The sequence below is a fragment of the Podarcis tiliguerta genome (genome assembly GCF_965153285.1).
Source record: "Podarcis tiliguerta genome assembly, chromosome: 3".
Taxonomy (NCBI): domain Eukaryota; kingdom Metazoa; phylum Chordata; class Lepidosauria; order Squamata; family Lacertidae; genus Podarcis; species Podarcis tiliguerta.
This window is the reverse complement of record NC_139536.1, coordinates 40267717-40339805: the sequence shown is the minus strand read 5'-3', so window position 1 is coordinate 40339805 and position 72089 is coordinate 40267717.

Here is a 72089-nt window from a genome sequence, read left to right as displayed (position 1 = left end):
ACAGTGCAAGCCTGCCAGTATGGCATGTGTCCCTCATGCTGCCCCTGCTAGAACTACAGTTCTCTGAGTTCCTTGGCAAGAGGGATTGATTGTTAAACCTCTCAGAGAATTTCAGCTCTGTGAGGGAAATACGAATCTCCTAACAACTCTCAGAACCCTTAATAAACCACAGTTCCCAGGATTCTTTGGGTGATGCCATGGCTGTTAGTGTGGTATAATAGCATTTTTTAAGTATGGTGTGGATGTTGCCTAGGTCTGTCCATCTAGGCCCATATTTGCTACTCAGATGTGCAGTGGTTATCCATTTCCAAAAATGCCATTAGAGCCAGGCTTTGAGGCCTAAGTAGGGCACTCTTCTGAGTCCGTGATGGTGGGTGTGGTTGTAGCTTCACCATGAAGTTCACAAGCTACTCCGTTTCTTTCTTTTTCCCTAGTGGGATCCATTATATGGTGTTCCCATGGAGACACCGTGGGGCCTGGAGGGCACTTTGACCAGGTTTCCTTCAAACCTGGCAGGATCCATGGCCCCTCGGGTGTCGCAGGAAGAGTCTTTCACATCACCTGTCTCCTGATCCAGGAGCGGACCTTGGTAATATGCCACCCTGTGCAAAGCCATTTGATGCTCTCCCCTGAGACCTCTCCTTCCTGAAACCAGGCAAGCACTTTAGGTGCAACAACATCACTTGCACAGCCCTAAATCTGCCCCTGCCTGATCCTCAAAGGTGTAATGCCAAGGCCTGAACCCAACACCTTCTGCTTCCAATGCATGTTCTTTGTTACTGAGCTATTATTTTAAGACAAGGCAGAAGTTAATTTTATCTTGACTGATCCATTATATAAAAATAGGGGTCTATTCCCAAAGGGGGGGGGGGTGTGGAATGCTGATTTTCACCGATCATCGAAAAAGTTACATTTTATGGCTGTAATTTTGAAACAGGTATGGGTCAATTGCAAGGCATCATTTACGTAATTTATGTATCCCACACTCCCCAAGGTATGTTAGCCAGATTGCCACCCACTTTTGCAATAAAAATGTTTTATAGCAAGCAAGTATTTCAACAACTGCTGAAGATGAATTATTGAAAACATTTCTCTACTCTAGTCCTCCACAGGAAATTAAAGGAACAAGTAGCACTCTTGTGAGAGGCTATATCTCCGGATTTTTGTACAGATTCATGTTTTAAGCCCATACTGAGTTGGGGATTCTTAGTATTATGCTTCCCTAGAGAAGAAAAGTTCTGCAGAGGAATATCTTATCCATAATCAGTCAAGCTGCAGTTATGCAAATATCCCAGATTTGGATCCGTCTGTTTCCTGAAAGTCTATATTTATTCATTTTCTTCAGGTTACATACAGCCTATACCCTAAGGGGACATTATTTTCTTAACCCATTTATCTTATTTGCAGATTACTCTTGCTTCCATATATAAATAGGGAAGTGTGGTTGAGGACAATTGATTTGACCAAGTTATCCCAATAAGTTCTGGAGTAAACTTGGATTTCCACCAGGTCTTCCAGCATAAACTATATTAGGTAAGACCTCCTGTTTGAAGAAGGAGCATCGGCAGTTGTTTCCAAGAAGCTGCCATGGGTTATACATATAGAGCTGAAATTATATTTCACACACACTTGAAACTAGAATCATGTTTAAAATTTGTAGTAGTAGATTTCTGCATGCGGTTGTGAGAATTTAAAATTTGCTTTCTCCGCCTTCTCTAGTCAGAAATGTGCAGAGTACCTTAAAATCGCCAGGTAATTGTTGATTTCTCACAACAGGACTTTAAGTGAGCAATTGAGGAACAGAAAGGGCGAGATGAAGGAGGAAAAAGAGAAAATTGAACAAAAGATGCCAAATGTGGAACAGGAAAAACAAGAAGGGAGGACTCAGAAATGAGAGGGATTTAAGGAAAACCAAATAATAAAGGGTTGGTGGTGATTGTGTGCCCTTTGGTGCTTGACAAAATAGGGATTGTTTCTGACATCATTTCCCCAGTCTTCTTCAGAAGAAAGAGAGAGAGCAAAGACATTGCCTGACAGGGAAAGTGCAGCTGCTGTGATTATTCTACATAAGCATTTATATCTCTGGTTATTTTGAGGCATAAAACAGAATCACAGCAAATGCTGTAAGAATACCCACAATTTTTCAAATTTTAATCTGGAATATATCCAAGAGTGGCTAGAGAGTGTTGGACTTGGACTGGTGAGCCCTGAATTCCAATCCTGGCTCAACCATCTTCAGCCACTGTGTATCAACCCTGACAAGGTTTTTGTGAGAACCTATTTATGCTGCCCTGAGCCCCTTGGAGGTAGGGGCGGAGCTAGCTGCACCAGCACCGAGTGGCGTGCACCTGGGGGCAGGGCTAGCTGCCCGCGGAGGCGGGGCAAGCGTCCCAGGGGGTTTACCGGCTGACTGCCATGAGCCTCCGGGGGGGGGTGCAGCCCGCAATGAACATCGGGGAGCAGCGCAACGATGTCACCCCCCTCAGGGATAGCACCCGGGGCAGACCACACACACGTCACACACCTTTCTCCACCTCTGCTTGGAGGAAGGGAGAGAGAGAGAGAGAGAGAGAGTCCCATCCAGCTGTTCATTTTCTCAGTTAAATCAACATGTGCATTCTAGCTTTGCCCCCTGCTATGTCCACATTATCCTCCCTGTGCTAGAGGGCAGCCATCTGCAGTGTGGAACATGCTCTACGAAGCCTATTCCAGGGTTCAATACCACACAGGGAATCTACATTTGTGGAACAGACTTCAAGTGCCTGCTGCTATAGAAAAAGGTAGGTAGGGATGAATGAATGAATGAATGAATGAATGAACAAAACATCCTTGAACTGCTTTCAATCTCAATCCCACCAACTCCTCAAAATGACAAACTTCAGTTTAGCCCATTTGGCTCACGGCTGTTTAACACATTACAAATACAGTTTAAAAGTGTGGATTTCTTTTTTATTTCTTTTTTATATTTATATTTACACACACACACATAATATTATATATATATACACACACACATTTATATATCTATATTTTCTTTTCTGTTATATCTCATCGTCAACTTATACTATGTTATAGCCATACATTAAATAATAGAAAAGATAGCATAGGTATAAAACATAAACATATGATAGTAATAATAATGTATCTATATACTTCCAAGATTATTTAAATCCTCTATATCTTAAATACTTTCCTTCCAGTCTTTCCATGGTTTCCTATCCAGTATCCTTTTAACTGCATTTTCTTACTCTACTAAATTATTTTCATTACCTTGCATAATCTCACGTTATGACATCTGCTGAATATTTTTTTCAGCCTGTTATGATTATTTTCTTGTTATAATAACTTCCCGTATATAATCCGCGTATAATCTCCAATCCTCTTTCACTCTCTTATCATCTATTTCTTAATCTGTCTGTCATACTGGCTAGTTCTATGCAGTCTTAATATTTTGAGATGCCATTATTCTCTTTTCTTCTGGGAATAGTAACGACAGAAATCCCCCCCCCCCCCCAAAAAAAAAACAAATTACATTATGGATGTAAGTGACAACAGCCGCTCGAATTCTACTTGCACAAAAATGGAGAACAGATGCAATACTATCAATAAAAGTGATAGCACCTGATAGCACAAGGGTGTTGGTGATGTTTATCATCATCATCATCATCACTTTTAATTTGTATACTGTCTTTCTATTTTACAATACCAAAAGAATTGATAACACAAGGGGGTAGGTGATGTTTATCATCATCATCATCATCATCATCATCACTTTTAATTTGTATACCGTCTTTCTATTTTACAATACCCCAAGGAGGTTTACAAGCTGAAGAAACAAAGAATGTACACCTTATAACAATCTAATCCAATACAAAAACGTGATAATAAAACATAACTTTAAAATAATTGGATTCCCAATTCAGGTACAGGGGAGGGCACCAAAATCCTCGCACAGCACCAGGGAAAAGTAACTAAATGCACACTTTTCCTATGCAGCGCTTCCAGTCCATTTCACAAAAGACGAGTTCTTAGGTGGGCTTATTGTCTGCTGTGTCATGGCTATTAAAATGATGCACCCACTTGTCACTCTGAAAAGAGTACTCAGTGCTGAGCAAGGTGCAGATGTGACAGCTAGATTTCTGGGAGACAAGTGGGTGTTTCAAGCAGAAGTGCCTCTTAATGTTAATTATGCTCAAAGCAGCCAGGGATGAGGGGGGCGGACTTAATAGCAGAGGGAAGAGGTCAGCAGGGAAAGCTGGCTGCCGGCAGCTGTCCTGTTGTCTGGGGAGGAGAAATTGCATCTGTAGTCCCAGCTTGAGAACCCTTATATGAAGCTGAGTCTGCAGTACTTGAGTCAGGACCAGAGGTGTGAGCAATTGCAGGCCATCCCTTGTGGAGCACGTTGACCTCCATCAGATGAAAATCTAATCCGGTTAATTAGGGCTCTCGAAATTATTGTCACCAACCCAAAAAGTTTTGCAAGTTCAGAAACATAAAATGGAAAACAAGACCCATGAATATCTATGAGGGTGATTCAATTGGTGACCCTTGCACAGTGGCTGCAGAAGAAGCATCCACTAACAGAAGCGAATTTTGCCTGCAGCCCCTAGCAACTCCTTATAATATGTTCAAAATGGTAGGAAATCCTTCACAGTAGATTTTCGGGGGCTATGGGGCGCAATGAGGGACTTAGCAACATTTTCTTCCATACTTCTGTTAGTTGGATCAAATGCCCTCACACTCACAGAAGGGCATCAGTTGGATACAGCACTATTATTTCAGCAATTTCTGGAATGTTCTCCTTCCCGGAAGTACTATGTTAATGGAAGATCATAGGCCTGCCTGATTCTAATGTTCACTTTAGAGAGAGAATAAAAGTACTGTGAAATCACTTGTCATTTGTAGATGGTAGATTTTTTTTCTCTCTCTCCCCAGCTCTTGCTGAATCTCTGCTGGGTGAAAACTGATTTAACATATACTGGAATGCCTAACATTTATTCTGCATAAGATATACCTCAGATTTCAATACTTATTTATAATAATATTTCTATACCACTATTCACTAGAAAATCTGAGCAGTTTACAACAGTTGTACATAAAAGCACAAAATAAAAACCATACCAAAAAATATAATCAGAGCTCAGCTAACTATTATGGAAAGATGTATTCTTCATTGACTGCATAAGCCTGACAGAACAGAAAGGTTTTCAGCAAGCATTTAGAAGTTGAAACAGAAGGCACCTGCTGACTCTCTGTTGACAGAGTATTCCACAAGATTGGGCTGAAGACACAAAAGCTTCTGTCTCTTTTACCTTTCAAAGGAGCCTTGCCAACCTCTGCCTACTTTTAAGGGGAATGACATTCAATGCACTTTGCACCTAATGCTTAAGGGCTTAACAACAACAACAACCATCAGCACACATATTTAATATGATTATAGATGGCATAGATGAGTATAGTATAGGACTGGTAGAATTGGAAGGGACTTCACAGTGCAGGAATTTCAACTAAAGCATGTGTGACAGATGGCCATCCAAATTCTGCTTAAAAACCTCCAAGGACGGAGAGTCCACCACCTCCCGAGGGAGACCATTTGAACAGCTCTTACTGTCAGAAAGTTTTTCTTGATGTTTAGTCAGAAACTCCTTTCTTGTAACTTGAAGCCATTGGTTTGGGCCCTACTCTGGAGCAGGAGGAAACAAGCTTGCACCATCTTCCATGGGACAGCCCTTAGATGTTTGAAGATAGCTATCATATCTCCTCTCAGTTTTCTTTCCCAGGCAAAATGTACCCAACTGCCTCAACCAGTCCTCATAAGGCTTGGTTTCCAGAGCCTTGACCATCTTGGTTGCCGTCCTCTGCATACGTTCCAGCCTGCCAATAGCCTCCTTAAATTGTGGACACAGTATTCCAGGTGTCATCTGACCAAGGCAGAACAGGGCAGTGCTATTCTTTCCCTTGATCAGGGCACTATACTTCTGTTGATGCAGCCTAGTCCTCTTTTGCTATGATCTTAAAGAAAATTGCACCTCTCAAGCTGATAATTCCTTGTGGGGGAAATCTTCCACTGACACCACTGGTGCCAACATGTGCCAGGAAATAAATCCCGTCCTGAAAGCACTACTTTTCCCACCCACCCTTGCCACCCAAAAAATAAACACATTAACACTTGATACAATCCTGCCATATTTTTCTCACTCATGTTTGATTTTTCCTGTTATGAGCTTTTCTTATTTTCATAAAGGGCAACATCTGTTATAAACTTCCTTAGCAGACATGTCTGTGCCTTCATAAAAATATAGGGATATTTCACATGTTATATTTCCAGGATATAGCAAACTTTTAAAAATAATTGTCTTGCATTGGATGATTATACTAATCATTTTTGTTTTCCTTGATATTTATTCTCCTAATAGCTTTTTAATGGCCTTGTTTTAGTTTTAGACAAATGTTATTTTTTTACGGGGGGGGGGGGGGGAGCCGCCTGCCAGTGAGTCATCTTTAATTTCATTTTTTAAAAAAATGCTTACCTATGCATTCATCATCATCATATTTCTGCTCTGCCATCTTCTTCTGGTGGATATTGGAAACTGAGAAATGTGGTAATACTGGAAAAGCAATGAGGGTTATTAATAACTTCTCCTATCGGAGATACCATTCTCAGGAAAATCGTTTTACATACTAGGTTTTCATGTGCCCTATTGATGATGTCATTGCTTTCCAACACTGAGCAAATGTATTCAGCTGTGATCTTTGAAACATCTAAATGCAAATGCCTCAAGCAAAGTAGGGACTCAGAAGATTTCTAAACTATTTATCACCATTCACTACAAGTGGAATTTATTGCCTTTAGACCTTCAGCCAACTGAGCCTTGAATAAAAAGAGAAAATCTGCTGAACCTACTGAAGTTACTACAGCACCTTAATTCCACAAGTCAATCATCTCCTCTTAGTTGGTTTTGACAAGGTGTATTGGCCTTCGTCTTCCCTTCAGTATTCTTCTTCATTCTTAATTGCTGCAGTTTGGCTTCATATTCCTTCACGTAACAGATGACTCACAAATTGGTTCCATTGCCCCAAACCCAAGAGACCTATCTGTTTGCCAAATTGCTTTCTGCATGTTTACCTCCTTAGTCATTCACGCAAAAGAGAGGAGAATACCTCCAGCTCTTGTGCACACACGGAATGCTCCTGTAATAGGCACGCACCACTGGACTGAAGAGCAGGGCTATAAGCCATAAAGATCACCTTAGGTCACTCGTTCTCCCTCAGCCTAGCCACTGTATCTCAGTGGTAAAGGGCATGTTCTGCATGCAAAAGATCCCAGGCTCAATTCCTCACATCTTCAGGTAGGGCTAGGAATTTTAAAGTGCTGGTTTTGATCTTTGGGACCAGGTTACCTACAATATAATTTTTAAATTGCATATACCTATACCAATATAATTTTTAAATTGCATATTCCCCCACCAGATGAAATGAGGAGGATGTAGAGAGAAGGCCTTCTTGGTGGTGGCACTCCAGATGGAGATTTAGCTGCATGGAAGAGACAAGATGAATCTCCCTTTGTTGTCATTTTTGGTGCCACATAACTGCTTTTTTTTATTCACCTAGGCAAAGTAACATGTGATGTTAAAAGCCAGGCTCTAGGTATTTGATTCAACAGACATCTGTGCTTCCAACTGGTTTTTATTTCTTACTCTACTTTGCAAGCAGTGTGGGGGTGGGTTGTACTGCATTTTATTGTTTCATGATATTGCATGACTGTATTTTATTCTTTTTAGAATTGTGAGCTGCCCAGAGAATGTACAATATTGCCTGGCCTACACAGAGATACTAAATAAGTAAACAAACATACTTAATTCCTTCCTGAAACCACCCCCCCAAATTTATCATGCCCCAGTGCTTTTTTTTATTTTTAAAGGTGACGGTACTCACCTTGAAGTTGTTACAGTAAGTGCCACAACTTTAAAATGGGGGGGGGGGGGGGTTTGCTGGTACTGTGTACCTTTGAGTACCCCCAGAAAAAAGCACAGATAGTGTCAGGGAACTGCCATCGGAGCTGGAGGCGGAAGCTCCAGAAGGATGGCGGAGAGGGTCCCAGCAGGGAGAGAGGTAGCCCATCTGCTGGGGAAGGAAATCAGCGTAACACCAGTGGAGAAGGGGGCAGACGGGGGAATCGGAGAGGTGGCTCCAGGACTCTTCGCCGGAGACCAGCGGAGAGGGCACGAGTACTCCGCTGCCCACACCCACTTTGCACAGAAGACTTCCGCGCAGGCAAAGTAGGAGAAGACTGGGCGTCAAACAGCTTCTATGCTGGAAGAGGTTCAAGAAACGCCCACTGACGGATTCTGCCAGTGACTGAGGCAGCCACGGAACTTAAGGCTGTCCAGACAGAAAGGGTTCAACCAGGCAACCTAGCCAGGAGTAACGGCAACTTACGCACGAGCAACCCCTAGAACCTTTACAGATAGTATCTGAAGTTTAAGCATGCAGGGCCATTTCCGATATTTAAAAGGATTATAAAATGTAGAATTAAATTGGTTTGATGTAAGCTTATGTTCTCACAGAAAAATAAATATGCAGAATGAAAGAACTGTGTGTGCCCAGCACGGAAAGAAAAGGGATCTGTACTGAATTTGACTCGTCAGGACAAGTGACCTTAAAATGGGGGTGAAATGAATAGCAAGCATACAATGTATGGAGAGCTCTGTTAATAATAAATATGGTTTCTTTTTGTTCTTACTAAAGTCTGCTCTTGTTGTATATCTTTATACAGGTTCTGTTTGCTGTACCAATTCCATGGCCTTACATAAGGAACATGTTCAAAGGTCAAGAATCCAATCAGCACAGAAAGGAAGAATGCTTCACTGTTGTTTACGACTGCCTTCAGTATTAGAAGGAGCATCTGCACAACAATGGTAGCATGCAGATGCCCTCTGGCTCTTGTAGGAAAGCATTCCTTTGGCACTTGGGGCTCAGTTGAATCAAAGAAACTGATGCTATCCTACACTAGCCGCATTTAAGAACAATAGCTAAGGATGTGTGAAAGCCATCTGAGAAGTCTCCTTAGCTTTACTGAAACTCTTGTGGCTCTTTCCATGAACTGTAACTGGAAAGGAGCCACCAGTACCTTCTGATTGGCACTTTGGGTCAGCTCACACAAGACATTCAGGATCTGTGGAACCCTTTATAAACTGAAAGTGCTTTTTGACATGGCACAATATTCTTCAGATGTTTTGATGAGGATTGCAGTCACTGGGGAGATGGGAGCTGCATGGGCACCTAACTCCTTCTGGAGCCTTCCTGTCAACCTCATGTGTCACAGGAGCTCTCTGGGTGGTTAGGAAGGATAGACAAACCTAGGCTTAGCTCAGCGTAGTGTGAGAGTAAAAGAGACTTGGGAGGAGCAAAGCAGCTGCACGCTCCTCTCTAGGATCCTCCACATATTTGTGGTCCTGGTAAACCACAGTTTGGCTTCCTTTGTCACGTAGGCCAGGCCATTCCCAAAAAGGAACTACAGTATTTACAGCACAGTCATCTGATCATCCATTGTAAGCCATTGCAGCATTTTTGTATTCTTGAATGGAAGAAGATAGTAATGCCTCTGGATTCCGACCTAAAGTCAAAACTTATCTGAGCACAGAGAAGAAATATTCTGCATTGCGTCAAAAGCATGGGCAGTGGTTTTAATTCTAATATTCTGAAAGAAAGACAAATGGCACGGTGGCATTATCTTATGGATTTATTTAGTCGATTGCATTAAAAAAATTACACTTGAACGATTCTAATCTAGGAGTGATGGAAGTGGCTTCATTTATTGAATTTGCGTCAGCCACAAATGGAATGGATCCATAGCGGAACCTGTTCTTCAACCAAGTGCTTGTATTTAAGTGCAATTGCCTTCTGAATAACTTACATGCATATAAATGTATTGAGGACTAAGGACCGATTTTTTAAATCTCTAACACTAATCCCATGGGGTGATCAAGCCACATCCTGGTTTAAAAGATGGACAGAACTTGTGAGAAGCAGTAGTGCAAGGGTAGGCAAAGTAAGGCCCAGGGGCCGGATCTGGCCCAATCGCCTTCTCAATCCGGTCCGGGGAGCAGCATGTTTTTACATGAGTAGAATGTGTCCTTTTTTTAAAAAAAAATGCATCTCTGGGTTATTTGTGGGGGCTGCCTGGTATTTTCACATGAGTAGAATGTGTGCTTTTATTTAAAATGCATCTCTGGGTTATTTGTGGGGCACAGGAATTTGTTCATCCCCCCCCCCAAAAAAATACAGTCTGGTCCACCACATGGTCTGAGGGACGGTGGACCGGCCCACGGCTGAAAAAGGTTGCTGACCCCTGCAGTAGTGCCAAGCCAAGGAGCAGTCCAGTGCTGAGTTATATAGATGCTACAGTCCATACCAGGGTGTATTAACATTGTGTAGCCTGTCAATGGGTGTGGGGTGTGGGTTGATGCAGGGCAGGCTATGCAGTGTAGATGCATGAATAAAGAAACACTGTAGCCTATTGCTACTGGTGGAACTCAGTCTTTTCAAAGCCTTATGTTTTCATAGAATTAGACACCTGCATGGAGACAACGCTGCAGATCTTTGCAAGGGGCAGGAGTCTGCCTGTTGTAATATTCATTGCAATTTTAGCTTTTGTGTGCATGAGAGATGTTTTATGGGACATAGAGAGCACCCAGATCTGGCTCTGGCATTAGCCAATATGAAGCAACCAGCTCTGGCAGCAGATGTTAGCGGGCAGTGACAGCAATTCCCTGGCTATTCCTCTTAAGATAATTGACTATTCTCCATCTTTGGAGGACAGATTGTATGTTACATGTACTTCCCTATTTCCCTAAACTAGCCCACTGCCTCATGTGTTGTGGAAGACACTGTCCTGTTATAACAGGACGGGAATCTGTTTATGGAATAAGGAGGGGTGCCATCTTGTCCATTGCCTCAGGCAGCCACATGTTTGAGGTCAGCCCTGTGGCACTGGGTTTATAGACAAGTATTCTGCCATGCAAAAAATGTACAGTCACTTCTAGTATTGGGTTTTTCTCACTGTCTGCCATTAACACTTAGGAACAACCCATCTATTGGACATATGGGATATTCACAGAAGCCCTGTTCAGGCAATTGTCTCTCCAGTAGATGAGTTGTCTCTTGATGTTAATAAGCACACATGAGGACATTTTTGTCTTACATTTATTCATGTGAAATGCTTACAAAGGTCTACTGAGCACCAATGGAACCAATGTTAAGTATTTAGATAGACTTAATCAATATTCCTTCATCCAAGATGTCAATGTATTTAATGAGCCAGGTTGCAAGCATTTCGTTTGATGTTAAATCTGTACGGCACATTTAAGACGCTACCACTATTAGTTAACCATGTTAAATCACTGAATGTTCAAAAGGGACAATGGATTACACATTTTTTTAAAAAAAAGAAAACACAGCCTGCTTAAGAGGGGGGGAAATGAAACAACAGCAACAGAATTACTTTTTTTTCCCCTCCCTCTCCAACTAGCTATAAGCATACGCTGATTCAATTACCGCTTTATTTCATTTTATTACTGATAAGCACTTAATGTTTATGCAAGCAAAACATTGTTTTGCCTAGCAGCAACAAATGCAAAAGAGTTTTAAGAAAATGGGAGAAAGGGAAACGGTTCCACACAATGAATACTCTTCCAAGTAGTTTTTTTTCCCCCTTTCTGTTTTCATGTACTGCTTATGTCAAAAATGTTAATATGGCAAATATTCATTAAATATTAGGAGTCATTTTCACTATATCCAAACTACTGTGGTCCTTCCTGAGCTTATGCTGGGGGGGGGGGGAGGGGAATTGGCAGATACTATCGCAATTCAGTATTCTATGTCATCTTCACCCAGCGAAATCTGATTGGCTACATGGAGGCCTCTCTCTTTCTAGAAGAAGGCTTGTTACTTTTTCTTTTTAAAATGGGAATTTTGTGATGGCATGGTTTGTACTCTATGTTATGGAAAATCTTACCACTCCAGCTGACATAGTGTTGACATGCCTTTAGCATCTAACCATTTAATTAGCCGTCCCTGCATATAGACATGTTTTTCTTAGAGTCTTTGGTGGGTCTGGACTTCATTAAGAAGATTTAAAAACTGCAAGAGAAATTGAACTTTTCTTACATGAAATAATATAAATCCTCAAAGAGGAAGCTTAGTGCTTTTCTCATATGCCTTGTGGGAAAGTAGTATCTCTTCTTCTCAAGAAATAAATGTCTATGCTATTCATTTAAAATGTGTAATTCTCTTCACTTTAATTCTGGCGTTTTTCTATAGAAAGGAAGTAAAGTAATTCAATCATGGGTATTAACAGGCACCAAGGTCCAGGGCAGTGAATGCTGCCCTAGTGGTTCCAAGAACATTGAGTGAAGCCCATGAGCCAGGTTACAAGGGTAAGATGTTTGGAGTTCTGCATGCCATTCTAGAAGAAGGTCAGAAATCATGGTCTTCCTTTCCTTTACAAAAATAAAATAAAATAAAATAAGCAAGCAAATTCAGACCTTTTTTGTGGTTTAGGCGTCCTGATGAACAAATTTAGCTCCTTCAATTTGCCTGAGATAGAACTGAAATTCTTGAAGCCGTTTCAGTGCAGTCATTTTAGCCAGAGACAACTTGTCCTTCAGGTGTTCTTGGATTACAACTCCCAATATCCACAGCCATTGACCATGGTGGCTAGGGCTAATGATATATGGAGGGACACAGGTTCCCCATCATTGCTGTGCACCAACATTCATCAGTACAAACTGGATATTTGCTTTCTTAAAATATAGTGTTATGTTGCCACATCATATCTGTTGCCACGTAGTAAGGAAATACAGTATTTATTATTATTTTCAGGAGTTATATAACAGTGATTTAAAAAGAGTGAATGTTTGAATAGAGGTTTGCGGGGGGTTATTAAAAAAACCCACCTGTGCTATCCAACAGCAAAACTGGGGAGGAGGGGAGAAAAATACCATAGGTAAGAGGATTGGCTAAATCTAGAATAACTGCCAATTTCCTAGAGCAGAGCAAGGGATCAGTGTGCTTTAAACCCTTTCTGCTAAAGCTATAAACCTATTGGTGGCAGAAAATAAAATGAAGGCAGTTTTTCAGCTTTAAAGTAATGGCTTATTTGGAGCTTCTCAGAGTACCAATTAGGTAAGGAGAAATTAAACCCTTGAAAACAACAACACATTGATTTAAAACCCAGTGATTGGAATGAATCCAGTCTGATGTTAATAGAGATGAGTAAGCCTTGGGTAAACTGCAGTCAAGCACTATGTCGAAATCATTTTTTGACATAATAGGTCCTTTATCGCCTCTCCTTTGTACCTCTGTGGCTGGGGTTTTTGAATCAGAATTGTGACATCTAAAGGAATTAAAGAGAGAGAGAGAGAGTGCATAATTCTATGGCAAGGGTGTGTGTGAAGAAATTCATGGTGAAGCTACCATCACTTTCCATGCCTTTCCAGGCTGGTTGAAGGTCGGGTGACCTTTCCTCCTTTCCTTCTCCATGAACATGGATGGTTCCCCTCTCCAACCTATACCAATGGGAGGGAGATGAACTGTGCTAGCTGTAGGGCTTGCATAGTTCTCAGCCTTTGAGGGAGCATGTTGAGAAAACAAGGAAACTCTGGATTCTTTGGGTCCCAAGTCTGTCCCAATATGTTCCCAACACATTCATTTCCTCCACCACTACAGGTGCTACATCGAAGCCCACTGAGGTTTCCTGTGAGGGCACAGGTAGCATCCTACCTGCAGACAGACACATGCATTCCAAAGGCCCCTCATGAAGCCTTGGGCCAGCTGTAGTATTGCAGCCTCAGATATATTAACATCATCAGAAAATCCTGCTGTGTGGCTATCTATCTATCTGTACATTAAGAAAAATTTGTCATGTATGTGATAAAATGAACTTTAGTCCATAAAAACTTATGCCACCATGAAGATGTTAGATTTTAGTAAGGTGCCATGAAACTCTTCCTTGTTTCTACTGAGGTATGTTTTGAGCAGTTTGTGAGGCAAAGTGAATTTTATGAAGATGCAGAGGCTCTTTTTTTTCTTTACGCCTCCTCTATTCTCCTCACAATACAGCACCTCTGTATATTATAATTACTTATTGGTCACTTTTTATCAAGGCAACTCAAAGTAACTTACAATATATAAACAAGAAAATGCATACATTGAAACAGGCATAGAAGAAGAAGAAGAATATAAGACAATCCTATTTTTAAAAGGTAGAATTAAAACATTACACTGACTCAAAGCTATTTGTGATTCATTCATTCATTTTTTGTATGTTATATAAATTATTGTTGGTTGAAGCCTAGTCATGTCAATTTTGTTGGTAAAAAGAAGTTTCAACAAAAATGATGATAGAATGAAATGAGCAGTGGCTGCCATCTGCAAAAAGATATATTTATGGATGCACTGTTGTTGTTTTTAAAAGAGCTATACTTAAGTCTTATAGATAACAAATATTGTGAGAAAACCAACCTACACAATATGAGCTAATTGACATTTTTGTGTGTGGAAAGTCATCAAAGCCACTAAAGATTGTAAACTACAGTGGCAGTCTTAAACCCCTAGCTGTAGATCTTCCTCCTGGGGGATGAACACAGGATCATACCTGATTTGGGCTAACAGTGCTGAAAAAAATCCATTGATCCTTTGCCTGAAAATCTTCGTAATGCTGCAGTCTTTGTGCCTCTTGTATTTTGCCACTTTATCAAATATTTACCTGTGTGACAGTTCAAAGAAAGTGAATAGCAAACACATCTATGTTTCAAGGAACCATATTGTACATTTACACTCATAACCATTATATGTTCTTGGTAGTGGCACCCTCCCTGTGGAGCACCCTCCCTTCCGATGTCAAGGAGATAAAGAACTACACAACTGTATCAGGAAGTTTTTAATCTTGATGTTTTACTATATTTTTATATATGCTGCAAACCGCCCAGAGTGGCTGGGAACCCCAGTCAGATGGGCGGGGTATTATTATTATTATTATTATTATTATTATTATTATTATTATTAATATGCAAAGCACCCAACACTGTAGAGTATAGCTAGAAGTGACAGCCCTTGCTGATGTTTTATGGCACTTGGGTGAAGACTATTTGACCCTAAGGGGGAAGATAATTGGACAGCTCATAGAAGCTGAGCTGGGTGTTCAAAACAGGAATCTATGCATTAAATCAAATATTTAAGGGAGAAAAATCAGAAGATGACTGTATAAAATGTGCCAGAGTCAGCTTTCCACAGGTTACCATACAGCTTGTATTGAGGCACACACATAGGCACAACTACATTGGTATAAGGACTTCATTCACATTGCCTTTAGTGGAACCTGAATCATCATCTCTGTGTACTGGATAACCGGACACATAGTTTTGCATAAATATGCCAACCACAAAGACAGAAATAACGGATGGCTGCTATCGACTTGACAAATTACTGGACCAAAACAACCTCTTTGTTCTTTGTTTTTCTTGCCCTAAAATTATATCTTAAGTTGAGGAATAGAGATTGACAGATGGGCTGACAGCCACTAAAGCTACAGCTGGATCTGGCACACACTCCGCAAGATTTGGCACATGTAATAAGAACCATCTCCATGAGCCGACACAGCTTAAAAAGGTTAACAAATGTATAGCTGCATAATGTTCTGATTCCTGGATCAAATCCGTTCAACTCTGTCACATGCACTTGTCGTCAGTGAAGATTAGCTGTGCAATGACTTTGAAGTGTTAAAACAAGCAGCGCTCGAGTTCTGGGAAAGCAAATCCCGACCACAGTGTTCTCAACAATGCAGGAAATGTTTGCCACTTCACAGCTCAGAGTTGTATTGGCTGGTGTTTCTTGAGACTTTCCCAGATCTGTGGTTCAGTCTGAGAAAGGTCATTCTCAAGGGAATTCTCAAAGGAAAGCTAAAGTGGGTGAAAAATGGAACTTAACACGTCTGCTTTCTGACTATATTCCCAGCTGATTAATTCAGAAACCTTACTACCCTCTGGACCTATACTTAGAATATAGACCACCACTTTGAAATAGTAGGCCAACCCTCTGGTTCTTTACTGCCTCCCAGTATTTCACCCAGGGAGCCATATCCCTTACCTCACAACATGATCCATCCCAAGGTACACAATAGCACCATTATTGTGGACCAGGTTCTTCAGGGGCACGGCCAGCAGCCATTTCTGCAATGAGTTCCTTCCAGTCCTGTCATGATATGAATCACTACTGGCTATGTCCCTCTATAGCCCCAGTCCTCTTGAAATGCCTCTACATGATTTCTATGTGGGATGGCTTGGGAGAGAATATCATCTAGTAGCACATGTAATCTAGCCTTCTGGTTTCTTTCTTTCTTTCTTTCTTTCTTTAAGTATGATGGGCTAGCTAAAGGTTCACTAAGGGTTAACTAACTTATACACTCCAGGATAATGAACTTTCTCGAACAATTCCCTCTCAGGCAAACACAGAGCTGGAATGTGACATTAATTGCAAGCAAAGTGCCAGAGACCCTGCCACGCAACTGGGTGAAACAAGCTATTTTGAGCAGCATCAGTTGTGCTGGGGGATGGAAGAGATGAAGGCAGAATGGCATCTGATTTTGCAGCAAACACCTACAAAGCATTGCCTCCAGCAGGGGATGCATCTGTGCCATCAGAATCTGCTTTAGCCGGCTAAGTGTATCAGGTGGTATTGAGAAGTATAGAAGGGAGAAGGTCTGTTGACCAACCCAGGGCTGAAGGACAGCTTCCTTGTATTAAAGAATCCATCCTTTCTACCAGTTGCAGAGGATAGTGTTGCACTCCAGTACATATTTTGGTGCCTGGAGAGGGCTGAGAAGCTAAGGTTTATGGATTCGTGGATGAGCACAAGGCCTCAGATCATGAGAGTCCTTGTTAAAGCTCTAGAGCAAGTCTGGGAAGCTCCCCCACCGCCTATCAATGGCTGCATTCCCCCTGAGATATGATGTGGGGTCCAAACCTGAGATATATATTTTATATTAAACAGCCTCAGCCCAGTATACCTGAAGGAACGTCTCCACCTCCATCCTTCAGCCTGGACACTGAGGTCCCAGCTCCAAGGGCCTTCTGGCAGTTCCCTCACTGTGAGAAGTGAGGTTATAGGGAACCAGGCAGAGGGCTTTCTGGTAGTGGTGCCCGCCCTGTGGAACACAGTCCCATCAGATGTCAAGGAAATAAACAACTATCTGACTTTTAGAAGACATCTGAAGGCAGCCCTGTTTAGGGAAGTTTTTAATGTTTGGTGTTTTCTTGTGTTTTTAATATTCTGTTGGGAGCTGCCCAGAGTGGCTGTGGAAACCCAGCCAGACAGGTGGGGTATAAATAATAAGTTGTTGTTGTTGTTGTTGTTAGCACCTACCCAATGAAAATTGTTTTAACTGATTTTAATATTGCGTGTTCATGGAGAATAAGGCTATCACTGTCTAGTAGCCACTAAGGCTATCAATATTCCACCCCCACTGTTCAAGGTAGTATGCCTCGGATTCAGAGGATTCAGTTGCTACAAATCACAGGTAGGTACAATACTTTTTGTCCTCAAGTCCTGCTTGCTGGATTCCTGCAGGCATCTGGACGGCCACTGTGAGAACATGATGCTGGCCTAGATGGGCCATTAGCCTGGTTCACCTTATGTCCTTATTATTAACTCTTTTAATGCATCCTGGGACCTTATGGTAAAGGATGAATAAGAAATCCAATTGCTGCTTGCTCCTACTCCTACACCTCATGATGATGGTGCCATTGACACAAACATTGGTGAGGGCATTCCTCCTCTCCCACTTTCCGCTGCACCCTTCACACTTGCTATCTCTTTTGGGTGCCTGCTTCTTTCTCTCCCTCTTCTTCCCCGTCCAACAGGCTGCCAAGGAAGGAAAAGTCCAATGGCCCACCTAGTCCAGCATTCTGGTCTCACAGTGGCCAACCAAATGCAATTTCTCCCGCCAGAGTAATGGCTTGCAGGGTTTTTTCTTCCCTTCATCACTTCATCTATTTTGTTTCCCCTTGTTTCTTTCCCCTCCCCCCAGCCTCCCCATACCCATAGGAAGCAGACCTTGAGCTGTGGGCTACTCACCCCTTAGATATTGCTGATTTTCAGACTAAACTAGAGTCCCCCTTGATGTTCTTGAGTTTCGATATAAAGGCAAGAACGACGTTGCCATCTCATACTGTAAAAAGATGGGCATGTCACCGAATTACTTCACTCTATAGATAAAAGTAGCACTCGAGGCACTTTCTCCCTGAAGTTCTCCCAGATACTCTATATACATTCAAAGTTTTGAATACTTTTCTGCCCTGAAACAGCTTGGAGAAGGTACTTCTGGAAGACAGTTGAATCAGCCTTTATCTTGGAAGCTGTCCTAACTCCTCCGTCTCTAATGGGCTCCTGCCATTTGTTTCTTCGGGTCTTTGGCGAGCAATGATCTCCTTTATGGTTTTCAAACACTAAAGACATTCCTTCAGGTGCTTGCAATTTCTGCAGCAGTCTTTTATAACTCTGTACATACACATCTCCCTTTGTTCTACTGGGTTGGTTTTATGTCTCAATGGTTGTAAAAGTAAAAGTTTGCTTTCATTTCCTCCATGGTGCTTGATTCAAGTTGCACTTTTTTACTTGCTTCAATTTACTCTAATCTCAGTTTTAACTTTATTCTCTCTCCTTTCTCCACCCTGTACCATGAGACAGGCAATGAATTTGGCATGCTCTGAAGAAAGCAAAATCAAGGGCAAAAGAACTGCTAGAGGTAGCTGAAAATGTTTTGCTTTTGGGGAGCCAAGGATATTCAAGGCAGCTTGAAACTTGTCTATCCTGCCCAATACTTTTTGTAGCCATAGCGTTCCATTTTGCTCCCTTTCCAAACTATATTCTCTGTCCGCTTATGTGAATGCATAAGACTAATGAGTCTTTTTCGTCTAATTTAAAACTAATGAGAGACAGAATTTGCAGTATTTTATCTTTTGAAAACATTAACTGGGAAACATCTAAGGCTGCACTTCTAATTTATACACCTGTTCTATATAAGGCCACAGAAAGGATTTTTTACTAGAGCTGTTCTGAATGTTCCCAGCCTTCAGTTTCAGATTTACATTAGCAGTTCCCTCCCTCTGAAAAATAAATTATGTGAATAATCACCTTTTAAATCCTTTTCAGTGTGAATGGATTTTCCTGGCTGCTAGCTGATTATTTCTCTTTCTCAGATTAGCCATATGGATGTGATCCCAAGCAATCATGGATTGCACAATGGTATCCCTATGCTATCACTGTGTAGCCAATCTGAATTGATAGTGTGATGATGTCACTCAATGAAAATGAGAGCAACTGAGGGCAAAACCAATGAATATATATAACTTTTAACATAGATTTTTCCATTTTTCAAATGCAGCTTCCATCCGAAGAAGAACATTGTATGGATTCAGCTTGGCAGTCTTGGATGAACTGCTACATTGCCTTGCCACCACAGACACCTTGGCCATTGCACCAATCCTTTCCTTACATAGATTTGGTGGCTATTGTTTGATGCTCAGAGTTAATTCAGCTTCTTGCTAGAGCAGTAATGACATATTATCCCTTTAACCTTATACATGGATGCTCTACAAAAATGGAATCTTGCCCAGCCATAATTAATACTGGTCATTTTTTTTATGCTGCTGCTGTTTCCCATCTGTTCATGAGGGAGCTCTGCCCGCTGAGGAGGTGGCATGCCAGTTTCAACAGAGCATTAAAGCCATCCAAATATATGCTTGGAAAGGAATCCCACAGAACATGGCAAGTGCCATATTTTAGGCCAGAAGGGCCTTCTGTTTGTAAACAAAGCCAACTCCAAGCCAAATGTTTCATTATATAGGATTATATCTGTAGTCACCTGTGGACATTTTGCACAGCACAAGCCACTGCCCCGGTTATAGACTGTCGTCTTATCTTTTTCTGTACTTTGGCTCCAGCATTTTAAAGCAGATAAGTACCATATCACACACATTTTATTTGATTGCCTCAGTGTATTCTAGTCCAACTCTGTCATAGAATCATAAAACTGCACGATCTGCCCTCTTCCCCCAAAGTGAATTATAGTTGCACAGAGCAAACCTTTTATTTTCTGGGGGGATAAACAGAGGAGTTTTACCTGATTCAACAATAGGAGATGAACTGAAAGGACATATCCACATTATCAAAGATGACACAAAGGGTTTAGCAAACGGGTATCCATTATTTTAATAGGAAGTATCAAGTCTAAAAATGTTTCAAAGTAGGCTCCTCTTCTTCCGGAGATATTTGAAAGAGAGTCTGAGTGGTTTTGAGTCTAAAACTCATTCCAGAACTAGAAAGCCACTCTCAAGAAATGAAACTCAGCTTTAAACTCCTAACACAGGTTACCTATTACCAGAAAGCTGAGTGATGAAAAGTGTATTGGGAAAGACTTTCTTCACTAGAGAGCTGCATTAAAAACTGCCTCAAATGTTCCTTGATGAAGAAAACCCCAACTGACTTTGTATTTTCTCTTAAACTTTGATTTCAGCGATCCCTTTCATAAAGAACAAGGGTAGGGAATCAGTGGACACTCCAGATGTTTTCAGACTGCAACTCCCATCATTCCCAGCCAATATAGTTAATGGTCACAGAGGATGGGAGTTGTAGTTCAATAACATTTGGAGGGCCACAGGCTTCTTATCGCTGATATATGAGATAAAGTGCATCAAAAATGTACATGCAGTCTTCCTGACCATGCTGAAATTTTTCATCCAAAGGAAAGACAAGGGTCCTGAATGTTTTCCTTGCCACACTTGACTTAAACAGTCATAGGATTGGGGTTCCACAATGTGGGGGGAACCTATGAGTGTAGAGGTCTACATGTCTAGGTTTTCTTTTGCAGATGTCCCTGGATGCCAGGACATGGTGAAAGCAGCAGCATCACACCATAGCAGCAGCGGGGCTAGAAGCATAGCTTCACAGTCTCTTTCGGTGTGTGATTTCTCTTCACGTGAGCAAAACATGAAGGGAGCTTTACAGGTGGACAAAACTTGTACAATATTTCTCTAGAGCCAGTGTGGTGTAGTGGTTAAGAGCAGTAGATTCGTAATCTGGGGAACCGGGTTCACGTCTCCGCTCCTCCACATACAGCTGCTGGGTGACCTTGGGCCAGTCACACTTCTTTGAAGTCTCTCAGCCCTACTCACCTCACAGAGTGTTTGTTGTGGGGGAGGAAGGGAAAGGAGAATGTTAGCCGCTTTGAGACTCCTTTGGATAGTGATAAAGCAGGATATCAAATCCAAACTCCTCCTCTTCTTCTTCTTCTTCTTCTTCTTCTTCTTCTTCTTCTTCTTCTTCGGTTACTGAATGCAACCACTAGATTTGTCAACAAATGCTGACATTCTGAAATCCCAGGCAAAACTGGGCATTCCTCCTTGAAGTAAATCTCAGCAGGATTTTCTAGAAGGTTTCATAGAGTCATAGAATCATAGAGTTGGAAGAGACCACAGGGGCCATCGAGTCCAACCCCCTGCCAAGCAGGAAACACCACCAGAGCACTCCTGACATATGGTTGTCAAGCCTCTGCTTAAAGACCTCCAAAGAAGGAGACTCCACCACACTCCTTGGCAGCAAATTCCACTGTCGAACAGCTCTTACTGTCAGGAAGTTCTTCCTAATGTTTAGGTGGAATCTTCTTTCTTGTAGTTTGGATCCATTGCTGGAGTTATGTCTGCAGGCTGCATGTGGGCCCCAGGTTCAGCAACCTAGTTCTGAAACATGTTGAAATCCATCCAAATGGAACCAAAGCTGCAGAAAGCAAAAGAATTCAGGCAAGCCAAAACAACCATTCTCTCCCCTACCTGCAAAAACCAGAAATCAAGAATACAATATATTGTTTGTTTCAAAGCTATGTGCACAACCCCTTTGACTTGCACTTGAGGGAGGTCTGTTTGTGTGCATGTGTGTGAGAGAGAGACACACAAGACAGCCAGACAGACCAACAGCCTGTGTGGCATGTTTGCTTTTTTTGGATAGATGCTTCCGCTAGCATCTGAAGTTCTTCACACAGTACATAAGTGGAAGTTGCTACAAAATGATGAAGCAATGAGAGCCATCAACTGAGAAAGGGATTTGACAAATCAATACGGAATAAGGCTACCAATGTCTACCAATGGCTATAAATACCAACTCTGGAGTCAGAAATACAATACTTCTGAGTGCCAGTCACAAAGGAACAACTGAGGACTTTAGCTTTCATACCATGTCTGTGGTCTTCCTGTAGGCATCTGGTTACTTGCCATGGGATACAGGATGCTAGAGTTAGATAAACCTTTTGTCTGATGCAGCAAGGCCTGTCCTATAGTCTTATGGCATGATGTTAGTCTGTAGAAATGGTAGGATATGCTGGGGTGCTTTATTACAACACCACGGCATATCTGTTGACTGTGAGCTGTGTGTTGGACTGGTTTAATGAGTGTTCATCCCAAGGTTGTGTTGCTGGTAAATCATCATTTGAACTGTAGCAGTGCTTACAGCAGTCAGGGTGACATTTTGTCACTGTACACTGTAAGCAAAGTTACCCTAATGCTTTTCAGTCATCTCCAACTCATTAGCTGTTCTTTGGCATCTTTAAATCCCACCAGTGTTGAGATGGCACAACACTTCCTTGTAACCATAACTAGCTCTCTGGCAGCACGTCTGCTGTCAGAAAGCCTGGCTCCAAATTTGAAAGAATTTAACAGATGGTTAATTATGGCAGATATAAAGAACACTGAGGTATTTTTTGTTGTTTTTTAAGCAGATCATTTCATAGGATGTCCTACTGTGAACTTAGAATAAAGCAAGGAGAAGACTGCTTTGTGCTTAAAACCATTCATTAGATTTTGGATTTGCCAAATGTTGGTTTAATTTGTTGGATAAAAAGCAGGTTGTTTGCTTCCATGTATCAAAAATGTATCATGATAATTATTGTGGCACATTAAGGATTTGTAAATTAGAATATGGGAAATGATAGAGATGTCATATAGGGTGGGCCAGAGAACAATGGCCCCTCTCTTTAGCATTTATGTCTGAATGAGTAAACAATTACATTGGACTATATATTTGGTATGTGTGGCAAAGACGCAAATCACTTTCTTTAAGAAACTGGGATGATTTGACCTGTGCTGATTCTAGTGGGACAGTTGGTATAAGGTAAAAAAAAACAAATTATCTTAAAATCCACCACTGCTACCAGTTTCTTACCTGGCTATATCTATCATTGGACACTTAGGGAGCAATCCTATACAAAAGAAGTTGGCATAAATCAAGCCGGTGTAAGCCTGGCAGAGGGGAAACAAATCTTCAAAATAGTGTTTGAGGTACATCACCCTTGTTGGTAGCTTCACTTATGTTGGGTTGCCAGGTCACATGGCCAAGCTGAACAAACTTCAGATCCAGACTGAGTGCCCCCTCTCTTATCTGGTCCCATCCCTGCCACACACCCAGAGCACCCCTTTGTCTGGGTTTACAAAGGCTTAAGATCCACTGGGCTCATCTCAGCTACTAGGGTCCTGGCAGCTGGGATGGGCGAGATATGCCCCCAGCTGTACCAGAACCCTCCTAGCTCAGCCAGAGTGCCAACAGATGCTACCCACTTGTTAGCAGATCTCGCTATAAGATTGTTCCCTTAAATCTCCTCAATATTTTTGTCCTCCCTGAATTTCTCCTTACCACCCCCATCCCCATAAAATACCATCCTAGGAATGTAGGTGGATCAAAATATCACAAGATTTTTATCTTTCATTAAACGCTCTCCGTTTCTTTCTTCCTCTCTCAATAATCCCTCTCTTCTCACATTCCTGCTGTGTTCCTTCAGAGTGAACATAATCAGTTTTATTGAATATATTTTCTCCCAACCCCACTGATGACACATGTCAGCAAGGAACGACTAAAGTAATAATAATAATAATAATAATAATAATAATAATAATAATAATAATAATATCTTTAGTGTAAATTATAGTTTTTTTAACTTCCTCTGGAAGTTTGTTAAATTACTCTTGCAGATATAAATTGATGTGCTCAGGGTTTGGCTCATTTTATTTTCCTAATGGCTAACTTAATTTTTCCCTGCTGCATTTTAATTACTTTTTTGTGATTATTACTTCACATGTGAACCACTTTCAGCGTCCACTTCTTGAATCCTGTTTAATAGACTCTAATCGTTAGACTTTGGAGAAATATTATGAAATCAATTAATCTTACTCTCTCAAGAACTGACAATCTCTCTCTGCTTTCTGCCATCTAAAAATGTGATCTGCCTGTTCTGTGCACTGTTCTCCAAATCATTCGTGCAAATATTCAAGAGAAGCAAAGCTATAGGATGCTGTAAAGTAAGGCACGCTACACAGTGACATTTATAAGCCATTAATTTCAGTCAGCAGGTGTAACACGTACCTTGGACAGACTTTCAGAAGCTCATCAAATCTCAAAAAGTGTGCTGTGTTAGTTTGCTGCACCAAGTACACCCCAGACATATTCAAATAGCTTGAATGCTCACAGATTTTTATGCCATGCTTATGTATAAACAGGAACCTAATGCAGGGATGGGAAACCTGTGGCCCTCTAGATGTTGCTCAGCTACAGCTCCTATCATCCCTGAGCATTGACTGGGGCTGAAGGGAGATCGGGTCCTCCCTTAAAGAGGGCATGTATTGCGGTGAGACCTGAACAACCGACACCCTGTGTTGTGGGTGGATACAATTGGTTAGCCACAACACCCGATTGGTAGGTCCCTCAAAGCTGGATACAATCTGGCCAATGGGACACAGTCTAAACAGTTCGAGGGACCTATTTAAACCCAAACACGTGACCCAGAACTTACTTTTTTGGTCCATGCATTCAGAACACCCACCCACCTCTCCTTACTTTTAAGGCTTTGTGCTTGACCTTGCTATGCTGTCGTGTGTCGTCTGTCATTGGGACAGGGGCACAGCAGGAATTTTCCCCACTTGGCTGATTGGCTGTTGCCTTTTGGGTTTCGCCTGCCACATAGCAAATCATCACAACTTGTAAGGTTGAGGATAGGCTCTGGTTCAGGTGATTGGGATGGGAGAACGCTCTCGCCATCCCTATGTGAAGGGTATTCCGTAAAAGGAATCCAGGGACTCAATGGTTTGGTCAACCCCTGTGAGGGGGTTGTGCCCGTGCCTGAGTCCAGGGGGACATTTGGGTGGCGGAGTTAGCCCATGCCCGGCTTTCCGCTTATCCAGGTGTTTACCCTTGGCTGACCTATGCTGGTGCCCTGGGTCAGCGCTACCTGCATTGCAGGGAGCTAGTCGAAGCAGAGCCTGTGCAACCAGTCACTTTCTGTAACCAATAAAGTTGTGGCCTAAATTCTGCCAAAAACCAAACCAAAAATTTGAGTCAAGTGTGAGTTTATTTAGGGGGGAGGTTTCTGGGTCTGAACATGCAAGTGGAATCCTACAACACAGGTTTGCCAGCCCTGGCCTAAAACCTTGAGCACACCTTAAGGACTCTTCACATAGTCCTCACATGAAGCTGCTCACATTTAGGCCTTTCAGTAGGCTCAGTATAAAGAGGTTGGGGTCACAATTTGCCATGCTGTGTTGTGGGAGTGCGTGGCCCTGCTCCCACAAGTGTGAGAGGGAGACTGGGCCCCCTCTCCCCATAGCCTTTGAGCAATTCTGGGGAGGCATTGCTCTGGGTGTCATCATTTGAAACTGGGCTCTTGGCAAAGAGGTGCAGAACCATTTCCATGTTGGAGTTTTCCGTGTGGGACATTCTGCCGAGAACAGCTTGTTTCGGAAGCCCCTTAAGCCCTTTTCTGTTTGGAAAGCCTTGTGGTTGGCTAGCTGCCACTGGAATCCTGATGGTTCGTGTGTCAAAATTGTTTTCAAGTTGCTGCTGCTGTTGGTTTTTTATTTAGAGCATTTGTACTGTGCTCTTCAGCCAAAATGGCTCCCAGAGCAGATTACATACAGTCAAAACAAGATGGTACCTACCCACCATGCTTGCCTGAACAAGAAATATAGTGCCTGCATAGTGTTAAGGGTTTTTTTATCCAAAGAGTTAATATGAGGGAAGCAATTTTTCTCTTTTGTAGGAAAAGAGTTTAATTGTATTTACTAAATAGAGAGGAGGACAGCTAGAAATGTGTAAGCTGTTCATTTTGCAGTTCCGCCTCTCTCTTTTCTTTCTTCTTTTTGTTCTCATTGCATGACCTACCACACTACTAATTTAAATTGGATTATCTTAATTTGACAGCCACCTGCACCTCGAGTTCAGATCTCAAATTGAATTGATAAAGGTAACCTTGACTGGGCTATGATTTCCTTTCTGACATAACCACTGATTTTCATGTCTTTCCCATCAGTTCTTGGCAGGCGTCTTAAGCAAAGTAGCAAATGAAACAGAATAACTGACAGGTGAGAATAAATAAAAAATGAGATTGCTAGATTTCATGCATCTGTTCATTTCCAAGGTTTTGCGAAATGGCTGCTTGCAGTAGGACAGTTGAAATGGGTTTTTAGAAAATAAATAAATAAATAAATCTCCATGTTCATATTTAATAATGTACAGTGCTTTCAAGTGTCCAAATCATATATTTTTTTATTTCATAAAATTTATATACCACTTGAATGTAGAAAATCTGCAAAGCAGTTTGCAATAAAAAGATAAAATTATCACCAAAAAAAATTCCACTGTAATTTAAAACAGACAGAAGGTTAAAAGTGCAGTAAAATAGACTAAAACAAATTAAAATTCCTACAAACTTTCTAAACATCTGGATAAGCTTCTCTAAATAAGAATGTCTTCAGCAGGTGCCAAATGGAATACAGCGAATTTCATATTCAGTTTCTAGTTGTAACCATTATAGGAAACCTATGAGGCAAGTTGGTTTGTTATTCCCTTATTTGAGACAAGAAACTGAGGCTCACAGTCAGTGGTTTGCCTAAGGCCTCTAATTTCATGGCAGAGACAAGATTCAAACTGGGGACTTTCTGATTTGAAGCTCCATTTCTTAGCCACTACCCTAAACCAGCACTTATGTGATGTGTTCTAACTATTTCAAGGGAAGCAGTAATGTGCAAGTCAAACCATCCATAGATACAGCTGCTATTATTGCAATAGGAAAGGCACATTTGAAGCATTCCTAATAATAGTTTGTGTCTCTGGTGGCTGGCCCAGCCTTGGAGGGCAGGGGCAAGTGGACTCTGATTCAGTTCACATTTAGGTGATTTGCCTGATTTGCACTTTCTGAAGCAATATACAAGCCATAATACAGCTGTCCTTTGAAATTCACACCTCTCTCAATTCTACACTGCAGTTGTCTAGCCAAGTAACGTGTACAAAAATGCATATACTAAAATGTGCATTAAAAAGTATGTTTTAGTAAAAAAAAGTACCAAAAATGCTCTTTATAAGGGGAAATTGTTTTGTAAAAATGTATATATTCAGCAAAATGTATACCAGCAAAATATAAAACCCAGCCAGATGGCCGGAGTATAAATGTTAGTATTAGTATTATTACTATTACTACTACATTAGGAGAATTTTGCATTAAAATGCTGTTGAATTTTTATGAGGACTTGTATTTCCTAAAATCAGGTGGAAAGGTGGGGAACTGAACAATGATGGGGAAATGAGAAACGGAGAGAAACCAAAAGTGCCAGATTTACCCATCCATAGCTGAAAAGGAAATAGACAATGTGTTGGAGCCAAGGGGTGGGATAGTGGCTGTCAGGCCTATCCCTTCATGAGGATTGTATCCGACTCAGAGTAGACTCACTGAACTCCATGACATAGATTTTGCCCAGGTAACTGAGTGCAAATGTTTTCTCCCATGAAGGAAGGATGTACTTTCTGGCATGAAGAATGCTGAATCCAATTTTTTAACAATTCTTTTTCCTTTCTTTCTAGCACTACTTGTTCTCCAGTATCTTTCCCCACAAGTAGCCAAAACCTCAAATTACAGCAAAATGTGCAATATCAGAAGTCTTCTGGAAGGAAAGGAAGAGGGAAATAAAATACTCTGTGAATATATTTTTTCTAGGTTGTATTTGATGACAAATTTCATAAGAAGCAAAAAGTATAAAAAATTATATAGCTTACATCATTTTGTCTTCTCAAGAGGAAAATTTACATTTCCAAAGCCTAGGCTGCTATTTTGAGATACTGTTTTGGTGCTCAGTTTTGAACTTGGTACGTTTCCAGTACTTATAATTTCCAAACTGAGGCAGGGAAAAAAAATCTCAAATATGGAACATTTGTTTTAAAGTAGCTATTAAAAAACCTCATAATAAGAACCAGAGCCACATGTTAATCAACACACACACACACACACACACACACACACACATATATATATATATATATATATATGAAACCAAGAATAGAATTTGAGTAAGAGAATATGGAGACCGACAGTGAGGCCTTCACAGGAATTCCCACTCTTGGCTGCCAAATGAATGCTGGCTGTTCCACTGATTCAATGCAATACAATTATCCAGTGAGTGAACAAAACCACGAAACATACTTACCTTCAAAATGAGATGCAGATTATACACCAAAATATCCATCATTATGACAGACAGGAAGGGTCCATAAAGGACAGGTGCTGCACATAAACAAACCCATGGCATGCCTGTCAATGAACACTGGACCAACAACTGATTTTTATCCCCACTGCAGCTGTTTCTCTATGTGCTGCATGTTATAGGCTCTCATAGAAGAGAATGCCAATCACTCGCTGATATGGGAGAAGGCTCTAGATCAGGACAACCCAAAGGATCATGGTGCTGGATCAACGGTCCTCTGAGGAAAGATGACCAACATGGGGAGCTTTTTAGCTTGGGGAGGGGAGGCAAGTAGAGGAGAGCATGACAGGGGCATATAAAATTATGCATGGTGCTTTGAAAGGACCTGCTTTTCTCCTTCACTCTTAATACTAGAATCCAAAGTAAGAGGCAGCTACTTTATATAGAGTTAGGTCATAGTTTGATGTAGCTCTGTATAAAGCATAGGATTTCAGGCAGGGAACTCTTCCAGCCCCAGCAGAAGTTGCCAAGGGGTCTTCTGCATGCAAGGTGTTCTTTTTGCTGAGCCACAGCCCTACCGCCATATGCCAGCTGATGAAGTGGAGAGGTAGGAGATTCAAACTGGTGTATTTTTTCATTTTATTTTTACACAGCACATGTTTAAACTCTAGAATTACCTACCAGATGTAGTGATGGCCTTCAACTCCAATCAGCTTTAAGTGGGGGTAGACAAATCCATGGAGTAAGAGAGAGAAATGTGGCAATTACGTATTAAATGTGAATTGTGGAAGCAGCCTTGGTCACATAAGAGTGTGACATAATGTGGAAAAGTGAGACTTGCAGGGCATGGAGAGAGGAATACTAAAGCAACTGTAATGGTATCTGGTGTAACCTCCACTGTAATGCCCCCTCAGTAATTTCCCTAAATTGAATGTTAATCTTGTTTCACATTAGGTAGGAAGGGATTACATTTACCCAGGAACCTTTGAGGGCAAATGCTACTGAAAATTCACACGTCGCTTATTGCCACGTCACTGAAGGTCTAGAAACAGATATAGTGTTAAAAGCTTTCATCCTTTGCTTCTCAGGGAAAATGGTGTTCAGCCAGTTCCTGAATTCTCATTGTATGAACTGGTATTTACCTCATTTCAGATTTAGTGATACCTATCAGTTTCCAGCAGAGACATCCAGCTGTTGGAACACTGTATTAAATAGTATGTCAGCCTGACACAAATGAGACAGGAGTAACAGATAGCTGCTTGCTAGGGTTTGATACGTTTAACGGTTGACACTCGTGCAGGTTGATGTTATTGAAAATGTAGGACCATCCTAACATGAAAGCAACAAAGTCTATGAAGATGAATGAAGAATAAACACGGTTATTCCAGGGAACTGGAAGTGGATGCACTGGAGTCTCCTATTAAAGCTGTGATTATGCATATACTGCAGAAGGGATAATCTTTACGGTAATGTATATTGCAGGAGGGCAATAATCATTGAATTCAAATTAACATAACCAGCAAGGCTGACAGATCTGCAGCTGCACTGGCGCTCTTGGAATCATGAGTGAGACTGCAATATTTACAGTTATTGCTTGTACTATACAACTAGGAACCAAATAAGCCTTCCCCGGGCATTCTGATCAAGGCTCCCAGCATGTTTTGGAACCCTGATCAACAACTGTTTCATTTTTGTCCATTTCCCACAGACATATTAACAGGCTGAAAAGCAACAGTAATTCTCAATATTCACTTATTCTTAGCATGGGATAGAATATACTCCCTTGCTCCACTTTCACAGGGCCATTTGTCCCAAGAAAAGTGGCAGGACATTTCAATAACATCGAGCAAATTCTATTCCCTTTCACATGCTAGGTGGGTTATTTATAATATGAGGCACCAGAGGGTTTTTCTGTCGCCCCCCCCCCCCTTCTTCACAGCAACAAATGCTTTGCTTCTGCTTCAAGTTACCATGGAATAAAATCTATGAGCCAAATGCTTCAGCCCAGCAGCACTGATTTTTAATATTTGTTGTTGTTGTCGTTTAGTCGTGTCCGACTCTTCATGACCCCATGGACCAGAGCACGCCAGGCACTTCTATTTTCCACTGCCTCCCGCAGTTTGGTCAAACTCATGCTGGTAGCTTCGAGAACACTGTCCAACCATCTTGTCCTCTGTCGTCCCCTTCTCCTTGTGCCCTCCATCTTTCCCAACATCAGGGTCTTTTCCAGGGAGTCTTCTCTTCTCATGAGGTGGCCAAAGTATTGGAGCCTCAGCTTCAGGATCCTGTGATGCAATTTAGGGAAGAGCTAAAATTCCCTTTCCCAGTATCACCTACACCATTCACAGGCCACAAATGTGGGGATTTTGACTATTCTTTTGGAAATTGGGAGGGTATGAAATTGACTTATGGCGCCAGCATTTCCCCAAACTACCTTTGCGCAACATGAAACAGCTGGCAACACAGAATCGGTGAAAGTGTCTGGTGGGAGGGAGCAAAAGTGGCAAAGAACCATATGAGCAGATATTATAACTCAGTGGGTGTTTGCATATAGTTACCCAGGTCCAATCCCTGGAAACCTTCATATTTTTTCTTCTGAAGACAAGGAAGCCAATGGTGTGAAATGCCTCTGTTGAGATCCCGGATGGTTGTTTCCAAAATGGGCAATAGGAACATAAAAGAGCCTGCTGGATCTAGTCCAGCATCCTGTTCTTGCAATGGCCAGCCCTAAACCCACAAGCAGGATTCGAGCACAAGAGAACTCTTTCCCTTTGGAAGGAAAAGAGTTCTCCTTTGGCCAAAGAGAGCAGCAGATCCCCATCTGGATTGAGGCTGGCATAAAGGACATGAAGTCTGTTATCGTTGCAAAGCACAAGGATATTCGGAACTACAAGTGTGCACTCTGTGAAAAGACGCTTGCTGCACTGAGAAAGGCAAGGAGCGATGCCCAGTGGATTCCCAGATGATGTGCCACTGGCTGTGTCAGAGCATTCAACTCACTCCTGACACCAGTCACACTCACAAAATGCATGAAGGCATGAAAAAGGCCTTTGGGCCAACGGTCAGGAAAACTGCATTGCAGAAAACCTTGTCGGGAGAGATCATCACAGACCACAGCAAGCAAATGAAGTGATGGGAAGAGCACTCTCAAGAATTGTACTTGCGAAGTGGCATGCAGAAGAACCACGTATTTACAGCACAGTGAATCAATGGCTTCAACTTACAAGAAAGGAGATTATGATTAAGCATCAGGAAGAACTTTCAGATGGTTCAACAATGGGCTGGACTGCCTCAGAAGCTGGAGGACTCTCATTCATTGAAGGTTTTTAAGCAGAGGTTGGGTGGCCATCTGTCATGGATGCTTTAGTTGAAATTCCTGCATTGAGAAGGGTTGGAATAGATGAGCCATGGGATCCCTTCCAACTTTACAATTCTGTGATTCTATGAAATCCCTCCTGTAAGACCCAGCACACCAGTTCATTCATATTGGCTTGGAGACTTCAAGCATCAGCCCATAAACACTTATAGACAGCCTCTTTCTTTAAGTAGCGGCCTAGATGGACACACCATCAGGGCAGGTATAAGGTCAGATCTCCTTATGTGAATTTCAACCATTCCTCTTTTCACCCTCAATTCTTCCAGTTGTGCCTGACAGCACAAGCAAGGCAAAACATGCTGCATTTATACTATTCAGTTTTATGAATATAAAGGATATTTACAAGCAAGGCAAGAGACAGACCATGCTAAATTATTAGTGAAGATAACCATACATTGTTCCCTCTTCCATTAAATTCCTTGACACCCATATGCCATCACATAATAGCCCAGAAAACATAATGTTACAGGCACAGTTATCACAGCAAAACACACACACACATGCACAAAATAGAAGCTATAGAAAGTGGCATTTATTGCTGATTTACAATCACAACCTAGTGTTAGATTCAAATAACAGATGGTTGTAGCCCTCAATTATCTGTTCGGCTGAATCCCATTGATGGTCCTTTCCAAAGTTATTAAGCTAATGAAAAATGCAATTACCGTTCTTATTGGGATCACAAGTCACCCCAGGATCAAACCAGCTATGATGCATGGAAACATATGGAAGAATACGAGAGCCAGCATAAAACACAGCAGTTTTTAATAATGGGTGGAAGTAAGATCATAATACAAATAAATGACAGAATATAGTCAAAGGAAGGTGTCTTCCTCTTCCCTCTGTGATCTAACACCTAATTAGATGCTGCTTGAGCATTGTAAAGTCTGAAAGTCTTGAATACAATGTGATAAAGTTACAATGATCTTTGGGTGGGGAGAACAAGGTGGTACAATAAAAGTGAAGCCATTGGAAGGTGAAAAAAAATGCATTTTCTTCCCAAGCTTGCTGACCAACTAGCCCACTTTGGTCTTATCTAGCATTGTCTTGAATAGAGTCATCTCATATCTGTCATTCTGTCAAAGTATCTGCTAAAAATGATAGGTCATCACAAAAATATAGAAAAACAAACAGTATTCAGGCACATTTCAATGTAAGTGGTCCCTAGCATACTGGACTTCATGTCCTACAGTGAAATTGTTCTAATCTGTTGGGCTGTTAAAGCAAATGTAGAAACCTTCAGTGGACTGTCTTTATCCCCATCCACCAGCAAAAAACTTTCCCCCCTCCCTACTGTTCAAGAAGAAAACTCTACGAAGAATTCCTTTACAGGATCTACCCCTAGGAATGGACAATATTCCCCACCTCTCCCTGGCCGCCGATAGATAAACAATGATTTACAGGTATTCTGGCATATCTCCCATCTAAATATGCCGTGGGCATAGTTTGAAATCTCAAGGCTGCAAATGCCTTCCTCATCGCATCAACTGATAATTAAAAAAGTAATCAAATATAACAGAATAATTTCTGATGGAAGGGGTTGTGGGAATTGGATTAATTTTCCCAACTGGAGCATCACTGATCACAAGATGCCTGCCATGTCTACAATGATAATATGGAGGGTGTTAAAGTCTTTTTGAACATGGGATAAGGCTTTCTATTGCCTCCTGTCATAAGAATATAAGAACAGCCTGCTGGATCAGGCCAGTAGCTCATCTAATCCAGCATGTGAGCGAGTTCCATAGCTTAACTATGTTCTGCATGAACATATTTCATTTTATCTGTCCTTAATCTGCTATAATTCAGCTTCACTGTATGTCCATGAGTTCTAGCGTTAAGAGAGCAGAAGAATGTATTTTTTTCCATCCATTTTTTCCATGCCATGCATAATTTTATAAACTTTTTTTAAAAAATATATATATTTTTTATTAAACAATTTTAACAGAACAAATTATCAATCAATATATCCAATTACATTTTCCCCCATCCCACCCTCTCCCGCCCACTAAGAAATTCCCTCAGCTCCCCTCTCTGATTTATTTGCACATATTATTCTCTGCATGTTATAAAATTGTACAAATTATTGCATAATCTGTCATATATTCTACTAATAAATTTGTGGATGTTTATTCAAAACCTGCCAAGGAGTCCAATTCATTTTGTTGTCTTTTTAGATAATTTGTAAAGAGTTCCCATTCTTCCTTGAAGTCACGGTTGTCCTTCTCATGTAGTTTATATGTCAACTTTGCCAACTCCACATAGCTCATCAGTTTTTCTTGCCATTGTTCTTTCATTGGGGTTTCCTCATTCTTCCATCCTTGTGCTAACAAGACTCTTGCCACTGTTGTAGCATACATAAATAAGTTCTTTATTTTTCTTGGCAGGTCTCGTCCTAAAATCCCTAACAAAAATGCTTCTGTTGTTGTTTTTTAACAAATGTCATTTTAAACATTTTTTTCAATTTGTTATATATCATCTCCCAAATTTTTTTAACTACTCTACATTCCCACCACATATGATACAAAGTGCCTTCTTTTCCTTTACATTTCCAACATGTATTTGAGCCGGTTTTGTACATTTTTGCCATTTTTACTGGTGTCATATAACATCTATACATCATCTTCATGTAGTTTTCTTTCAAAAGAGAACCATCTGTGAATTTCAAATCTACCTTCCACAGCTTTTCCCAGTCCTCAAATTGTATATTATTTAATAAAAATAATTTTACAGTGGAACCTCGGGTTAAGTACTTAATTCGTTCCGGAGCTCCGTTCTTAACCTGAAACTGTTCTTAACCTGAAGCACCACGTTAGCTAATGGGGCCTCCTGCTGCTGCTGCCGCGCTGCCGGAGCCTGATTTCTGTTCTTATCCTGAAGCAAAGTTCTTAACCCGAAGCACTATTTCTGGCTTAGTGGAGTGTGTAATCTGAAGCGTACGTAACCTGAAGCATATATAACCAGAGGTACCACTGTATAAACTTCTATCATGTCACCTCTTGCTTGCCTTTCCTCTAAACTAAAAAGTTCCCAATGCTACGACCTTCATCCGAAAACCATCAACCTCAGTCACACCCCAATGAAGTCTTTCTGCAGGAGGAAGGGATTTTCAGAATGCACAGAGTGGTACAACTCTGGACCGCTTTCATCCAGTAATTTAATTTCCATCGCTGCTTCTAGGCACTCTAAATTACTCGAAGGAAATACGATGGGACCTGCTGGATGTGCACAGAAAGGGAAGGAGGGAAAGGAAAGAAAGCAAAACTTCCTTTCTAATGCAACAAGAGCAGGCGGTCAATGAAATGGAAAGGCAATGAGTTGTAAACCTGATAAAGGAAAATGCTTTCTTTTATACGGTACATACTTAACCTGGGGACCTCTGGATTGTTACGGAGGCCAAGATCTTGTAGAATTTAAATAGGATTTGGCATTTATATAACGCAGAACACCCCAGCGTTACATTAGATAGTGAGGAGGAAAGAAAAGGATGCAAACCTCATTTTCTTTTCTTTTCTTTTTACATCAGGGCATTTGGAGGTTATAAAGCACATTTCCGTGGCCGAACCATTTTTCAGTTGTTCAGATTATGGATTTTTCATATCGTCTGAGGGAAGGGTTGGTGAAGCCTAAAGTTCTATATATGAAGTCACATGAAAGGCCATTTTGAAGTCACTTCACATATTAATTTCTCTCTCACACACACACATATTTCATGGCATTATGAAAAAGCATTATTTTAAAACTACAATGCTGGAATCATAGCTCTAACAAAGAATATATGCAGAGAGTTATGAGGTCGCACTCATAGCTACTGATCCATCTCCTTAAACCTTTGCTTAGAGAAGGAACAACGAATCCCAGGAATGTGTTTTTGCCTGGCAGGAATGTGTCCACTGGAGAGCCAGTGTGGTGTAGTGGTTAAGAGCGGTAGTCTCCTAATCTGGGGAACCGGGTTCGCGTCTCCGCTCCTCCACATGCAGCTGCTGGGTGACCTTGGGCCAGTCACAGCTATGCAGAGTGTTTGTTGTGGGGGAGGAAGGGAAAGGAGATTGTTAGCCGCTTTGAGACTCCTGAAGGGGAGTGAAAGGCGGGATATCAAATCCAAACTCCTCTTCTTCTTCTTCTTCTTCTTCTTCTTCTTCTTCTTCTTCTTCTTCCTTGGACTCTGATAATGCCTCTCACTTGTCCAGATGGAGGATAGAGAGGAGTCTGTGAATGTGTATAGAATGTGTATAAAGGTAAAAGGTAAGCCCTCAGAAGGTGGCCCAGAAGGAAATCAGGCCCTCAGACTGAAAAAGGTTCCCCACTCTTGGTTTAGCGTGTTACTCCCCAATGAACAGCACAAATTCAGCAGGACCTTTCTTCCACTTCCTTTGGAAATCTTTTATTTCCCACCCCCTGAGATGAACTTTGTAACATCAACACTCCCTTGATGAAGTTACACCTTCAAGGAGCTTTTTTCAAGCAGCTACAGGAGGCACAACAGAGCTTTTTATTTCTCCTTGTTGTACCTAGATAACTGTTTGGATCGCATAACCTCCCATTTTTAGTAGATGAAGATAGAAACACTTCTGTGCATCAGTGGATGGGGATTACAGGCAGAAACCAGCATTCTGAGCCACCACAATCCAGATGCAAATATGCCACAAGTAGAAAGGAAGAACAACTGGACAGATGACTCCAGATGGCAAGAGCAATGAGGTAAGCCAGAAGCTAGCATGACTCATACATACACAATATTACCTTAATGCCATTTAGGGGACATTGGTCCCATTTTTCAGTGACTAGACTAGCCCAAGATCGGTCAGTGGGGGGTGGCAAATAATTATTAAGAATACTGAACAAACAAGTCACACCACAAAAAGTGCTTCTGATTTTATCCTTTTCCTGACCACGGAACAACTGCAATCTCTCAGCTCCCTACTAGAGAGGTACAAATTTGTCCAGTTTTTGTCAGTTTCTCATTTTTTCACTCTTAAATTCAGCACATTTCTGAATCAGTTGCTATCTTTAGCCCTCATGAAACCCTGTCAACATTTTAGTGCAAATTTCTCCTCATATACAAATTTTGGTATGCATTTTTGCCTAATATACACAACTGTGCAAGCTCTTCCTGTCCTGCATCTTCCTCCTTTGCAAACTTCCACTGATGTTCCTGCTGCTTTCTATCGCCACCCAGTCACCCAGCTGAAATCTCAGCAGCCTTGAACAATCGGAGAGTGCAAGCCAATAGGAAAAGCATCCAATTTGCATTTAGAAGCCATTTTTTACAGAGAAAAATTCAGAAGCCAAAAATAAATAAATGAAGTAATTTAAGAGAAGGCATCTCATGCAGGTTAGTTTACTTGTCTCGATGAGAAAATGTACAGCTACAGGATCAATACTAATTTATCTTGATAGTAGATAGATATAGATGATAGATGATAGATAGATTAGATAGATAGATAGATAGATAGATAGATAGATAGATAGATGACAGATAGAGATAGATAGATGATAGATAGATAGATGATAGATAGATAGATAGATAGATAGATGATAGATAGATGATAGAGATAGATGATAGATAGATAGATAGATAGATAGATAGATAGATATAGATGATATAGATAGATGATAGATGATAGATAGATAGATGATAGATAGATGATAGATAGATAGATAGATGATAGATAGATACACACACACACACACACACACACACTGTGTGAGAGAGAAAGTTAAAATAAGGTATAGATATTTATACAAAAGCTTGATAGGCATTCTCATTTGAAGTGCCTCTTCCCTGAGCTGGAGCACTGGCTACCAAAACATAGCACAGGACAAAAAAGGAAAAAGATATAGCGCCACATTTTCAAGTGGAAGCGTTAGGTCAGGGGTGAGGAACCTGGGGCTCTTCAGATGCTGTTGGACTAGAGTTCCCATCACCCGTAAACATTGGCCATGGTGCTTGGGAATGAAGAGAGTTGGAGTCCAACAGGTTCCCCATCACTGGCCAAGGCTCTGAAAACTGTACCTGTTGGAGAATAAGAGAATTCTTGTATTTATTACATTTATATCCCATCCTTTTCTTTAAGGAGCTCAAGGTGGCATACCTGGTTCTCCTTTTCATTTAATCCCCACAACAACCCTGTGGGGTAGGTTAGACTGAGGGACAGTGCCTGGCCCAAGGTCACCCAGGGTGCGTCATGGACAAGTGGAGATTTGAACCCTCGTCTACCAGGCCCTAATCTGGTACTCTAACCACTATACCATGCTGACTCTCAAATGGAGGGAACACTGTAGCCTTCAAGCCAGCAATACTTGTTGCTGCATCACCAGAACATCCACTTATCTTGTACATAAGCAGCTATTTTCATCCTAGCCCAATTATGAATATGCATACCACTGATCATTTTCTACAATAATGACTTGCCTTTTGTGTCCAGTAGTCTACATGTGTTTTCTGCTCCTGTTCTGCTATGCTCAGCATTTAACAAGGAAGACGGAAAAGGCACAGAGATGTAATAAGAAGTCAATAAATATTTCAAAAGCATTCAGTTGCTTTGTTTTCTCTCTTCTTCCCGTGCTAGTATCAAGGGGCTTTTTCTATAACATAACTCATTTGCTTTGCTTGCAGTTAACATTCACCCGTTCCAAGGAATGTACAGTTACTAAAGATCTTTCTATTTAGAGCTTATTACTTGAAAAGATAAAGCGTTCTTAGCTAATCAGCGGATATCTTCATAACGCCAAATTAAACTGCAGGTAACTTTGCATTATACCTATTCGCAGTGTGCTTTGTTTTGTTTTTTTCAAGAAAAATAGGTGCCAGTACACACCAGACCCTGACCTTTTTACGGTTGTCAGGCAACTTCCTGGAAGACGCTTTGGCAATCATGAGGGTTGTGCCAACGCACCTCCAGGAGGCTGAGTCTACAGCTGTGGGAAGTAGCGACGGCAGCAGAGGAAGCAACAAAGCTCAGGGGAGGGAGAAAGCAGGTTGGGCAAGCAAGCAGCAGTTGTTCCTCCAAAGGCAAAACAAAGGTGATGGAGTAGCAGCCATGACTGGAAAAAAAGCAGTTCCCTTTGTGTCCATTGCTTTACTGTGCCAAGTGTGGTCTTTGGGCTCATTCAGGGAACAGGAAGCACACATTTTACCATGCTTCCCATCTACGGAGATTCTCCTAATGTTTGCCGTTGAATTTTCACACCTCTCCATCTTCAAGGAGAATAAGCTCTTTGGAGTTTAAGCAATTCCCAGCCCTACCTGAAAAGATCAGGGGTTGAAGGTGGAACCATCTGCATGCAAAAACACCCTCTACCAATGAGCTACAGCTCTTCCTCACAGGAGACATCAAAATGATATTCCCAGAAGAAAAATAAAGAAAATTCTGTTATAAGGAAGTGTGGGAACATTGGACACAGGGTATAAGGCACTAAGCATCCCTATCTCCTAATTCAAGGGGCACCTGAAGAGCAGCTCAGTAAGAAAGCATCCTTTGCTCTCCATTTCCTTCCCTCCACTTGTCACCCCTACTCCTTTCAGAATTGAGTTAATTGCCTCATTAGGAAGAAAATCTGTTTTTTATGCTTAGATTATTTTGTAAAGTGTCTAATATTAATTAACAGTGAAATAAAGTTAGGGTAGAAAGGAATCCATGGAGGATAAGGCTGGCCAAGACTATTAATCATGGTGGTTGTATATTATATACAACATCAGAAGCAGTATATCGCTGAAGAACAACAACTGGCGCGAAAGCAATAGGAGGCTGATTGTGCCTTCCTGTCTGACTTGAGGGCTTCCTTTAGGCATCTGGTTGGACACTGTGAGAACGCAATGTTGGACTAGATAGGGCTTTGGTCTGATCCAGCAGGGCTCTGCTTATTTCATTTGAGAGCAGTGTAAAATATGTTGCAAAAAGGAACTACTCAGATAGCATTTCTCTGTTAATAAGATGTTGCATCTTTCCAGGAGTGAATGGAAGCGCCTCTAATTAAAAAAAAAGTTTGTTGAGATATTTATTCAGAGGATTGTTGACAACATTCTACCTTTTTTGTGTCTGTGTGATTAAGGATTCCATTTGCCAAATACCTGAAAAATAAGCATTAGCAAGCAAAATAGTTTTTTTATCCCAGGCACAGGGATGCTGCACCGAATTGTGACTGCACTTTGCAAACGGTAAAGGGGGGTGCAAATAAATTTACATTCCTGATGATGTGCTTGTGTGAAGAGAATACCTACTGGGGCAGAATTACATAACAGGAGGAATTTGCAAAGACACCATTAGATGAGCTTGCCGCGTACTTGCTGCCACCATGATAAAACCCATCTCTCTCCATTCTGTTCTAAACAATCTCAACATTTACCACTGCATTCCTCCATTACGTGTCATGGGCGTCAATATCTTCTGCAATCCTTATGGTTTATTTAGGAAAGAATTATGATCCACCACACTTCCAAGGGCTCTGGATAAGAACCAGCATTTATAACAACCAAACAGTGTGACATACTGCATCAGTATACTTTTTCAGCATTGAAAATATTGGTAATTTGAATACAGTGGTACCTTGGTTTGCAACCGTTTTGGATTACATCCTGAATGCATCCTGAAATCCCATTGGTCCTCTGTTCATCTTGTTTAGAACTAAAAGCTAACCACTTGTTTAGAACTAAAAGCTAAAAGATCAGGCTGAATTCAAATGAAAGGCCAGGCGACACCGCAGGAGCCGCTCAGAGATTGGAAGCTGTTGTTTCTTCACAGGTAGAAAGCAGGAGTGAAGTCTCCACTCATGAGCAGGTGAGCAGAGAGTCCAATCCTGCTAGGTTCTATTTTATCAGCCGATTGCTTCTAATCTCCACTATGGGCCATGGCAAGCGGCCAAGGGACCTGGATGAGGCAATGCCTCCCCCGAGGCCCAAACAGTCCAAGATTGATACTTTTTTCTTAACTGTAATAGAAATAATGAGGAAGTTAGCTACATGGTTGAAACTCACAATCGTTTTAATCCTTTAATTGACCTCGCAGCCGATATAGAAGTGGAGGGGGTGAACTCGAAGACAACGAATAATGCCAACGATAATGACAAAGAGGTGAGAGCCACCTCGAAGGGGGAGCCCGAGTTGGCCCTCGGCGATGGCATGGGACTCGATCATTTCCAATTAATAACCAGGACCCTGCGCTGCATCTTTAAGAGCATAAATGGGATCTCCATGCAGGTGGATAATCTCCACCAAAAGCTTGAGGCCCATTTGCTAGAGCTCCAGCTCAACCACACTCTGCCTCCGAGGGATTTAAAGGGACAGAGGTATACCTCCCTTATTAGACATGAAAGTGGTACTGGTGGTCACCTCCTAAAAACTCAATTGGACTCTCAATCTCTGATTTTACAACCAAACAAAATATGTCTAACTATACACAGTAGGGACCCCAGGTCCCCAAGGTGGAATAATTCGAGAGATGTCAAAGATCATCTGAGGCAACTCCTTCAGATTTGGCCTCCGCTAATAGACCTCAGTACAGTGAAACTTTTAAACTACCACCATCGGCTCCAAAAAGTATTGCTCTCCTTCCAGTCTCCAAAAATTCCCTCCATACTGGTTAGGCGTAAAGCGTTTCTGGCCACCTGGGGCATCTTCCCAACAAGAGTCTTTAATGACACCAGGATTAAACCTCTCTTCCGCAGCACCGTACAAAAAGGTAGCTGCCCGCCAGACAGGCGCGACTCAGTCTTGAAACTCAAGTTGTCCACCCGGGAACCTCACCCTCCCTCTCAGCCCAAGCTTCCTGGTTTATCTACTCCAGCAACAAAGAAGCATGACCAAAGCGGGCCCAGCCATCTGGATATCTCAGAGGAGAGGGACCTTATTTCATCCTATGGCGAGTTGCCATTAGTAGAACAGCAGGAAGTTATAAACAGGCTTGATACACTCAAGCAGTATCTTACACATGTACTTCAAGAGAAAATCTCCTCAAATCCTGGACATAGCAACCTATTAAATCAAAGGAAACCAGTTATGAAGGGGCTAACACCCCAGAAACCCCTGCCAAATACTGGGACTCCAATAACGGATGATTTGGCAGTCTGCCTGGCGGAAGCTCCTCATACACCGTCGCAACGCAGACCCCCTTCACCTCTACTAATAGATCTGCAATCAACTACCTCGTCCTCCGCCTTAAAGAGTAACGCGCCAAACACACCTCATCCTGGTAATCTGTCAATGTCCTATTCTTCTATGCCTGACCTGGAGTCTTCATTCAGTGCGGTCCAGTCAAATGACTCTATATCCTCGTCCTTTGCCAGTCAACCTCTTTTGGTAGAACCTCATTTATCCGCAACCTTTTCAAGCCAATATATAAACGTTAAGGAACCCACTGTGCAAAGAGACAACTTAGGTTTTACTGAAGACCCTGCTGGTCACATCAATCAACTCACCACCCCTTCGATACCTTCGGTAGTACCTCGCCTGGAGCTGTCTCAGACCCCTGGCAATGTCCTTCCCACCAGCAACCAGAGCAATTGACTAGCACATAGTCCCTCCTCAAATTGCTTTAATGTGCTATCCTGGAATGTGGCAGGATGGACGTCCAAACAGGATGACGGGGATATGAAAGAGTTTTTAGCGAAATTCCAGATTATGGGTATACAAGAGACCTGGTGCTTAGAATCTTCACCCCCCCCATCCCTACCGGGCTATGACGCCTTTGTGATTCCTGCGACCAAAACACACTTGTATGGGCGCCCTAGTGGAGGCCTGGTAACATTTGTTTCGCAGGAGCTTCAGCTTAATATCTCTCCTATCTTTTGGTCAGAGAGTAATTACATTCAAACTTTGCACATCACTAACAGCTCGCTTGGGGAATTCATATGTGTAAACTTGTACAATCCATCTACCTACTCCTCCTCTCACTCAAATCAGCTTTGGGAGGATTTAAGATTTATTCTAGATAAATCTGGGGCTGAATTTCCAAAGTCAGAGATCCTTATAATGGGGGACTTCAATGCCAGAATCGGAGCAGATATAAGCTTATTCACCGATAAGTCGCAATTATTCATAGAAGAGGAGTGGCTTCCTACGTGGAATTCACAGGACAAGACCATTAATAGGGCTGGCATCATACTGCTGGAGTTCACTATAAACTGCGGGCTGCACAGCTTGCACGGCACACCCAAAGACTGGTCCGGGGGATACTATACTTTTCTAGGATCTAGAGGGGCAAGTGTTATAGATTACATCTGGTCCTCCTCAGCATTTAATGATGAGGCATACTGTTTCAATGTGTTCAACAGAACCGAAAGTGACCACCTTCCAATTGCCATCTCCTTTCACCACACACAGCTGGGGCCTCCCAGCTCACCACACCCCCAGGATTCATCGACCCTGGCCCCCGGACGCAAGAAGTGGGACATCTACCTGGAGCAAGACATAAAAGTCCTCCTAAATTCCCCTGAGATCCTAGCCCTGAAAGCTCAGCTGTTAACAACGAATGTGAATCATTTCTCAAATTTCCAGCAAATTCTAGTCTACTTGCTCCCTTCGCTTACGAAACCTTCCCGTGCGATTCTATCCTGGAAGAATCAAACCTGGTTCGACCAAGAATGCAAACAGTGCAGAAGTAGGCTTAGATTTCTCCAGTCAGACATGAAAGCAGACAGCACTCAGAGCAAAATCAGGGAGTTAGCCCAATTTCGTTCATACTATAAGAAGCTGCTCCAACATAAGAAATTGCTCTTTGCGAAAGAACGCTGGTCGGCTCTGTCAGTGGCCATTAAAACCCGTGACGACAAGAAATTTTGGAATTTAATTAATGCAGGTCTAAGACCCCCCTCATTCATTGTTAATAACATCACAGCAGCCAGCTGGCACTCTCACTTTGCTCAGCTGTATTCCACCTCAGATTCTGACGTAAATGTAGTCACCACCCTTCCAGCATCTGCCTTGCCCACCTGGGAGCCAGTCTCCCCAGAGAGATGTATTCAACTAATTAGCATGCTATCAGGGGATAAATCCCCGGGGGAGGATATGATACCACCTGAGGTATTCTTATCGAACCAGTCGTGGTGGGCCCCTATCTTAGCATCTCTCTTTACCACCATTAATGCTACTCTTAAGATTCCACCTAACTGGAAACAGAGCATAGTTATCCCAATACATAAAAAGGGGGACCCACAAGATCCGCGCAACTACCGACCTATCAGCCTGTTGGACATATCATACAAGGTTTACTCTAGATTCTTGCTAGAGAAATTAATTGAGTGGGCAGAAGAAACAAAGCTATTCCATCCGGAACAGGCTGGCTTCCGCAAAGGTCACAGCACATCTGGCCAATGTCTTGTTCTACTTACCCTGATTGATAAATACCTAAACAGGTTCAACTGCAAACTACACGCGGCTTTTGTGGACCTGACCTCCGCCTTTGACTCCATTCCCAGAGATAGGCTATGGCAGAAGCTTAGTCATACCAGCATAGATAAGAGACTCCTCCTCCTTCTTATGGAAATTCATAATGACATATCGGCCAGAGTAAAATTCGGCCCTCTGGGAGCTCTTTCTGATTCTTTCCCTCTGAATAAAGGGGTCAAACAGGGCTGCCTCTTGGCCCCTTTTCTATTCAATTTCTATATCAATGACATCGTCACAACTATGAAGGCCCTAAATCAACCTGCCCCCTCCTTACAACAGCTCAAGATCCCCATATTACTCTATGCGGACGACATGGTGATACTGTCATTAACCAAGCTGGGCTTAAACAACATGCTCAGAGGGCTCATGACATATTGTGATACCAACTCCCTTAAAATTAATTTCGCCAAAACCAAAATTCTTACTTTTGGCATGAAAACTCGGAAGTCACTCTGGAATTTTGAGGGCCATTCTATTGAACATTGTTCAGCATTCAAGTATTTGGGTATCATTTTTCAGCATGGGCTTAGCTGGTCAGCTCACCTAAATACAACCATCCTGGCTGCCCGCAGAACCATCAAAGCCTTGGAGAAATTCTACTATGCAAAAGGCGGCCAGCTGGTTCCACCAATCAGAAAAGCATTTATCAGCAAAGTCCTCCCGATGTTATTGTATGGGGTTGAAATCTGGGGGTGGAATTTAAAAACACTACAACGGCTGGAGATTCTACAAAACTCTTTTGCACGGAAGATACTGGGTCTCCCCAAGGGCTCGGTTGCAGCACAGTTAAGAACAGAACTGGGCCTCCCCTCCATTGTTGCGAGAGCCCACATTAGAATTATTAGCTTTTATTGTAAATTAATCAATGCCCCAGGTCCCCTACTAGCCAGGCAAGCCTTTTTAACGTGTTCTCAAAGCAATAAATGGTCCAAGGCCATGGTGACTATTACTGCACGCTACTCTCTCCCAAATCTTGACTCGCTGTCCTCTTGGGACAAACATAAAATCCGGGCCTGGATTCTTACAAGAGACGAGGCCATGGACCGGGCACAGTCCACCTCAGCTCGCCTCTCCATGTGGCTCCCTAAAGTGAAAGTGGTAAGATCACTTGCCAACTACTTGATAGACCTGACGGAGCCCAACTTGAGAAGAGCGTTTACTATGGCCCGCTTCCATTCTATACCCACGGCCTTCCTGCAGGGGATTTATTCTAAGACCCCTATTACCCAGCGTCTATGTCCATGCACAATGAATGAAGTAGAGGACTTCATACATTTCTTTTTCTACTGCCCTATTTATGAGCCAATAAGATCTAAGCTCCTCCTTTTGATCCCGTCCACCATTACATCTAAGGAAGACTGTTTGAAATCGCTTCTTGTGGACGCAAATCCCCAAATCTCACGTGGGGTGGCAATATTCATAGTGCAGGCTCTGAAACTCAGGGCTACTCTGACAGGGTAGCGTGCCCTAGACCTGGACCTGTTTTAATCTTTTTATTACTTTTAACTCAATATGCTGAGTCTGTTCTGGGGCCATTTTGTGCTTTATATATACCCGCATACTAGTTTTTGGGCGCTGGCTATTATATCTTTGCATTATTGTCTTCGGGTAACTTAAATGTCACTACGCCAGCCAAAACACCTGAATTTTGCTGGGCTGCTTGTCTCTAGTTTGTCTTTTTTCTTTTTTGTATTGTCTTATTTTGCTATGGCAGTTTGCTAATGCAATAAAGGTTTTGATTTGATTTGATTACAACCGTTTTGGATTACAACCATGTCAAACCATGAAGTGTGTGTCCCTTTTTTTGGATTACAACTCCTTTTTTGGGGTTACAACCAATTTTTTTTGGAGGTCCCATTGGCGAAAGCGCGCTTTGGGTTACAACCTGTTTTGGTTTACAATCGGGCCTCTGGAACGGATTATGGTTGTAAACCAAGGTATCACTGTATGTGTATTTAGGGATAAAATATAGCTATACAATGTGTCTTCATAGAAGATGCTCTCAAAAGAAACCCTTCTGGCCTTAAGGGTGCACTTCACATACCTAGTGTATAGTCCCCCTGCTCCAAAGACACACATTTATTGGGTAGAGTTCTGCTCCGCCATTTTCTAACACCTTGGTAGACATTAGACACACCTTGTGTCTGGATACCGTATGGCCTACAGGTTGAGCAACAGCTTCCAAGTCTGTTATGACAGCTGAGAGCACTGCAGTAGCACATAACCCAAAAGCTGTAGACTGTGAGCACCGGACTAAGAGCCATGGTGACTCCTCCAGTCAGTCCCAAACTGAACCAGTGGTTGCTGCTTGGCCTGAGGCTGTATGGAACCTTGGCATTCTGTGCTAAAGTAGTGGCAGACCCTTGTCAATCAGCCCTTCGGTATTCATTCTTGCCAGATAGGAGCTCAGTGTCAGAGCACTTCAGAGGTACCGTGAAAACTCATAGTCAAACAAAAAGAAATACTATAACCTTTTCACCTCTGAGGAATTCCAGGGAGGAATGTTCACACACAATTGACATATCCAGCAATATAACTATAACAGACACAGCTCATAGCTCTAATACCTGTTGCTACTGGCAAAGGTATAACATGAAGAATGTAACATTCTCCAGAGGTGTAGCTGTGTTAGTCTTTTTGCAGCAAAAACAAGTAGTCCTGAGGCACCATGAAGACTCACACATTTATCATGGCATAGGTTTTTGTAAACTACCATCCACTTCATCAGACACGTGAAGTGTTATCCAGAGTTACAGGCCCATATATGCGTGGTTGGGTGGGTGAGGAATTGTAAGAAGTGAGGTCAGATGGAAAGGAAATGCAAAAAAAATGAAATGATGTACTTTATAGTTGTCATTCACAAAACAGCTTCCAATGACTACAGTAATTTTGGCATTGGTGAACTACTGATGCCCTAGGAAGGAACAATATATTGTGGTTCCACAATAATCTCAACACTAATTAAGAGGAACAAAATATTTTGAAGACAGACTTATATTTGTTCTTGATGGGTCAGTTATAGTAGCTTGTGAAAATGCTGAGGGCCTGAAGAATGTGTTGGGTGTGGAGATATAAGCTATTTCTTCACATTATTGAACTGCAGAAGTGCACTTTCATGTAACAACAAGCAACAAAGGCCAACAATTAGGAAGCAGTTCAAACAGCTACAGGCCTTGAATGTTACAGCTGACTGATCAAACTGTGAAAATGGACCAGTAACTTTCAGATCTGATCCAAGAAGACACAGTGGGAAAAAGTGGAGGCTCATGTGATCCACTCGCCCATATCAGAACTCTCACTTGGAGGGACAATTCAATCCCACTTGCTGACTAGGGCTGAGTTCACTGAGGCAATAAATGTGCATATGTATTATGCTGCTTCAGGTTGCAGATGCAGGCTCACATAACCAAACATTTAGATCGTTTAACAGCTGACTATATATGCAGGGCTCATCTGCACTAATTTTCTTCCACGCTTTCTACACACAGGTCCAACCTTTTCCAGTCCATGTCAGAGCGCTCCCCCCCCCAACTGCTTTCCCTGCCAAAAAAACTGCTCTTTAATTTTGCAGAAACCCCCAGTTGCCATTTGTTCCGATTCAGCTTTGAAGAGTGTGTTTTCCTGGGGAAAGTGCTGGGGCAAAAGAAAAAGGGCTCAGACAGGAACCAGGAAAGCGTGAACTTGTGCCTAGAAACAGCGGGGTAAAAGGTAAGTGTGGGTGAGCCCTTACCCCTATGTATATTTTGCACTTTAATAATAATAATAATAATAATAATAATAATAATAATAATAATAATTTATTTATACCCCGCCCATCTGGCTGAGTTTCCCTAGCCACTCTGGGCTAATCAAGTGTTAAAAACCATACAGCATTAAATATTAAAAACTTCCCTGAACAGGGCTGCCTATGCTGAAGATAGGATAGCTGCTTATTGAAGATAGGATAGCTGCTGGGAGCCAGCGTGGTGTAGTGGTTAAGAGCAGTGGACTCGTAATCTGGTGAACCGGGTTCGATTCCCTGCTCCTCCACATGCAGCTGCTGGGTAACCTTGGGCCAGTCACACTTCTCTGAAGTCTCTCAGCCCCACTCACCTCACAGAGTGTTTGTTGTGGGGGAGGAAGGGAAAGGAGAATGTTAGCCGCTTTGAAACTCTTTCGGGTAGTGATAAAGCGGGATATAAAATCCAAACTCTTATTATTATTATTATTATTATTATTATTATTATTATTATTATTTCCTTCACATCTGAAGGGAGGGTGTTCCACAGGGAGGGTGCCACTACCGAGAAGGCCCTCTGTCTGGTTTCCTGTAACCTCACTTCTCGCAATGAGGGAACTGCCAGAAGGCCCTCGGCACTTGATCTCAGTGTCCGGGCTGAACGATGCGGGTGGAGACGCTCCTTCAGGTATACAGGACCGAAGCTGTTTAGGGCTTTAAAGGTCAGCACCAACACTTTGAATTGTGCTCGGAATACTTTGCCTTTTCAGCGTCTATAGTTTTTATTTATCAAAAATCAATAACTGATTATTCAGTGTTTCAAATTCAGCTATCATGGCACTCGAAACCCATTTATGATGGCAAGTCTTTTATTTTGTGCTCAGGCACAAGCACTTCTAGTCCTTAAAATAATGATTTCAGATTATAGTAAAAAGACGTTTGGAATGAAAAGGTAAAGCAGCTAGAAAACTATAATGCACAGCTAATTGCTGATTAATCATTGGCACTTTTTTTTCTTTTTTACAATTCGGGAACGAAGTACAATATAGAAGTTATTTTCTGGAAATTATTTTCTCCCTTGGCAGTAGCGGTAAATGAAGGCAAGATTATTCAGAGCATTCTATTAAATGCTACTATAGTTGAGAAAGGGGCGAAGTCTCACAAAAGCATTGCATGAAGGTGAAGGACAAAGTATTGAAAATGTTCAGACTTGTAGAAAAGAAAATCTAACAATGATGGCTGAGTCAAAATTGCTAGCATATTAGTAACAGAAGTGATTTCCAAAACTAAAATGTTCAGCATGGTCTGGTGTGAATCAGCATAGGGTAACAAGTTGGACTTGCAGACCATGGTTCAAAACTCTGTTCATTCATGAAGCTCTCTGGGAAACCTTGAGCCAGTCACTCAGACCACCCACAACATCCATCCATGTTGTGAGAGATAATGGAACAGGGACACCAACTTGGGCTCCCTTGGGAAAGAGATGTAAATATGATGGTGATACAGTGGTACCTCTGTTTGACTTCCAAAATGTTCGAAAACCAAGGCACAAAGGGCTGGCTACAAGTTCAAATGGAAAAATTGAAAAACATGCAGTGGAAGCCATTCAACTTCCAAGGTGTGTTCGAAAACGGAAGCAATTACTTCTGGGTTTTCGACGTTCAAAAACCGAAAGGTTCGGCTTCTGAGACACTCAAAAACTGAGGTACCACTGTATATTCAGAAAAATATTTATATACCACCAATTAATACAATATAACATGGTGGTGAACAACACTACATGCAATAAAATATTAAAGAAAACATAAAAAATAGTAAAACATGATTGTTAAAATCAGAGCTATTTTTTAGAACTCACCCAGAACGCCTCCCTTGTTTGTTTTAAGATGGAAATGGCATCCACCTAAAAGGTGCTGAAACTGAATTCCAGTGAATTCCAGCTGAAAAAAGCTCTGATTAAAATGATTGGCTGATCAAAAAAATTAAAGAGTTACATCAGCTTGTCTACACAAAAAGGTCTTCAAGAACCAAAAGCAAGTGTGTCTGATAAATCTCTTCTGGAAGAGTGCTCCACAGCATGGGACCAACAGCACTAAATGCCCAACTCCTAGAAGATGCCAGCTGGAACTCCATAACCCAGGAGACAAATAAAAGCACTCTTCTGGATAATCTCAGTGATCAAACTAGGATAAGGGGGTTTAGGCAATCTTTCAGGTATCCTGGCTCAAGTTGTTGATGGCTGTGTAGATTAATACAGAAACCTTCAGCCTGGCCAATGCAAGTGTTTTAGCAAAGGAGTAACACTCCATCAGGAATCAGATTACTGCATTCTGCATGAACTAGAGCAGGCATAGGCAAACTCAGACCTCCAGATGTTTTGTGACTACAACTCCCATCATCCCTGAGCACTGGTCCTGTTAGCTAGGGATAATGGGAGTTGTAGTCCCAAAACATCTGGAGGGCCGAGTTTGCCTGTGCCTGAACTAGAGCTTCCAGACCAGGGAGCCCACATCAGGAAGAAGAGGAGATATAAATGTAGCAACATTCAGGCTGATGGAATCTCCCTCATGCTTTCCCATCCAATTCTTCAGGGCCTCTACTAATTCCTCAGATATACTCCATGAAGTTATTTGCCTCATCTAAATTCTAAGAAGTCTCTTGGATCCCCAAAGACTCTTCAGCTAGCTCTTAAGTGTGGTAACATTTGTGTAATTAGCAATTGGGTGAATGATTTCTAAAGTGTAAATAGCATGTGGTGATTATAACCCTGGGGAAGGAGAAAATGGAAGCTTTAACCATTTGACCCTGTTGTGGACTCCATGGAGGAAGGGGGGCTGTATCAGAGGGGGGTGGGACTTCCATATGTGCCAGAGTGAGCCATCCACACCTGCTATTTATACTCTCAAAACTATTCATTCACACAATTGCTAATTACATTAATGGTGTCTCATTTCATTTGATCCTCAGATCTCTCTTCTAACAGCATAAATCGGGAGCAGCCAAATTATGGCCTCTAGATGCTGTTGCATTCTAATTCCCATCAGCTCCGGTCAACATGACCAGTGGTCAGGAGCCCAACAACATAAGACGAGATTGTTGAATCAGGCTAATGGCCCATCTAGTCCAGCATCCTGTTCTCACAGTGGCCAACCAGATGACTGTGAGAAGCCTATCCAGAATTTTGTCTTGTTTTGTGTTGGTATCAGGATGTTGGACTCAACTGTACCCTCATCAAAAACTTGTTAGAAAGAGTGAAGGACCTTGATCCATCATTCTCCCCTACCCAAGAAATTATCAGCCCGTTCAAAATTGATAGCACCAACTCTGCATCTGATTGGTGGCCATGCAGTGCTCTCGCCTGCCCCAGGTGCTGGATGCAAGAGGCCCCCACCACAAATACACAGCACTCAAAGGTATACTGGCGTCCTATCTGGAAGAGCACTCTATGAAGAGAAACATATTTCTGCTCATAGGTCACCTTTGCTGCGTAGGTGCAAATGTCTTAAGGATGTTCTGGTCGACTTTGAGGTTGCCCTTGGGTTGCTAGAATCACATCGTTTAATTTTTTTTAAAAAGCAATTCATACATTTTGCAAGCCAAGGGAAGAAACCCTACATGGATGGTATGATTTGCTATAATGATATATTTATTAGAAGCTTTTCAAAAAAAAAAAGAAAATCCTGCTGCACAACCGCTCTTTGATGCCATTAATCTGCAGTAATGATTACAGGAAAATAATTCAAAGCTGTTCAAAGGCTAAGGTGGCATGACACTTCATTCCTATTTTCAGAAGGCTCCCTCTGATCTTACAGATACTTAAAAGGAAAAGATGGTATATAAACTGGTGGAATCTGGAAACTTAAAGTAATGGGGAAAGTGCTCTGATTGCATAAGAAAAATATGATCCATTTTACTACTCACCGCACAGTAGATTCCAGGAAGAAAAGGTTTTAGTGGATGGTTTGTGGATCAAATATCCCTGGAAATTCATGTGTGTGTTTTTAAAAAATCATATAAAATATGATTTTCATTAAATGGTCATAAAGACATACCACATATTACTAGCCAGTTAATGATTCATAATAGCTTGGGTGAATTGGATTAATCTCTTTCTCCAAAGCCTGGTTTTCAAGAAGTGTTCCAGGACTGTGGAAAAAATAGGACACAACTTCCTTAAGACAGGATATATCTACCATAGGAATAAGCAGGTTTCCCACATTCCATCCAGTCTTGTTCCATGGCTTTCCCCATTATTCTAGCTACCGTCCAGCTTAACATGATGGGACACTGTGGACAGTCAGTGTAGACAGCATGGACCAATGGGCTCATTCAGTGTAATTTCTATTAGCTATATGTCATTTTCACACCACCTTTCATGGCCCTGGACACGGTCCCCCCACTGTACCCTCACTGTAGGCTTATGATAGTGTGAGATTGGTCAGGCTGAGACATTGTGTGACTGGGCCCAATATCACTTACCCAATGAGCATCATTGAGTGAATCGGGATTGGAAGCTGGCTCTCCATGACCCTAGATACTCTGACCACACCTCACCAACTCATTTCAAGAGAAAGTCATACACCAAACAAACATCTTCACTAACCATGCAGTTCCATGTGTTTCAACATACTCAAGGATGGTTGGCCAACGTAGCTCTTCCATACCAATGGAGGAAGCAGATCTCCATGTGTAAAGGAATATATTGTACACAGGTGTTTGCTTCCTTGGTCTGATTAAGTGGGCATCATATTGAAGATGGAATAGACTCATGTCAATAGGATTTCATGGCTTGTATCTGACAGAGTGCTAGTAAGTGTCTTGTCAGCATGAGGGTTTCCAGTTGTGCAATGGGACTTTCTCTCCCCCCCCCCATGTGCTCCCCAAATCTGCTCTGGAGGGTTGGGGGAACTCTAGAACAAATTAGGGAGGGTGCTGTGAAATGAGAAGGGAGAGTGACACATTGCACAAACCTAAATCCTTGCACTATTGGGACAGTTACTTAGTGCAGCAAGTAACTGTACAAGCCTATTAGTTTCATACAATAAATACCAGCAATGGCTTTCCATTCTAGAAGCAGAGATACACAGTGAGAATGGGGATTTAAAGCTCAAAACAAGTGAAAAAGCAATGAAGACAATTCCCATTGCTTAATGAGAAAAAACAGGAAAATGTACCATGTACAATATCCACCCCTAAAAAAAACACGAGTGGATGAAAAAGTCTGAAAATTTTAAAGCACAGCTTCAATAACTTGAGCTGCATCTGTGTACTAAAGCTGTTGAAAATTGGAGCAATAGCAAGAGAAAATCTCTCTGCTTAATGGTGCTGGGAAGATTGACGCTTGTCGTGAAGGAGAAACAGAGTAACAGTGGGACTATTTAGTTATATACTTATAAGCATCATCCCAGGAAATTGTAAAGAAAGGAAAACAGTGGGAGCAAGGGGATTTGTGTATTGATTGGACCGATTATTTTAAAATAGAAGGCAATCTTACGCTCACCTAGACAGTGGAAAGTGTATCTTGTTCACAGAGAAGAGCACAATATTAGGCTAATATATAAAATTATAGGGGAAGTCTATCCTAAGCTCCTTTTACATATGTATTTACAGCTCCGATGCTTGTTATCTACTGGCACTTTGGTAAAAGTGCCATTTCTGTAAAGTACTGATGAAGTTACATGGGAATAAGCAATATTATGCTCTAAGTTGTTTGCCAGTAGTACTAATTTTACCATTTTGCTCATAAAAAAGTTGATGCTTCCACGTATACAATCCCAGCTTCTTTGCATGTTCTTCTTTAGTCTAGTAGTCTTCCATGTCAGTTAAGACACTTATATTCCTAAGGTCTCTGGGTTCAGCACTTGCCCAGCCTTCAAAATCCCTTCCTTCCTCTCTCTCTCTCTCTCTCTCTCTCTCTCATCAGGTTTCAAGAATCATGAGCAGATGAGAGCTCAAATATTTGGATAGCTCAGTTGATGGAGCATTAGATTCCTTAACCTTACTTACCAAGACTAAGCACTGGATTCAATCAATGGTCCCAGAAGCCAAAGCCCTGTGCAAGGACTCCCCCTAGCACAGTGGGGCTTTCTCCCCTCCTCCCCTGAAATACTTGTGCTGATGGAACAATCAGAAGAGTGTGATGTTGAAATCTTCCTTCCCACCCCCTAACTTCACATGCCTCACTATCAAGCCATGCCAAACATGTGATAAAGAAGCACTAGAACAGTGTCCCCCAATCTGAGCTTCTAGTATAATTCCCATAATCCCTGACCATTTACTATGGCTGGGAATGATGGGAGCTGTCATTCAATAATGTCACCATGGAGAGGTCACCAAGTTGGGAGATGATACTAGACAACGCCAGCTTTTCTGGATCTGGAGCATATGTTTCCAACCCAAAATTACCAAGGTCAGCTGCTGGATTTGGGAAGTACAGTAGGCAAATGGTAGTACTTTGTTAACTAGGGAAAGACAGAAAATGAAGCTCCTGGTAGTTATACAAAGACTTGACGGATTTAGAGGCATCATAATGCCTGCAAACCACACTGATATTTAACACTGAAGCCCCATATTCCAACCAGTTCCCTACACTAAGTCCCAGTTTCAACCTCACAAGGTCAATCCTCAAATATCTGCAACCCTGATTTAGAGTTCTTTCATATATATTTCTTGTGTCCCAATTGGCTTTTGACTAACTGTCTCAAATGGCTTATGCCTACAGTGCTAGCCTCCCAGCTGTTTCTCCCTAGCTGTTCAGGCCAGCTTGACATTGCTTCCCTTGCATTTTCTTTTCATTCATTCCTCACATTTTCTACTGCTCTACATCAGCCCAACCTGATGTTCTCCAGATGTTTTGGACTACATTTCTCATTAGCACTACAAGCCACTTCTTTGAGCACTGAGTGCCAATCTTAGCTTCCTTGACACACAGTAATTGTCATGCCCGGAGCCTGAGAACCTGGATGGACCTTCTTGACCTAACTTGGTGGCCATGTTTAGGTCTAGTTCCAAGTGGGTATAGGCCTGCTGCCCAGGCCGACAAAATGTAGTGAGGTCTCCAAGCTTTCACTCTCTCATACAGAATGTCTGGCAATTTCATCCCAGTGTAAATCAGCAATAACTGCTGAGAGTGAAAATAGTCAACCCTGTATGGAACTAATTAAGCTGAACAGAGAGAACCATCATTTTAGAATTCTAGAAACAAATGACCCAAAGTAGGTATTTACAATTTTTTCTTTCGTTCTCTTTTTGTGGAAGTGATTTGCTCTTGCAAACATGAACCCAAATCCTGTGATTCATCTTCCTTGTGGCTAGTTTAACCATAAGTATTTACACAGAAGTTTCTTCCCATAAATAGTTTTCCCGCAATTGCTGTTATTTGTTGTTAGTTGATGTCTTCATACTGACTCAACTTTTCCTCAGCTTCATTCATAAAGCTGATACCAAACCAAACATTCAATAACTTTCCTAAGTCAACACTGTGCATGCTACATTAACCAGGAAATACCAAGAGAAATATGTTTTCTTTGAGTGCTTCCCAGCTTTTTAAGGTTAGCAAAGAGCAGGCCTTGTTTTATTTATTTTTTTAAGGTCAGGGGAAGACATTTATGGATTCTGTCTCCTCTAGATACTTTTATCAATGAATAATATACAGTACTCTCTGGGAAAGGAAGGAAATTGCAGCCCATTAGGCTATTCTGTGTGGTCTGCTGCCCTTTGGGCGGGTGCCCATGTTAAGCAGCCTGCAGTCCCTCCTCTTCCTTCATATGGCCTGCATTATTTGGCCATCAGTGCTACGCATGCTGAGAAAATCGGAACACTCAGCCTCAGTCTGGAAGGAGAAGGCTTTTCATTAGATTAACAGGCATACAAGGAATTGGTGAGCTGATCAGTTGGAGGTGCACAACACAAAATAAGCCTTGCCCAACATAATCAATCACATGACATGGCCCATGCACACTATTTGAATGGCAATGCCCATCAACTTTGGGGGGGCCTGCCCCCTCAAATATTTTATTGAGGGGCTGAAGGGACCTCAGCCTCTAAGCGTTGGCTCCTACAGTTGCTGCAAATAATATGTAGGTGTTTTCATGGAAGCCAAGGATGGGGAACCCGTGACCCTCCAGATGCATCTTGGTTACAACTTGCATCATCCTTAAGCATCAGTATGCTGTCTGAGGATGAGGGGAGCTGGAGTCCATCAACATCTGAAGAACCACAGGGTAGTGCTGTGGTCTAAACCACCGTCTGAGCCTCTTGGGCTTGCCGATCAGAAGGTCAGAGGTTCGAATCCTTGCAACGGAGTGAGCTCCCATTGCTCTGTTCCAGCTCCTGCCAACCTAGCAGTTTGAAAGCACGCTGGTGTGAAGGGAGATGGCGTTTCTGTGTGCTCTGGCTTCCATCATGGTGTTCTGTTGCACCAGAAGTGGTTCAGTCATGCTGGCCACATGACCCGGAAAGCTGTCTGTGGACAAACTCTGGCTATCTCGGCCTGACGTGAGATGAGCGCCGCAACCCCATAGTCGCCTTTGACTGGACTTAACTATCCAGGGGTCCTTTACCTTTACCTACACCAACGTCTGTCAGGTTATATCCCGAGGATTCCCCAAATACTTTCCAAGAAAGAGTACATCAGTGAGATAAGTGAAGCCAGTTTGTCCACCACTGTCCAACGGGGTTGTTGTTTCTGGGTGGGTAATGTGTTCAAGGGAAATTGCATTAGGGGGTAATTTTGGTTACTGAGCCAGCTATTAATTTGGGGGAATCAATTAATTTCAGATGACTTTGTTGAGAGATTATTTGGGGAGCAACAAGTGGGAATTAAATGGATTTGGAGCAGGACCAGTTGGGAAATTAATTGGGGGGGAATGAATTGAAGTGGAACTGAGCTGCGATGAACTCAATCAAGGTACAAATTAATTGAAAAACTTCTCTAGGATAGTTTAGATGGGTAAAATCCACTTGCAAATGGACACTCTACACAATGCAGGAAGAGTCATCAGGGTTTTAGTTGTTGGAAGAAGTGTTACACCAGATCTGAATGGCAAACTTTCTAGATTCCCCCTACTTGGTTTTTGTATTTTTATCAGTATTTGCGTTGAAACAAGAAGGAAGTCTGGAATCAGAAATGTACAGCCAACCCTCTAGTTATTCATGGCTATAACTTATAGCAAAATCCATCTTCGATTAAGTTATCATGAAAAGGACATCCATACTGATAGAGAGAAATAAAGGAATTACAAAAAGCAATGAGCTGTTTCAAATTTCCTCCCTATTAAAGGCATATTTGGGTTTGCAGAGTGTGACTAAACAGAGAATAAATATGAAGCACATGTACTCATTCTCTGCATGTTTCAAAGTCCAGAGCATACTAGAAATTAAGAAAAGATATGGGGTGGGTGTCAACTGCAGAAACCTTGATGGCTGGCGAAAAAGGTTCCAAAATGTCTTACCGACATTAACCTGCTTCCAGCAGCAGGCCTTGATGAAATTCCTTTTTAAGAAATCAGCTGGACTATAGGCAATGCTGGAGAACTGGGGAGGTAAAAAGAAAGCAGCAGACTAATTTCTACTCAGTCTGGTTCATACTGTCTGAAACAGCAGCAAAGAGATAAATGGATTGCAATTTCTAAAACCAAGAAAGATGGGACAGAGAGAAAAGCCAACCCTTATTGTTCCAGACCATCTGTATAATGGAAAGAGCAAGAAAACAAGAGTCAGTGTGCAATGTTTAAAAAGGACCATTTGGAATGCTTCACATTTTGAATCCCCAAAGGAAAAGAAAAAATAATATATACAAAAGCTTACTTTTGAAAACACGCCATAATCATGTACTGCCTGCAACCCAATCTTTCAGCATCCTAGAAATGTAGGCCAAGCGAGAGAACAAGTCAGTGAGTTACAGTGCAAGCCAATATATGTCTACTCAGAAGTAAATCACATTGAGTCAAGGGGACTTACTCCCAAGTAAGTATAGTGTTGCAGCCTTAGGAAGTTGGCACAAAGTATAGCTCATGTAGGGGTGATTGAGAAATGTGATGTTTGCAAAACTCTACATGAAATATCCTTAAATGAGTATTTAAGTATGCAGTCTGAGAGGGCTTTAAAAAATAAATTTTAAAAACCATAGATTCAATGCATAAAGAAAAGACTATCAGTAAAAACATGCAAAAGTTATACAGATTGGATTTGCCCATACAGAGTTGAGTGTGAATACTTTCTGGTGGGAAATTTTATATTTTATATTTGATTTTGTATACCACTCTTCATCCATAGATCTCGGGGAGATTCACAAGATAAAACAAACAAAATACATAATAAAAACAGGAACAATAACAAACCAATAATGCCCCCCTTCCCTTTTACAGTGGCATACACTTTTGGCCAACCTTGGGCAACCTGGTCCCCTCCAGCCATTTTTGACTATGCCACCCAGCAGGCTAGGGCTGGTAGGGAACAGGCTGACCAAGGCTCCTGTAGAGATATCCAAAGATGAGACATTTGGCAGCACTGGCTCCACCCACTAATGGACTCTGCCCACAGAAGCCACTGCAGACCCACCTGCAGCATTGGACACCTCCCTTTCATTTCAGTAAGTTTTGTGCCAGGATCATTCCTCCTGGATTGTGCCCAGGCAGGGACATTCATCACGTAAAGCAAGTTGTGTTCCATTAGAGAGCCTTATAAAAATGGAAATTACCCCCCAAAAGAATAACTGAACGAGTAGAATGGGCTGCAGGAGTTATCTGTTAACCTGCGAAACGAACAAGGTGCACAAGAAAAGAAAGAATGGAACAAGTCTTTAATTAATCACAGCGACAAGGAGAGGATGGGCAGTGTATCAGTCAGCAAGTCGGCGCGGCTATTTAATGCATTAGCCGTGGAATGAGAGAGAGAGAGATGATCAAATTAATTAATCACGCAGTCTATCAGCAACAAGGTAATCAGTTACACAAGGAAAGAAGAGTGAGCAGAGAATGTAGGTTGAGGCACTTTTCCACAGAGATCAGTACCAATAGTTTTTTTTGGGGGGGCGGGATAAAAGAACAAACAAATGCAGAGTCTTTGCTATGTGTTTATATATTTATTTAGATTTGTAACCCACTTTGTTCCGAAGCCTATGGGTACCAGGTGGGGCTCAGGCTCAGAGCACTAGAACCTGGGAGCATCTAATGAAGCTGAAGCTTGTTAAGACTCAGAACACATAAAAGAAAGTTCCTCAGGTGGCTCATAGTTAAACTACAGAACTCAGTTCCATAGGAGGCAATGATGGCCACTGACCTTGATGGCTTTAAAAGAGGATTAGTGTGCTGGTCCTGGGGGCTAACCAAGAGGCGAGGTCCGAGTCCAGTCCAAGGTCGATGGTGCAATATGAAGGCAGTCCGTAGCAGTTGAAGCTGAATGCAGGGCAGGGCGTCGGGTGAAGTCAGGAGCTTAGGCAGAGAAGCAGGTCAGGGATCAGGCTGGAACTGACAACCAACGATGTTGCTCCTGCAACTTGGGACTGGGGCTGGCTGGCTTTTATCTCCCCCGAGGCATAGGGAGGCCCCAATCCTCAGGTGACTGGCCTGGAGACGAGCACTCCTCCTGCGGGAACTTAGTTCCCCCCGCCTCTCTGCCCTGAGCCTCTGCAGCTCAGGAGAGGCTGGAGGGTTACCGGACCCAGAGGCAACCTCAGCTTCCTCTGACGGGGCTGAGGGTGGAGCACCTGCAGGCAATGGGTCCTCCATCCCCTCAGGAGCCAGAGCAGACTCAGCTGGTGCCTGCACCTGAGGATCCAGCACAGGTGAAGACCCTTCAGGCTCAAGCCCCAGCCCCGGCTCAGCTGCTTCTGGAGGCAGGGAATCATGTGCAGGCTGGGATCCCTCAGGTTCAGCCTCCGAGTCCAAATCCCAGGCCATCACAATTAGACAAATTCATGGAGGAGAAGGCTATTGATGGCTACCAGCCATGATGACCAGCCATGATGGCTGTGCTCCACCTCCACAGTCGTTTTGCTACCGCAGTTGGAGAATGCAGTGCTTCTGAATACCAGTTACTGGAAACCACAAGAGGGTTGTGCCAGAGGGCCATGGCCCTGGGCATAGATTTTTGAAGGGGCACAAAGCAGGCACCCCATGAAGACATCCTCAGCATGGCCAGGAGCTCAGTCTCAGAGGGCATTCCTGTGTGTCCTATGCATCCTTATAATACTGGAGTCTGTGCCTGCAAAGTGAGAGGATTTTTGAATTCCAACCATGTGCTGCAGTCTTTAGGAGAGCCTTCCCCACATGCGCTGTGCCAGAAATTAGAGTCGAACTCTATTTATCTGTGGATGGCAGAATTAGGCTTGGGATGGATTCATGCAAACACATTTATTAGAGAGATTTGCTGCATCTCTATCATAAGACCTATTGCTCTGTGCTTTCTTTCCAGTTTTAAAATGCTGCCATAGAGTCAAAGTCCACAAGCGGATTGAGCTGGAAGAGTATTGGCAGCATTGAGTGCATTATTTATGTTGTTTTCTTACCATCTCCACTTCTTCTTTTCATGATGCTAAATCTCCATTGCTTCTGAATTGCTAATCAGGAGGGACTCGAAAATGGTGGAACCACAGAACTGCCGAGCGAGAAGATTCATTTCCTGACATTTAGACAAGAATCCATGACCCATGCAGATACTGCATGGGAAGGGAAGGTAAACAGCTCCCCAAGTGTTTCCACTACCTAGTCTGGGAATATTTTTCTCAAAATATGATATGAATTAATGAGGGCCACTGTGTCACCATCTACCACAATATAAGTGGCACTTCAAATAACTGTTGTCAGCCATGTGACAAGTATTCCTGTGCAACAAATCAGTCTTTCAGATGAAACAGAACTGAACCTATTATCTAAAAATGGAGGCTATTTAAAGAAATGTGAGATCATTTGCATCCAGGAACCCCTTTCTTTTGATTGCTTGCATTAAATTTAGTAATATATACAGAGCCACATGCACAACTCCATGAACAATTGCAAAAATGTTATTTTACTGTCTGCCAGGATTGTGAGCCATAAATCCAAGAAACGGTGAATTAAATAAGATGAGTACTTGAATGTGAGTTTGTGGTGAGCTCCCATAGTCATTGAATAATTAAATATACTAAGATTTAACACCAAATAACAGTAAAACAAATACAACAATAAAAAGTGTCATTAAATTCAAGTTTATATCTATAAAGTCTGATGCTTTCTGCAACATCGGACGCAGAATAAGGTATTAAGGCAATAAAAAAGCTTTGATGGGACATGGGAGAGTAGCAATATAATTTATAACTACCTTGGCATCTTTAGTTTCACAAACTATAGCTCTTCTATTTCCATGAGTTTCTAGAAGAGAAGAATAAGATTCCCCATTTCCATCAACCTGGAGGTAAAGATTAGACCAAAACAAATGACATCCCTCCAAAAAAAAATCCATTCCACTTACATTGCAATAAAGGATTTTCTTGTGGGATGCAGGTGGCACTGTGGTCTAAACCATTGAGCCTCTTGGGCTCGCTGATCTTAAGGTTGGCAGTTCAAATCTGCAAGATGGGGTGAGCTCCCATTTCTTTGTCCCAACTCCTGCCAACCTAGCAGTTCAAAAGCATACCAGCACAAGTAGATTAATAGGTACTGCTGCAGTGGGAAGGTAAACAGTGTTTCTGTACACTCTGGCACTCGTCACAGTGTTCTGTGCACCATAAATTGTTTAGTCATGCTGGCCATATGACCCAGAAAAGCTGTCTGTGGACAGTCACCGGCTCCCTTGACCTGAAAGTGGAGATGAGTGCCATGCCCTATAGGTGCCTTTGAATGGACTTAACCATCCAGGAGTCTTTTACCTTTACAGGATTCTCTACACCCAAACTTGCATAAAACCAGTTCACACCATCATTAGTGATGTGAGATGCAGTTTGTTTCTATTCAAATACTTTTGCCAGCACACAACAAATTGTGTTTGTGACACTGAATACTCCATCATGAATGCATATCGATTAATCATCACAAATAATTATTTTGTTTTAATCAATCAATTAAATTTATTTCCTTCCCTTCCTTCAAAAGTAGGCTCAAGATAATCAACAAGAACTGATAATGAAAAATATATTTAAAACAGTAGTCAAACGGATGGGGTGATTATCTGCTCAGTCGTGATCAGCATCTGGCATGAATATCAACTTCAACATAAGCAAATCTAAATCCAGGTTTTGGGTGTGGCAAGCAGCAATGAAGGCCAGCAATGAAAGGAAGCATTGGGTTTGGGCTCTGTAAGGTTCCACATTCAGTGAATGAGTTTGCAGTTATAGGATATAGATATGCCCACCCACCTCAAAAAATCTAATGGACAACATGTCCTAGGTTCCAGTAATCCATGGATTATGTGGAAGGGGGCTCTGCCTCCAACCCTTAACAGAGTGGGCAGAGGAACTGGGGGCTGCAGGACAGTGAGGAGATTTTGCAAACATCAGCTTACTTCCACCAGCTATAGTAGAACCCACCAGCAGAACTCAAGTCAAGGAACACTCCCAACCTGGAAACAAAGTCTGTCTCCAACCCATATTCTTTTTCTCAGGACAATATCAGTCACTTTAGTGCTTTATCAGTCTGTGCTTGCGTTACTCTCTACACACAAACTTCTGTCATTTCAGTCAAATATCCACCTATCATGAATTATGCTTCCGAATAAGGAAGAGTAAATCAATTGATCATCTTCAGTTAGTCCTTCTTAAAAAATGGAAGTCTGCTTTCATTGCAGGCTTTTATAGAAAAAGAAAAGTTGCATATGTATACACACACACACACACACACACACACACAGAGAAGGATTCAACTAATGTGTTGCATCAGCAGAAACCCTGTGCAAAGATTTCCATTTGCACAATGGGGTACCCTTCCCTCTCCTCACACTGTACCCCTGAAATTGGTTCGGGGTGGAAACAGATCACAGGAACTCCACAATCTTTGCCCATGCAGAACGGTTGCCTTAGCACGATGCTGAATTCCTCCCGTTATGTTGGAAAACAGTTTTCACATTTATGTTCCCAAAATACAACTCAGCTATCACTTTCCCCATCAGCCTTAACATAACACTCTCTATAATAACTGACACTGCGGACCTCTGTGCAACAAAATTGGATGTGCAGTGCTGTTTGATGGATTGACAGGACACTCTGGAAGTTGGCCTTGATGCCGTTAGAACAGATTGCTTGAATATTTAACATCGATCTTCTCTTTTCTTCATTTACCCCACCTTCCCTGTATACTGCATGACATTAATTGATGTATTCTTGCCTTTCAGGCTCGGCGGAATATTTAAACAATTACAATTTTTTATTTAAAAAATGAATGATCTTTTGCAGGAATGCATGCCTTGATTGATTGTAGGTCAGCCAGAATGGTGGAGAGTGCTAAATGAAGTCTCCTGTAGAAATTATGTTACCTATCACTCTGGGATGCGATTTTATCCTTCAGTTTGCTTCAGTCACCCGGAGAATCTCGTTAAAAAAACCCTTGCTGAAGTTCTGCTTAACAATCCCCACACCTTGTCTTTTCACAAGTGGTTCTCTGTGTCATCATGACACAGTCAGGTGAGAACGTGCTATATGGAGGTGACCACACTTACAGAAGCTCTATTCAGGCATCCTGGGGCTTAAAGGAAGACACAAGAAGGCCAGGGCATGCAGCAGGAGATCACTTGCTCCACCACCAGTCCTTCCCCAGGGCCCTGTGTATGTTCAAGGGCAACTGTTGGAATGGAGAAGCCTCCCATACCTGTAGTGGCTCCTGTGTGTTTTGGATCACAGGGCTCCAAATTGCATGGATGCCTCCACAAGCAAAAGAGGCTTCCCTAATACAGACTGCCAACCTTGAACTTGCGAAAAGCTTGGGGGCTGGAGGTGGAATCAGTGCTCTTGTGGACACTCTCCTTTTTTCGTGTTTCCATTTAAGCCCTATAATGAACCCCTGCCTATGTCTAGAGCAGTGTTTCCCAACCTTGGGTATCCAGCTGTTTTGGGACTACAACTCCCATCATTCCTAGCTAGCAGGACCAGTGGTCAGGAATGATGGGAATTATAGTCCGAAAACAGCTGGAGACCCAAGGTTGGGAAACACTGGTCTAGAGTCATGCTGTCATGTCTTGCCAACTTATAGCCCAGGATGCTCCAGGATGAGATGACTGGGGGTACATCTGCAGATGCAGCGCCCAGACATGTGAATGGCAGTAAGTTATCTGGAAGAGATAATCACTAGAATATTCCAGTCACATAAAAGTCAGAGGTTTCTGCTGGGAGCAGTAATGAGGTAAACTGCTATGCCTCGGCTCTAAAGGGGAGGGATTTCCTGGGACGTCTGCCAGGAAATGACGTGAGCAGACTGGAATGTTCTTTGTGTGCTGAGAAAGCGAAAGTGTCAGTGTGTCAGCAGCTCGCTCGGTGAGAGGAGCTGGAAGATGCAGCTGAGCTCTGATGGATTTTTGCCAATGTTATCGGAGCAATAAAAGACTTTAAGGAAAGTATCTGCCTTCGTTTAATTTAAGCCTTTATCACACGTATGCTGCGCTTATTCTGCTAAGGTGTTTTACTGCTGTAGGAGTGAAGCAGAGGTCACGCAACGGAAGCGTGCTGGACTGAGGGGCCAGTAAATCAATCAGGGAAGATTTACTGGCAGCACCGGAATAATTATCCTAACAAGGTTATGGACTTCAGCACGTGTGGAGAAAGGCTTTGAAGCTGCGGAGGGCTGAGATCGCGTGTCAGATCTTCAAAGGCACTGCGGAGAGACTCAGACGCAAGGAGCCAACAGCCCCACAGACTCCCGGTTTTGGCTGAGTGAGTATAAGCCGACAGAAGGGAAGGGCCATGGCTCAGGCAGCTTCAGAAAACTTTAATATCCCCTTTGAGAGACTGAGTGAGTAGAAAGGGGCTGAGAAGGGCAGAAGATGGCTCTGAAAGACAGTTTTGGCTGTGAGCCTTTGCCATGTCAGAAGCTTACCCCCAGCACGTGGCTGGCGTGGAGCTTTCATGTGGAGCTTTCCCTAGTGGGGGCAGGTTTGTGGGGTGTTGTCCAGAAACCCCTGAAGGCAGCTGAGAGCACAGAGGTGCAGAAAGAAGCAGAGCAGCGTGTGCTAGCGTTTCTAGCAGAAAACGTCGACGTACAGCTGTTACCCCTGGTACGAGAGGCTAGACGGCCTAGTGCAGCGTGGCGAGCACTCCAAGAAGCTTGTGAAGCTGGAGTGGGAGGCCTAAGCCAAGACGTGGCCGCTGCGACGCCAGAAGGGGCAGAGAGCCAAGATGGCGCTGAGAGCCCAGCTGAGAGCAGCTGGGAGAAGCTCCCAAGAGAGGGGGGCTGTAGAGCTGCTGTGGCTGCTGCAGAGAGCTGCTTTGATGCTGAGATGAGTCTGTTTGAGAGGCCTGGAGAGGGGCCAAGCTTGGAGAACCCCAGACCCACCAGACCCACCAGAGAGGGTGCAGGTTATCGACCTGGGAGCCCCAGGAGTGTGGAGAGTGGGGGGGAAGAAAGAAGCAACAGCGCAGAGAAGCCTCTTTCTCCAAAGGCTACTACCATAAGTTGTTTACGTGAAGGAGCACAGAAATCTTCCCGTGGGAAGCCGTCTACAGTGGAAGCCTTCAAGGTCGGACATCTGGCGAAAGTACAGATAAGGAGCGAGGACTTGCGTGAGAGAAGTCCAGTCTCCATGGCAACTGAGAGAGTTGCAACAAAGGCTATAGTGAAGAAAGTCAACACAGGCCCCAGCCAAGGGGGCAGAGAGAGGGGGGTTTTTGCTATGGCGACCCAGAAATGTGAACACAACAATCCTCTAGAAATCATCATTGACAGTGGAGCGACCCACACTCTCGTACCGTCGCCTAATCTCTTGCGGGATCGCAAGAGGGTAGAGACTGACAAGTTTTGTGTCGTGGCGGATGGTTCGAGAACTAAGTTGACTGAGACTGGATTGTTTTACTGTCCTTTTCTTAAGCATGAAGTTAAGGCTTTTGCAGTGCCTGGTTTGACCAATTGTCTGTTAAGTGTACATGATTTGCTAACAGAGGGCTTTCAAGTTTCTTTTGCAGGTGACAAGTGCGAATTCTACAAGGATGGCAACCATGTCTATACAGTGCATGCCAAAGACAATTTGTTTACTGTTAACCTGTCTTTGTCCACAGGAGAAGAAGACGCAGAGGACGCCAAGGGGCAATGTGTGAATGTAGCGCCCCACAATGGTTGTGCTCATATTTGGCATAGACGCTTTGCTCATTTGGGGTGGGCATTTCTTAGAAAAGCACCAAGTTTAACTGAAGGGTGTGACTTTAAGAGTTGTGATAAGTTTTTAGATTGCAATGCATGTAAGCAATCTAAGATTGTAACTTGCTCCTATCCGAAATCAGAGAGACGCACCACACAACCTTTTGAGTTAATTCATGCAGATTTGTGTGGGCCAATGGCGGTGGAATCTTTGGGGAAGTCAAAGTACTCTTTGATTCTGGTTGATGATTTTTCGAGATCCGCCTGGACATTTGCTTTGAGAACCAAAGCTGAGGCAGCAAAAATGATTAGGGATTGGATCATAGCTGTGGAGACGATGTATTCCGCCAAAGTTAAGGCCTTTCAGAGTGATAGAGGCTCAGAATTCACTGGATCCGCTCTGCAAGACTTTTTCAGGGAACAGGGGATTAGCCACAGACTCACTGCTCCTTACTCTCCGCAACAGAATGGTGTGGCAGAGAGGAAAAACAGGACAGTGCAAGAGGCAGTTTCTGCAATCCTTTGGGATGCTCGGCTACCCCAAAAGTTCTGGTCTGAAGCTTGGAAGTATGTGGTACATACACAGAACAGAGTGTACAACTCTAGTGTGGGAAATACACCGTATTTCTTACTGCATGGAAAAAAGCCCAAGGTTAATTACTTCCGTGTGTTTGGTTGTGAAGCCTGGGTGCTTATTCCAAAGGCTCTACGCAGAAAAGGCGAGCCAAGAGCAAAGAAAATGATCTTTGTAGGGTATGAACCTGGCTCAAAGGCCTGGAGGTTTGCGTACCCCAGTGGTGATCAGTCAAGACTGGTTGTGAGTAATAGTGCAGAGTTTTGTGAGCAAGCAGGCTGGGAGCGTCTGCACGCAAACCCAGAGGTGGTTATGCAACAGTCCTATGACTCAGACGCTGAAGAGGAGGATGATGAAGTGGTTGCAAGGGACCAAGGTCCAGAGCAACAAAGTCCAAGACAAGGGACAACTTAGACTCCCTCAGAGGGGGGAACCTAGAACACCTCCTCTGACAAGAGTCAAGCTTGAACCAAAGAGTGAGCCTTCTTCACCCGTTGAGCCAGCTCTTAAGCCCAAGAGGCGCAGCAGGTCAGAGGGGGAAGATGCTGAGGTTGAGGAAGAAGAAGCAGTGTCACCAAGAGTCACACTGAGGAGATCAGCGAGGACAAGGAGACCTCCTGATCGGTATGAGGCTTCAGGTGTCTGGGTAGGTTCAGCTAGATGTGAACCTGAGTCCTTTGAGGATATTCAGAGTTTACCTGAGGAAGAAGCAGCTGAGTGGCACAAGGCAATGGACAAAGAGTTGAAGTCCATGAAGGATCTAGGTGTGTTTTCACTCACTGAACTGCCACCAGGCAAACAGGCAGTAGGTTGCAGGTGGGTTTACCGTTTGAAACCCACAGAGACTGGACAGCCGCAGTATAGAGCGAGATTAGTTGCACGTGGATTTTCTCAGAAGAAGGGAATACACTTCACGGAAGTGTATTCGCCGACATCACGTGCAGAGACTCTGAGAACGCTTGTAGCTTGTGAAGCACTGAGAGTTCGGAATGTGTGTCAAAGCGTTCAAGAGGGATTAGTAGCACTGAAGTATTGTCCCTCTGCGAAGAACCTAGCTGATGGCTTAACGAAGCCACTCTCCTTCCAGAGACATGGAGAGTTTTGCGTAGGTTTAGGTTTGGGACGACCAAGGGTCGATTCTACCCTCCGATCCGAGGCAAGAGGGGGTGCTGGGAGCAGTAATGAGGTAAACTGCTATGCCTCGGCTCTAAAGGGGAGGGATTTCCTGGGACGTCTGCCAGGAAATGACGTGAGCAGACTGGAATGTTCTTTGTGTGCTGAGAAAGCGAAAGTGTCAGTGTGTCAGCAGCTCGCTCGGTGAGAGGAGCTGGAAGATGCAGCTGAGCTCTGATGGATTTTTGCCAATGTTATCGGAGCAATAAAAGACTTTAAGGAAAGTATCTGCCTTCGTTTAATTTAAGCCTTTATCACACGTATGCTGCGCTTATTCTGCTAAGGTGTTTTACTGCTGTAGGAGTGAAGCAGAGGTCACGCAACGGAAGCGTGCTGGACTGAGGGGCCAGTAAATCAATCAGGGAAGATTTACTGGCAGCACCGGAATAATTATCCTAACAGTTTCTCTTTGTGTGTGGGTGTGGGTGTGCACGCACACACGCACACACTTACTCACCCATACTCATGCCACTCCATCCAGAGGAGCAAAGAGGCACTATCACGGTTAAGGAGAACATTTCAGCTAGGCAAAAGCACTCCAAGAGGATGAATAACAAGGTGGGGATGAAGAAGGTGAGGAGGTGCGGTCTAGGGGGTGTCCCAAGGATCAGAAAGAGAGGCTTGGAAGGCTGTATTCACACCCCAGGCTTGATGCTTCCCACCTCTGACCTAGAACGCAAGAAGAGTCCTACTGAATCTGACCTAAGCATTATGTAGGCCACATTTACACTATACTATACATTTAAAGAGGGACGCGGGTGGCGCTGTGGGTTAAAGCCTCAGTGCCTAGGCAGTGGCGTAGCGTGGGTTGTCAGCACCCGGGGCAAGGCAAGTAATTTGCGCCCCCTAACCGGGGGAAAGCAAGTAATTTGCGCCCCCCCCCGCGGCACTGTCCCTCCCCCAGATAGTCCCTCGCTCTCTCTCCGCACCGCAAAGCACGCCTGGCACCCTCCCCTCCACAGTGGGCGGCGACCCGACGGCTCGGATTGGATTCGCACAGCCAGCACTGCAGTGAGAGAGAGTGAGTGAGCCAGGTAGGGGCAGAGAGCTGCGAGTGCGAGTGCGCCCCCCCCCCCAGATGTTGCGCCCGGTGCGGCTGGCCCCCCCCCTGCACCCCCCACGCTACGCCACTGTGCCTAGGGCTTGCCGATCGAAAGGTCGGCGGTTCAAATCCCCGCGGCGGGGTGCGCTCCCGCTGTTCGGTCCCAGCGCCTGCCAACCTAGCAGTTTGAAAGCACCCCTGGGTGCAAGTAGATAAATAGGGACCGCTTACTAGCGGGAAGGTAAACGGCGTTTCCGTGTGCGACTCTGGCTCCCCAGAGCAGCGATGTCACGCTGGCCACGTGACCCGGAAGTGTCTTCGGACAGCGCTGGCCCCCGGCCTCTTGAGTGAGATGGGCACACAACCCTAGAGTCTGTTAAGACTGGCCCGTACGGGCAGGGGTACCTTTACCTTTATACATTTAAAGCACTATGACACCACAATAGTCAGGGCTTCCCTCAAAGAGTTCTGAGAGCTGTAGTTTGTTGAGGGTGCTGAGTGTTCTTCAATAAATCCCTCTACTCAGGGAACTCAGAGAAATGTAGTTTTCTGAGGAGAATAGGGGTCTCCTAACAACTCCCAGCACCCTTAACAATAAACAGTTCTCATAATTCCTTCGGAGAAGCCCCAGTGCTGTAAATGTGTGGACCTTTTTTCCCACCATGGAAGACCAGATGCCAATAAGCAAGACATGAGGGCAATAGTGGTCTTTCATTGTCGTTTCCCAGCAATATTCAGAGGCAGCATGAAGGTAGCATACAGCAATCCTGACTACTGTTTGCAACCACCGTTTGCCTCATTTACTCAGGGCCAGAGATGAATGGAGAGAGAGAGCAGTGATTACAAGACATGTTGTAGAGATGTAGCTAATGGGAATACAATATGCAAATACCCTTACTTCAGAGTAATGATACTGGAAATTCCATTTGAAATCGAGGGAGCTATACCAAGACTGCAGTGACACAACATGAATTTTAAAATCAAAAGTCCATAACTTCTGCTATAGCATCTTTGTTAAACAGATTTTGCACTAAAAATAACAATTCAGCATTGATTTTACAGACTTCAGATGATGGAGAACATTTACACACCTAGATGTAGCTTGTTCTTCTGGCTAATTACTCTTGCTATAATTGAGTTCAGAGTAATAAGCTCTTGAGGACTGGAGATAATTTTGTGCAATGCATACTTGGGAGTCTTTGTCCATTAAAAAGTAGCCAATATTCCCTTGCAATACCCCAAAACCCCATCTACATTAATACATTTTAGTTTTTAAAAATAATCAGAAAAGATGAAATTGAAAAGAATCCTTTAAAGAAAATAGATTAATACCTCAACAAAAAGAACTGATATACAGGCACTCAAAGGATAAAGTTATGCTTCAAACTTTCTTACATAAAACATGGTAAAAAACAGATAAAAACATGAAGAGCACATAAAATGCACAGAGTCTGAGAAATGTGCCCTGCTCAATTCAGTCTTTTTAAGAAACTTTTTTTTAAACTCTGCTGATAATGGGCTAACTTCAAGGTTAATGCAAGGTCATAACAATAACTCGGAAATGAAAGTAGTCAAACTCCTATTATAGCTAAATATTCATAACATAATTGAAAATACGAACTTACTTTTGAAAAATAATTAGAATAATTTCCCCAAGCAAAAATTATTTTGAAAAATAATTAGAATAAATTCCCCTCTTGATATCTATGGTCTTTCCTTTTAATCCTTTCCACATAAATCCTGCTCCATTAAATCTCTCTCCCATCACCACTTGCAAATGGGAACATTTTAAAGCCATTTTTAAGGGAATCAAACATTTCCGTTCTCTGATTTTATCTTTTCCTACAGCCTGGTGCTATGAGCCATGTGGACTGACACAGCAGCTCAGAGAAGTAGGTGCTAAAATCACAGTTTCACTCCAAGGACATTTTGTCACCTAGTATTGGAGCGAGCTGCTATCCCCTTGTCCTGAAGGAGAAAGTTTCCTTTTGCTTATACAACGGTAGATAAATAGGGTCCTCCCTTAAAGAGGGCACGTATTGTGGTGAGACCTAGAAAACCGACCCCCTGTGTTGTGAGTGGGTAAAATTGGTCAGCCACAACACCCAATTGGTAGGTCCCTCAATGTTGGGTTCAATCTGGCCAATGGGGCGCAGTCCAAACGGATCAAGGGACCTATATACATATCCATGCACGTGATCCAGAGCTTCCTGTTTTGGCGCGTGCATTCGGAACACCCACCCACATCTCCCTAATTTTAGGGTTTTGTGCTTGACCTTGCTATGCCTTTGTGTGTCGTCTGTCATTGGGGCAGGGGCACAGCAGGAATTTTCCCCACTTGGCTGATTGGCTGTTGCCTTTTGGGTTTCGCCTGCCACATAGCAAATCGTCACAACTTGTAAGGTTGAGGATAGGCTCTGGTTCAGGTGATAGGGATGGGAGAACGCTCTCGCCATCCCTATGTGAAGGGTATTCCGTAAAAGGAATCCAGGGACTCAATGGTTTGGTCAACCCCTGAGAGGGTGTTGTGTCCATGCCAGAGTCCAGGGTGGCATTTGGGTGGCGGAGTTAGCCCATGCCCGGCTTTCCGCTTATCCAGGTGTTCATCCTTGGCTGACCTATGCTGGTGCCCTGGGTCAGCGCTACTTGCAAGGCAGGGAGCTAGTCGAACCAGAGCCTATGCAACCAGTCACTTTCTGTAATCAATAAAGCTGTGGCCTAAATTCTGCCAAAAACCAAAACCAAAATTTGAGTCATGTGTGAATTCATTTACCAGGGAGGTTTCTGGGTCTGAACACGCAAATACAGGGATTTGGGGGTGGGGGATGGACTCAAGATGCTCCAATAATAAAATTTAATGCAAATCAGAAATGGGACCTAACTGTAGCATAATGACAGAATTAACAAGAATTACAGAATGATAGAAGAAATAAAAGTTTCCAGTCCACTCTTACCTGAAACTCAGACTGTGTTCACGTTTCTGGCTTAAAAGACAGCCAGGTCGTCCC